At 41.4% G+C, this 72,089-nt stretch overlaps 2 protein-coding genes across 2 annotated transcripts; one reads left to right on the top strand and one right to left on the bottom strand.

The window, feature by feature from the left end:
* The first annotated feature begins 13,380 nt into the window (after nt 1–13,380).
* Nucleotides 13,381–42,605, top strand: LOC129701617 (pantothenate kinase 3). Its single transcript, XM_055642930.1, has 7 exons — nt 13,381–13,748; nt 19,882–20,234; nt 26,716–26,969; nt 27,351–27,527; nt 29,704–29,827; nt 32,421–32,546; nt 34,192–42,605. Exons 1-7 carry the CDS (start codon nt 13,721–13,723, stop codon nt 34,240–34,242), a joined length of 1,113 nt encoding a protein of 370 aa, XP_055498905.1. The 5' UTR covers nt 13,381–13,720; the 3' UTR covers nt 34,243–42,605.
* A 5,334-nt stretch (nt 42,606–47,939) lies between these two features.
* On the bottom strand, nt 47,940–63,223 carry LOC129701374 (hepatitis A virus cellular receptor 1 homolog). The gene is made up of 6 exons (XM_055642511.1): nt 62,956–63,223; nt 61,272–61,355; nt 54,032–54,093; nt 51,734–51,827; nt 50,285–50,309; nt 47,940–50,191 (listed from the first exon to the last, which is right to left on the bottom strand). The coding sequence occupies exons 1-6, from the start codon at nt 63,221–63,223 to the stop codon at nt 50,125–50,127; spliced, it is 600 nt and encodes a 199-aa protein (XP_055498486.1). The 3' UTR covers nt 47,940–50,124.
* Nucleotides 63,224–72,089: the final 8,866 nt, after the last annotated feature.

Raw genomic sequence — 72,089 nt, 5'->3', positions numbered from 1 at the left:
AGCTGGTCCTTAGACACCACCTTGGACTTCAGTCTGACTTCGACTTACCCGACTCCAATTTAGTCTTAATTTATACTAATCCTATTCTAATTTTGTTTTGTTCTCCTTATTGGCCACCCAATGCCCCATAGTCTATCACTCATTGATTCCATTGTGATGGAATTTAAAGAGATCAATTAACCTGCCATCCACGCATCTTTGGGACCTGGGAGGATACTGGAGCCTTGGAGGGAAAGGGAGAATGTAAAAACACCAAACAGACAGTTCTGGAGATCAGGATTGTACAAGGGTTGTTGGATTTGCCAAGCAGCTTCACTAACTGCTCTAGAGTGTAAATTGGCTACATAACCACTGATGATATCCAAGTACCGCCATAGATAAGCATCAGTTACTGAGCACTGGTGGTTGCCGCAAAAATAGCTGTTCTATTTTACCAAATTCTTCAAAGTACACACAAAGAAGGCACATTAAAGCACAATAAGTTATGTTTTAAATAAAGGGGATCCCCTCAATTGTGCCCTGCATGATGGATATGAAAATCATAATATGCACAAAATCACCTAAATGTTCAAATTCTTGATGTTACCAATCTAATTACCTCACATGAAAGTTGTGATTACAAGTCCTTTGTACAACAACAAAATCCAGTTCCAATAAAAAGAAGATTCCTCTCATTATTTCTTTAAGCAGTACAAACATAATGCAAGAGAACACCATTAACCTTTCACCTGATTTATTACTCCATATAAATACACCTATAACTTTTCTGATGCTATTAACAGATTGAGGCAGGGAACATCTGTAAGAAGTACCAGGAACTCAATACTTGGAAATAATGCAGTGCAGCTCAATAGGGACTTTCCGTGAGAATTAACGGTCAAGGGTCATCATTAATGTTTACAGGAGATACTGATTGACCCTATAATTAAGGTATGGAAAGAAACAAGGAGAATTTGTTTATGACACTTTGCATTATCAGACCGTTCAATTGTTAGATTTACCTTTGGAACTCATTATGGTTTAGTTACATGCAGAGCAAGGTCCAACAAACAATAAATACCCAGTTAATTCTGTTTGTAATGTAACTTCAGGTATGTTGATCAAGTCTCAACAGTAGAACTGCTCTCTATTTTTCAAAAATGACTGAAATTGATTTTTCATCCACAGGCACATGGATTCAGTAAAATGTCTCATACAAAAGTAAAATCCTTTCAACTGTGAAGTGCATTGTCACCCCAATGCAGATTTGACGATATTTGATTATATCCCTATCGCAGTCCAATAGATGTTCAAAGGAGTTAAGGCCAACATTAAGAGACATGAAATCCAAGTGACAGGGAACACAAACCCATTGTGGATTGTTACGATTATTTACAAATGCACTCAATTCATCATTGGTGCAGAAACTGGAACATAAAAAGCACTAAAGTAATGCTGGAAACAGTTAACGTGCATTGCAAAAGACTAGATTATGCTTAATTATCTTGCAGGAATTCTTTGAAGACCCAATGGAAAGAATAAGGGATTATGTCGTGGGCGTCATATTTGAAGGTTCATCTGTCCTAATCAAGTAATCTTTTCCCTGCAAGCTCCTGGTGTTGCAAATGTCAGAAAATGGGAAGGAAAATCGTTGGAGATCCAAGACCAGTGTGCAGGTTGGATTCTGAGTGAGGATCGAGGGAAGGAGTCTGAAATGATTGGGGGAGTGGGGAATGGTTTGAGACTTGAGTGGGAAAACTGAAGGGACTGATATGATCGAGGAGAATGTGTGAATCAGAAGCAAGATTAGGGAAAATTAAAGATGGTCAAGGAGATGATTGGAGGAAGTTAAATCAATTGCGGGTGTTGGCCAACCAAGGATAATTTTTTGGTTAGACATTTTTCAATGTCTTGATGTTGCTGGAAAGACCAGCATTTCGCTCATCTCTCATTGCCCGTGAGAAGATGGTGATGAGCTGCCTTCTCGAACTGCTGCAGGATGTCTGGTGAAGAAATTCCTACAGTAGTGTTAGAGAGAGAATTCCAGGATTTTGATCCAGTGACAATATACATCCAGTCAGGATGGTGTGCAACTTGGATGAAAATCTGCTGCTGGAGGTGTTCCCAAGTGCCAACTGTCCTTTTGTTGTTAATCAGAGCTCAGACCCCTAGCATGTGCCTTCTAAATGGTAGAGTCAGGAGTGAGTCACTCACTGCAAGATACCCAGTCTCTGACTTTTTCTGTCAACCATAGGACTAATATGGCTGGTCCAATTGATTTTTTTTTGTCAATGATGGCCATTAGCTCAGGATGTTGATGTTGAGGAATTTGGGGATGGTAACATTTAGGATAGGTGGTTATGTTCTCTTTTGTTGGTGGTGGTTGTTGCCTAAAGAGGGAGATGGAATTTGAAATGATTGAGGAGTTGATGTAAAAGTTTATCAAGAGGGCCTTAAACTAGCAAGATCAGAACATCATTCAGGGAGATGATTAGATAAGCACCTGGAATGAAAACAATCATTAACTGTGAAAACTTAAAAGTGGCTACAACGCATGATGAACACATCAATTTTCGCAAGTTCCCAGGAAAACCCAGGTCTTTAAAGCAAAGCAAACCACATTTTTCATTTAAGCCCTTCATCAGTATTCTAAGCATGTGCCATGTTATAGGTGTGGTACAATTTTGTAGAAGTGATATCAAAATGCAAATTGTACAATGTCTTTGTGCTGCATGGAAGAATATCTAGGCAAGAATCATCGTCCAATTTATTATACACTCTTTACTCTCCTTATTGAATAATTTAGACATTTAGACCTTTCACGGTTACCGTTCACCTTTACTTGAAAACATTTTTTTTCTTTATCTACCCCCTATTTTAAATATTTACAATGACTCAACTAGGAGAAAGACATCTGTGCATACCTATTCCGCATGTGGTCCCAAAAAGGAAATGGTCAGACAATGATACCGTAGTAATTCCCTTATACAGTGAAAAAAGGAGCTGATATGGCAGCTTGAGAAGTAAAGGAAGCTGACAGAATTTTAATATAATGAATATGTAAAAACAAAGAATCATTTAAAAAAATGATCAAGCTGTAATTACAAAATCTATAATTGCACACAATTTCAACATTGAAATCAGTTTGTTATTAATATATATACCTTCCAAAATGATGCTTTAGGTTATTACAGTTCTTTGCACGTTACAGATTTGGATTTCAAAATAGGAATGAAACAAACAGCAAACAGAATGAATTACACATTGTAAGAACACCAACGATTAAACCTTTAATGACATGGAGGGTAATTAGAAAACAATATTCCTTGATTGGACAATAAACAGAAATAATATTAAATACAATAATCTCTGAATTATAAAAGAAAAAGAGCATATAAAGCTATAAACCAAATGATGAATGCCTCCAGCCACCCATTTCTTCCCTTGCTTTGCTACTGAGGACGCTGTTCTATTCTGATGGTATATTGATTTATTCTCCCTGGACAAAATAATTATTTTTCTTTACAATTCATTCTTCGTGGAAAGAAATGCCACAAGCCACAGAGGAAGCTTCAATACTATTCAGGATACATGAACTCATGGGGTTAACAAACTGCTTCTTCCACAAACACCACAACACCTCTCATGACTGCCACATATTCCCCTGATAAATTGTTCCACAACAATTGGTATTCTAAAGAGACTTCTGGCAGTGCAGTTGCTTCACTCCCCACTTGAATAATCTATGCCCAAAGATAACTGATTTTCTTCGAAATGCAAGAGACTGCATCTGCTCGAATCTTGAGCAAAATATAGGCTGCCGGAGGAACTCAGCAGTTCAATGCGCCATGAATGTTATTAGTATTAGTTCATAGGCATAAATTAATTGTAACCTTCAGTATATGTCCCATTGACCAATAAAAAGAAAACAGGGTGAGGTATAACATTACATTGGGTTGGGTTAAAATTGTCCTTGTGTGGTTGGTAGTGGCTTTCATATTTAGCTTCCTCTGTGCTACACCACACCCTGATGATTTATTCTTGCCTATGGCGTGCATAAGGTTATTATGCCTAAAGTTGTAGGTCAACTTGTTCTATTTGATCTTTTGTTTGTGCACGTCGGGTTGATTGCATTAGTCAAAACAGGGTGGACCACGAGAAGGTTGCAACCTCCAACCCCGCAGATGACTGAAACGGACCTGATGAAGTGTGCAGGCATCTTCTAATAAACTTGGGACTTTTTTGTAAGATCCAATAATCACTGGTGCAGGTTATCAATATTTCTTAAATGAATCCAAATCCCAAAGCCAGGACAGCAAAGGGTTGCTGAAAGTGAGAGACTGGCTGTTAACTGTACAAACAGACTTCCAATCCAAAGTCATTTATGGAGATGGATCAGAATTGTTTTATTAAAGTGAGGTACAAAAGGTATTTCAATTGTATTCCTCACACACAGGAAGTCAGACTGCAACTTAGTTGATAGTTGATTTTAAAAGAGCCTCCCTTACTCAGCAAGTCCTCATGGATGGTCAGGCAGAAAAAGTAGGAAAAAAGCTACAATGAAGATGGAATTACTTTCATGAGACCACATTGTCAGAGATAAAAAGCTGAGCCTGCACTACCCTGGTTCTAAACCTAAAGTAGGAAAGAACTGCAGCAGCTGTTTACACCAAAGATAGACACAAAATGCTGGAGTAACTCCAGCAATTTATGTCTAAACCTTGGGAACCATTGGATTCTGCGCAATTGGGGTACAGGTATTATTGTGTGACTGGATAGAAAGTAGAGAGCATCCTTAAAGCAGACTTTTTTTCCCATTATTACTATCTTCACAAAAAAAGATATTGAAAATCATTTGTAAAATCATAAAACTGAAATAGGCTAAACCAGTCCTCAGAGCCACAATGATTTTTTTCAGAGTTCCATGCTGCTTCCTTATAACCCTTCAATATCCCAATGCAAATTTCTTCTGAGAGTGACCTGAATTTCTATCTTCCACCTTATTAGAGTGTATTCCAAATCCTAACTATTCCCAGAATAATATATATTCATGGCATTTAAATTTTGTTCGTTCATTGCCTCAGATTTTGAAATTATTTTTCATTGTCTGCATCTAAACCTTCATCAATTTATCTCAGTTCAAAAGTGAGCAATCCCAGCTTTCCTAGTTCATTCAGATAAAACTACTTTCCTCAAATCTGGAACCATTCAAATAAATCTCCTCGGTAGACACAAAATGCTGAAGTAACTCAGCGGGACAGCCAGCACATCTGGAGAAAAGGAATGGGTGACATTTCGGGTCGAGACCTATCCACAGACTGATGTCAGGGGAGGGGGCGGGACAAAGATAGAATGTAGACAGAGACAGTAAGACTAGTGGGAGAACTAGGAAGGGGGAGGGGGTGGAGAGAGAAAGCAAAGGCTATCTGAAGTTAGAGAAGTTAATGTTCATACCGCTGGGGTGTAAACTACCCAAGCGAAATATGAGGTGCTTCTCCTCCAATTTGCACTGGGCCTCACTCTGACAATGGAGGAGACCCAGGACAAATAGGTCAGATTGGGAATGGGAGGGGGAGTTGAAGTGCTGAGCCACCTGGAGATCAGGTAGGTTAAGACGGACTGAACAGAGGTGTTCAGCGAACCGATCGCCGAGCCTGTGCTTGGTCTCGCCGATGTAGAGAAGTTGACACCTGGAACAGCGAATACAGTAGATCAGGTTGGAGGAGGTGCAAGTGAACATCTGCCTCACCTGGAAAGACTGTTTGGGTCATTGGATGGAGTTGAGGGGGAGGTAAATGGACAGGTGTTACATCTCCTGCGGTTGCCAGGGAAAGTACCTAGCAAGTAGGTGGTTTGGGTGGGAAGGGGTGACTTGACCAGGGAGTTTCGGAGGGAATGGTCTATGTGGAAAGCAGAAAGGGGTGGAGATCGGAAGATGTGGTCAGTAGTGGGATCCCGTTGGAGGTGGCAAAAATGTTGGAGGATTTTATGCTGTATGCGACAGCTGATAGGTTGGTAATTCTTTAGGAAACCCCAGTTTCCTAAAGAATGAGGACATCTCCGATGCCCTGGTATGGAACACATCATCCTGGGTGCAGATGCAGTGTAGACGGAGGAATTGGGAGTAGGGGATAGAGTCTTTACAGGAGGCCGGGTGGGAAGAAGTGTTGTCGATAGCTATGGGAGTCAATAGGGAGTCAAACGTTCAATTGTCTGTTTCCTGTAATGGAGACAGTGAGATCTAGAAACGGTAGGGAGATGTCGGAGATGGACCAAGTGAATTTGAGTGCAGGATGGAAATTAGTGGTGAAGTTGATGAAGTCAGTGAGTTCTGCATGGGTGCAGGAGGTAAGACCAATGCAGTGGTCAATGTAGCAGAGGTAGAGTTCGGGGATAGGGCCAGTGTACGCCTGGAACAGGGATTGTTTGACGTACCCTACAAAGAGGCAGGTATAGCTAGGGCCCATGCGAGTGCCCATAGCTACGCTTTGGATTTGGAGGAGGTGGGAGTAGTCGAAGGGGAAGTTGTTGAGGGTAAGGACCAGCTCTGCTAGGTGGAGGAGAGTATTGGTAGACGGATATTGGCTGGTTCTGTGGTCGAGGAAGAAACGGAGGGCTTTAAGACCCTCCTGGTGGAGGATGGAGGTGTAGAGTGACTGGACATCCATAGTAAAGATGAGGGAGTGGGGGCCTGGAAAACGGAAGTCATTCAGGAGACGAAGAGCATGTGAGGTGTCTTGGACATAGGTAGGGAGGATTGGACCAGGGGGGATGGGATGGAGTCGAGGTATGTGGAAATTATTTCGGTGGGACATACCTCAACTCCATCCTATCCCCCCTCACCGTTTAAGATAGACTGAGCGGAGATGTTCAGTGAAACGATCGCCGAGCCTGCGCTTTCTCTCGCCGATGTAGAGAAGTTGACACCTGGAACTGCGGATACAGTAGATGAGGTTGGAGGAGGTGCAAGTAAACCTCTGCCTCACCTGAAAAGACTGTTTGGGTCCTTGGATGGAGTCAAGGGGGGAGGTAAATGGACAGGTGTTACATCTCCTGTGGTTGCAGGGGAAAGTACTTGGGAAGGGGGTGGTTTGGGTGGGAAGGGACGAGTTAACCAGGAAGTTTCGGAGGGAACGGTCTCTGCGGAAAGCAGAAAGGCGTGGAGATGGAAAGATGTGGCCACTAGTAGGATCCTGTTGGAGACGGCAAAAATGTTGGAGGTTTACAGATTTATGCTGTGCGACGGCTGATTGGGTGGAAGGTGAAGACAAGGGGGATTCTGTCCTTGTTACATATAGCCCTTACTTTCTCTCTCCATCCCCTTTCCAGATCTCCCACTAGTCTTACTGTCTCTGACTACATTCCATCTTTGTCCCACCCCCTCCCCTGACACGAGTCTGAAGAAGGGTCTCGACGTGATATGTCACCCATTCCTTTACTCCAGAGATGCTGCCTGTCCCGCTGAGTTACTCCAGCATTTTGTGTCTACCTTCGATTTAAAACAGCATCTGCAGTTCTTTCCTACAAAAATAAATCTCCTCTTTTTCCTCCACAAAACTGTCACTCTTCTTAAAGCTTGCAGCACCAAATTGGACATTAAGTTCCAGCCTGGAGTGAACTAATATTTTTTCTTTACACAAGATTCACGAGAATATGTTATTAATGCAATCTGTGTGGATTATTTTAGCAGGACACTTGCCAAGATCCAACAAGGCCAACTGATATGTAAAAACCCATTGAATCCAAGGAAATATAGCAAGTTGAATGCAAAGCTGGGTCAGTGCCAGACAACAAGGAGTTGACTTCATTTTTATTTCCATGAAGATTGGAGCAGTGTATTTTAGCAGAGCTCTATATTTTTATGATTTAAATCAATGACTTTAACTTAAATATAGAAGTAGAATACACCAATATTACCATTGGCTGATCGCAAGGAAGAAAGCTCCAGACTGCAGAAAGCTTATTCTGGCAATGCACTAGGAGAAGACAAGCAAAGCAAAGAAACAAACAATGATAAAATGTGTATCTGCATGGAAAATCATGGCCTGAATCCATTGTTCCTCGAAGATAGCAGGACAGCAAAGACATGTTCAATAACGCATATAAGATGCTTACTTTTATTAAACAAGACCAACATTTGCACAGGGGACTTAGAAATTGGAACTGAGAAATTCACAATTTTGGCCACAAGTTGTACATTGCACCGTTCCCGTGGACACAGTTCAGGAAGTTATAGTTCAGAATCACAGTTCAGGATTATAGCAATACAGCAGATGTAGAAGAGATTTATAAAGATGCTCAAATTGGGGAGTTTTAAATATAAGTAGATTGTCTGGGCATTTGAAACAATGGAATTTAATGAAAGGCTTAATCAAAGCATATATAATGTTGATAAATCTTGAGAGGGAACAGAAAGGTTTTGTTTCCTTTAACAGAGAAACCAATAACCAAGTGGCATTGATTTAAGGTAATTTATAGAAGGATTAGAGGGAATTACATCTTTAATCTGTCCAGTCACAAAGGTTTGTCTCTCTGTTCTTGTTCCACATTTAGTGCTCCACCACACCAACATTTAACTCCCTGCACCTTTCCATCAGATTTTCATGTGCCAAATGTCCACTATTGCACTTGTTTTCAACTTCCACCCCACAAATCTCCACCCACCCCCTCAATCCTTGCTTCCAGCAAATCAAGTGCCTCCCCTAATGTATCTGCTGTACTGGCATCATCACAAGTGTGGAAATTCAAGCACATTTTTGGTTGCATCACAGCCAGGTTTGGGAACAGTTCTGCCCAAGACCACAAGCAAAATACCTCAGGACATCAAGGGTAATGATGAAATGGACAGTCAGGTCTAGTTTGATGTTGATAAATGGCAGAACAGGCTCAATGCAAAGTCGTCTGTTCTTTTTGTTGTTTTCCTATCCTCCACAAATAATCACTCCTGCCAAATACATTTGTTCATTCTGATCCCCCATGCAAAGTATAAGGAGTATATTTTTTTGTGTTTTATTTTTATTTTTATATTTTGGTCTGCATCTCTGTAGCTGTTTCTCTCTCCATTCAACTTCCAAATTTAGTCTAACAAGCTGTGCACTTATGAATTGCAAACACTTCAGTGGAATTCCCACTTTCCACTGTCATGAGCGTGTTTGACCTGTCCCCGAATCTGGCTTTCACATGGGGTCCAATCGGCCTCTTATTTATGGCTCAGATTGAGACATCACACAAAGAAAATTTCACACAGCAGTGGCGAGTTTCTCAAAGAGTTTTATTCAGGCTTTGAGAGTACATACTGGGAAGGACTTTGCAAGAGGGCTAAACATTTTGGTTTCAAACCATTAACAGAATGTATAGTGTGTAAGAAAGAACTGCAGATGCTGGTTTAAATTGAAAGTAGGCACAAAATGCTGGAGTAACCCAGCGGGTGAGGCAGCGTATCTGGAGAGAAGGAATGGGCGAAGTTTCGGGTCGAGACATTTCTTCAGACTGATGTCAGGGGAGGGGGCGGGAGAAAGATGGAATGTAGTCGGAGACAGTAATACTAGTGGGAGATCTGGAAAGGGGATGGAGAGAGAAAGTAAGGGCTATCTGTAACAAGGACAGAGTCCCCCTTGTCCTCACCTTGCTCCCCTTCAGCCGTCACATCCAGCATACACCTGTAATCCTCCAACATTTTTGTCACCTCCAACGGGATCCCACTACTGGCCACATCTTCCCATCTCCACCCCTTTCTGCTTTCCGCAGAAACCGTTCCCTCCGAAACTCCCTGATTAACTCGTCCCTTACCACCCAAACCACCCCCTCCCCAGGTACTTTCCCCTGCAACCGCAGGAGATGCAACACCTGTCCCTTTATCTTCCCCCTCGACTCCATCCAGGGACCCAAAGAGTCTTTCCAGGTGAGGCAGAGGTTCACTTTCACCTCCTCCAACCTTATCTACTGTCTCCACTGTTCTAGGTGGCAACTTCTCTACATCGGCGAGACCAAGCACAGGCTCGGCAATCGTTTCACTGAACACCTCCGCTCGGTCCATCTTAATCTACCTGATCTCCCAGTGACTCAGCACATCAACTCCCCCTCCCATTCCCAATCTAACCTTTCTGTCTTGAGCCTCCTCCATTGTCAGAGTGAGGCCCAGCACAAATAGGAGGAACAGCACCTCATATTTTGCTTGGGTAGTTTACACCCCAGCGGTATGAACCCCGACTTCTCTAACTTCAGATAGCGCTTGCTTTCTCTCTCCATCCCCTTCCGAGTTCTCCCATTAGTCTTACCGTCTCTGACTACATTCTATCTTTGTCCCGCCCCCTCCCCTGACATCAGGCTGAAGAAGGGTATCGACCCGAAACGTCGCCCATTCTTTCTCTCCAGAGATGCTGCCTCACCCGCTGAGTTACTCCAGCATTTAGCATCTACCTACAGAATGCATAGTATACATGTTACAACGGACACATGTGGATTTTACATATTTCACTAATTCACCAGTAACCCACTTCTCTTGCTGGTCTTTGATCCTTGTTTTATCTCAGATGGGATTGCTTCCATCTCTCTGACAGGTGGAACTTTCTTTTGCCTAAAAGTATTTTCCCCATTTGCTCTGTAAACAGATGTCATGAAAAGTTTCCTCTTATGATGTGATCTACTTTATTGCATTCTGCCTGGTTTGCAAACACTGTCTGCAATCTAAACTTTGCTATCTAAACACTTCCCTAATAGAATTACTGCCTCTTCTAACATGGTGGCCGATTGGGAAAGGGGGAGATGCAGCGAGACCTGGGTGTCATGGTACACCAGTCATTGAAGGTAGGCATGCAGGTGCAGCAGGCAGTAAAGAAAGCAAATGGTATGTTAGCTTTCATTGCAAAATGATTTGAGTATAGGAGCAGAGAGGTTCTACTACAGTTGTACAGGGTCTTGGTGAGACCACACCTGGAGTATTGCGTACAGTTTTGGTCTCTAAATCTGAGGAAGGACATATTGCCATAGAGGGAGTGCAGAGACGGTTCACCAGACTGATTCCTGGGATGTCAGGACTGTCTTATGAAGAAAGACTGGATAGACTTGGTTTATACTCTCTAGAATTTAGGAGATTGAGAGGGGACCTTATAGAAACTTACAAAATTCTTAAGGGGTTGGACAGGCTAGATGCAGGAAGATTGTTCCCGATGTTAGGGAAGTCCAGGACAAGGGGTCACAGCTTAAGGATAAGGGGGAAATCCTTTAAAACCGAGATGAGAAGAACTTTTTTCACACAGAGAGTGGTGAATCTCTGGAACTCTCTGCCACAGAGGGTAGTTGAGGCCAGTTCATTGGCTATATTTAAGAGGGAGTTAGATGTGGCCCTTGTGGCTAAGGGGATTAGGGGGTATGGAGAGAAGGCAGGTACGGGATACTGAGTTGGATGATCAGCCATGATCATATTGAATGGCGGTGCAGGCTCGAAGGGCCGAATGGCCTACTCCTGCACCTAATTTCTACGTTTCTATGTTTCTATGACATTTAAGTTACCTTCACGATGTTGGCCTAATTTCCCACTATCCTTTTCCAATATGTAAGACTCTTGGGTTAACCATATTACAAATGTGCCCAATTTCCTTACAATTTCCAGAAATTCCTAGATCGCCAACATTTGTTTCCCTGCAATTCAAACTTATATTCTCCTTGAATTACATTTGCTCTTTCCTTGATTCCCTCCTCATAACTAAAAGCTGATTTTTAGACCTCAAAACTGCCAGTGATGCTTGATATTACTAAGCCATGTGATCATACCCTCAGGGTTGTTGGAGATCTCGGGAAGAATGTTATTAGTCAGAAGCTAGTTTGAATCTGGGGTGAAAGAGGCCTGAAAGAGGTACTCTCATGTTTACTAAAAATTTGAATTGCAAGACTTAGAAGGCTGCAAAATAGGATTAGTAATGTCTGAAGAAGCATCCTGACCCAAAACGTCATCTTTCTATGTACTCCAGAGATGTTGCCTGACCCACTCCAGCATTTTGTGTCTTTTTTTGTAAACCAGCATCTGCAGTTGTTTATCTAGTAATAATGGGTACTTGAAGATTGCCATGTATATGGTGGGACAAGGAGCTGTTTATGTGCTGTGTTTCTGGTCCTCTATGGCATAAGGCGTAAGATTTTAGAAGATATCTTTGTTTTCATAGAAATGACAGCAATTGATCATTTCAATTAAACCGTGAAGACAATTTCTAATTTACGTGAATGCAAGGACTGATGTCCGTGGTATTTCTGAACTTAAACAAGTAGCTGAGCTACGTATGTGATAGAAGCAGATGCCTGCTCTGCCACTCAAGACCATGATGCGACCCCCCCGCACCTTAACTTCAAACATAATATTCCGACAATCCACGTTAATCATTTTAAAATGCAAAATTCTATCAGTCTTTTTGAGTGTAACTATCGGCTAGTCCCCCAGAGTAAGGAATTGCAAAGACTCATCAATGGACTTTAACCTAAAACATCAACTTTGTTGTTGTTCCTCTTCCCAACGATGCTGCCAGACCTGCTTAGTGTTCCCACCACTTTTCGGTTTTTATTTGAGATTTCCAATATAAGCAGTGTATTGATTTCCATTGTATTAAATTCTTTAGCGGCCTAGTTATTCAATCACTCCTCAATGACAGATTTGGCATTCCAAAACCATTCTTGGGAATCGTCCATGGATTCTTCCAACAATTAATATACCCGTATATTTTAAGTAAGGCGACTGAATCATACCCAATAATGTAGATGTGGTCTCATCAAGGCCCTCTGCAATTGTTAGATATCTCTTCTCTTGCATTCAACCATTCTTGCAAGGAAGGCCAATATCCCTGAATTAGACACAAAAAGCTGGAGTAACTCAGCGGGACAAGCAGCATCTCTGGAGAGAGGGAATGGGCGACATTTCGGGTTGAGACCCTTCTTCAGACTGAAAGTCACGGGAAAGGGAAACGAGAGATATGGACGATGATGTACAGAGATAAAGAACAATGAATGAAAGATATGCAAAAAAGGAACGATGATAAAGGAAACAGGCCATTGTTAGCTGGTTGTTGGGTGAATAGGATTTTCGATTATACAAACATAACACCATTGCAGCTCAAATACTTCCTTCCCCCACTTGCCCAACCATTGATTGAGCAAGCAGTTCACTTGCCGCTCCCACCTGTCGACCGTCCCACGGTGCTCGGCGAGTATGCGGGGCAGCTTGGGTCGAATTGTAGTTTTACATCGGCATCCCAGCCAGCCAGAGCATTGGCGTAAAGACTCCAGCTCCCAGAGGGCAATGCGCCGGGGGAGTGACGTAGGCGGAGTGTAGCAGTCTTCTTGTGGAACGTAGCCCGGAGCCGGGGGCGGGGAAAGGGGCCAGTCCGCGAGATAGGCTCGGCAGCCGTGGTGGGCGGGGGCGCTGTCGACGAAGCAGCCGCTTGAAGAAGGGAGGTTAGGGAGGACGCGGAGACTGCACCGGCGGCCGGGCAGCTTGATCGGCTGGCTGCAGTAGGAGGGGAGGGGAGGAAAGGAAGGGAGGATTGGTGCTGGTACCGGGCGAGGGCTGCGACCTGCTCCGTCCGATAACACTGCACCAATCCGCGCCAGTTTACCGTCGCTCGATCGTGACAGCTCCTTTCCTCCCTCCCCCTCGGGTTAATCCGTTCAACCCCCATATATCAAACAGGGCTGCGGCGAGTCCGGCTGGGCTTCACGGTAGTGCTGGTAAATCATCTGCTTAAAAAACCGCGACATGAAGATCAAGGACGCCAAGAAACCTTGTGAGTTTGTTAATTTATAGATCTTTTTACCCTCGAACAATAACGTCATTACACGTTACAGTTTGTGGGTGGGAATAGTTAATGTTGCCATTTATTCTGCATCGCAGCAGTATTAGACGGCCAGTCAGTGCGCAATGCCTTGTGTTCCGGCGGGGTTTTTTTCTGCACGAAAAGGACAATTGGCAGTAAATCGAAGTGAAACGTCCACTGTAATGAAAATACGTCCGAGAACCATCTTTCAGGAAATAGCCCTTCGCAGCGTAGCTTCCCTCCCCCTTCCTCAGGAAGTGGTGCCACCATAGTAATGGAAGAGACCCGCTGTATTCTCATTTGCAAGAAATGTGCAGATTGGTTTGATGTTCCGTGATATAATGTGTTTGTCAATTAAGACCACATCAGCGGCGAGAGATCCCTTGTACTGACACAGCACGGATTGTCAGGTTTAGATTTTATTCTCCATCTCCATTTTCCAAATTTCCTTTATCGGGGTAAGGTTTTATATATGTGTGTTTGGTCAACGTTCTGAAACATCATGTACTGTACAGCACTATACTTTATTACAATTTATTTTGTAATTTCTGTTAATTTTGTTGAGAGGTTGGCGTTTGGTGGCAAGCTGACGTATTTATAAAAACCTTGTGTAGGAAGGAATCGCAGATGCTGGTTTACACCGAAGAAAAACACTCTTGTATAAAAATGACATTAAATGAATTTAATTAAATAGATTTCTGCCCTTGTAATGCGACAGGGAATGCATTTTGGGAATCATGTCAAATATTTATATTTCTCTGCATTTCTATTTAATCCTTGGGAAACTATATACATGCTTTACATGAAATCAGAGAACTGATTTGGGGGGGGAGAGGGGGGGAAATATTCAATGTACTTCTCTTAGCACTTTTTAGTGGAACATAATTTGCTGTTAAAAGCTAGCACCCAATGATATTTTCAGAGAAATAGGAAAAATAAGTAATTCAGGGAATCTTCAGAAATGAATACTTAATGCATAATGTAGTAACAAGGTTAATTATATGCAGTTATATAACTGGTATGTTATATAGTTCCAAATGCAATTGCTGTTCAAAGATCTGTTTCCATCATTCCAAATGCAAGTGTTGTTCAACAATCTATTTCCATTGTGGACATACCCTGCAGTACTATCTTCCTTACATATTTCTTATTCAAGTTATTAGTAAATGATAATGCTATAACTACTGGATTGTCGTTGTAGACCCATCTCTTTCATTCATGTCCTACAGAAGAGGAAATCTGCCCTCTTTACCCTGTCAGTTGTGATCTAAAATTCTCCATTGTTCTGTCACTTCCATCAGTATTTAGAATAAGTCCAGCGGTAATAGGACATACTGAGAAATAAAACGTTCTTTAAGGTTGCTTATAGTCTGTCCATTTCTTTTTAATCCTCCTGGAGGTGGCCTTCTGTACATTGCAATGTAAACAGGTCAAGGGCAATAAGCCAGTTTGGTATTCCGGAAAATGCAAGGAAGCATGGTATTTTTCAAATGTCATTCGAGAATAAAAAAGCAAACGGGGTGAATGGTAGCGGGGGAGAGCTGGGTGTAACAGCGAGAGAGAGAGAGGGGGGTAGATGTGAGTGGGAAACATGGGGAGACGGTGAGAGGTGGGGGAAGAGAGGTTTCAGTTAGACAGACCACCACAGGTAAAGCCATTGGCTTGTTGCTTCTAGGAGAGTCGAGAAAATGTCCTCGATCAAGAGAATGCAACGTCAGAACCTTCTCATCTCGATGGCGCTGGGGATTTCCACTGAGTGAACTGAGTGTTCTTACCATCCTTGTCGTACTCCGGCGTTTTGTGAGAGTGGTTGGATCCCAGGGTCGAGGAGTCAGCTCCCGACAGGTGAGGGGGCCGCGGTAGCTGGTGCCGCTCCACTCGCCGCTGTAAGAACTGACACCTCTACTCTCGGGTCGGGCGCTGCCTCCTTGACCCCGCTGCTCGGCGGTGGCCGACTAGGATTTCAGAGGATCGGCAATGCCTCACTTCAGCTCCTGATCCTCTGCCGCCTGTCCAGATAATGTGACCGATGTTGGTTGAGCTGAAGCTGGGATCCAACCACTCTCACAAAACAGCGGTGTAAGACGAGGACGTTAACACTCAGTTCACTCAAAGCAAACTTCAGGTCATTTGTTCCTTGCGCCCGTGGAAATCCCCGCTCCCATCCATCCCAACCACGGCGCAACAGTCTAATGTGTAGGAAGTCTGAAGGAGGGTCTTCTGTAGAGGGTCTGCGGAAGGGAGTGTCAGCCAGGCCCGTAGGCAGCACGGAGGGGAGGCGCCAGCCCCAGCTCGATTCTGCCTGTCCCGCTGGCAGGACATGCAGGGTTGAGCTAGAGTGTGTGCTTCTTTTCCACACTGCCTGCGGGCCTGGGCCATCGCTGCCAGCGCCCCGCCAGGACAAGCAGAGCCGAGCTGGAGCCAGCACCCCCTCCGCCGGCCCGGGGCTGCCCCAGACGCCACTGGACAGGATACTCTGGAGGGGATGGGGACGGCCCAGCGGAGGCTGGATAGGGACAAGACGCAGGTTTGCACCCATGCAGTGGCACAGCTGCCGCGAGTGTTTAGCCCGAGCGACCTATGACCTGTGCATGCGCAGTCGGAATACCGAACTGGCTTAATGAATCAAATTTTTAAAAAGCCTGCTAATACTACAAATTCTGAAGAAAAAAAATCCGGGGAAATATTGACAACTTCCAGCAGGTCAGATAGCATCTCTGGAAAGAGAAATAAAATTCATGTTTCGGGTCATTGACCCTTTGTTAGACAATTAAGTTTGTTTCTTCAAAGGATGGAGAGGGTTTTCATGACCTTAAGATATCTCAAAGCACTTTGCAGCCAATTTAGAATTTTTGACGTATGGATACTGGTAATGTTGGAAACTCCATTGCCTGCTTGGCAACTGTAATAAAATGCCAACCGGATGATTTACTTTGATGACGATAGACACAAAATGCTGGAGTAACTCAATGGGTCAAACAGCATCCCTGGAGAAAATAAATAGGTGACATTTCGGGTGTAGACTCTTCTTCAGACTGGGTCTCAACCCAAAAAGTCACCTACTCCTTTTCTCCAGAGATGCTGCCTGACCTGCTGAATTACTCCAGCATTTAGTGTCTATGGTCTAAACCAGCATCTGCAGTTCCTTCCAATGCATTTTGTTTGAAAAATAAATATTAGTCAGAACTCCCGTTACTTTTTTAAATTAGTGGATTGAGAAGATCCACAGTTCTGTGGCAAAATGTTTCTATACTTTCGTCAATGCTGGACATTTGACAACATATACCAAATATGGAGATCGATCAGCATGCCCTTTGTACAGTAAACAAGCAAATTATGATCCTACTTAAAAGTTAATCAAGATGGGTGCCGCGTTCATGAATCTCATAGAACTCGTGGCTCTAGTGACCTGCATTTGATCTTAAATTCTGAGATTGTCTGTGGAGTTTGCATGTTCTTTCTGTGACTGCAAGAGATTTCCCGGGTGCACTGGTTTCCTTCCCCGTCACGAAGAAATGCGAAATTGTACGTTAATTGAGTATAGAAGTTGGGAGGTCATGTTGCAGTTGTATAAGATGTTGGTGAGACTGCATTTAGAATATTTTGTTCAGTTCTGGGCACTATGTTATAGGAAAGATAGAAAGGGTTCAGAAAAGATTTACGAGGATGTTGCCAGGACTAGAGGGTGTGAGCTATAGGGAGAGGTTGAGTGGGCTGGCTCTCTATTCCTTGGCGTGCAGGAGGATGAGGGGTGATCTTATAAAGGTATACAAATTCATGAGAGGAATAGATCGGGTAGATGCACAGAGTCTCTTGCCCAGAGTAGGTGAATCGAAAACCAGAGGGCATGGGTTCAAGGTGAAAGGGAAAAGATTTAATAGGAATCCGAGTGGTAACTTTTTCACACGAAGGGTGGTGGGTCTATGGAACAAGCTGCCAGAAGAGATAATTTAGGCTGGGACTATCCCATCTTTTAAGAAACAGTCAGACGGGTACATGGATAGGACAGGTTTGGAGGGATATGGACCAAGCGCAGGTTGGTGGGACTAGTGTAGCTGGGATATGTTGGCCAGTATGGGCAAGTTGGGCTGAAGGGCCTGTTTCCACACTATCACTGTGTGACCACTGGGTTTTATATTTAAAAGTCACCCTTGTGCAAGTGAGTGGTAGAAACTGGAGAGAGTAATTGGAAATGTGTGATGAATAAAATGAGATTGATGTAGTGTTCGTGTAAAGGAATAGTTGGTGCAGAAGGTGGGCCTGTTGCCATGCTGTATGACTCTATGAAGATCAGTGGATTAGTAAACACAGACGTAATTTGCTTGTCTTCAGGGGATCAATGGGTTGTAAATGCTTTATGCTACTGACCATAAGCAACCAAAGTTGGGGTTGTCTTTAAAAAATAATGATTTGCGAATTGCCATAAAGGGCTGTACACTGATTTTTTTTTCCTGCTCCTTTATATAGTGATTTAATGGTGCTGCCTTGTCATGTCATGCATCTTGAGCACTGCACAATAATTACAAAATCTTGCATCTCATCAGATGATTTGTAAATTGTTCATTTTTTTTTCACTTCTTAATGGTAAACACTTTTTCGTGGGGAGAAGTGAGCGGCAGAACCTCGAGCATCTGCCTTTTCTGACGCGTAAAGTGTTTCCTCATCATGAATCATTTCAGCTTGGTCACTTGACCTATTTTCACTGACGTCCTATCACCTTCTTTCTTCTCCAAGCCTTTATTGGCTAAATGTGCCAATGGTTCCCCTCTACTTCGATGTTGTGTCCACCCTTTCAGAATCCCTACATCTGTCTTTTTTTTAAATGGCCATGACATCTTTCATGCCAGCAGTTGGTTAGTTGGCCATCTGCTTTTCTTCTGACTCCTTGTACTAAGTGTGCCTTTTAATTCCAGGTAAATCCACTATCTCCATGATATAGCACTGAAAGTGTCCAATTTCCTCATGATTTACTGTGACGGTGACCTTTGTCAATGTTTCTGCAGCTCTGCCAGTGGTTGACTAACTGTTTCCTATGCTGTCCAGCTATAGGAGATTCAATTCAATTCTACTTTTAACATTCTCTGTTATTACTGGGATATCCATTTCATCTAAGATACATACTAAGATGTGCACCCCTGGGCTCTTCCAGGTTCAGTCCTTCCTCTTACCTTCTTGATTTTACTTTGTTTTATCATTGTGAGACATGATGTTTGTTTCGTTGACAGAATCCTCTAACTGTACACTTTTGCTGAGCTACTGCACTGCTTGACCAAAGTACAATTTTGAATAAGTCTCAACTTTCTCGAACTAGTTGAAAAAGTTAAAACTCTCATCATTCTGCCTTAAATGTTCGCTCTAAATAGCATCCTGCTGTTTACAATCACTGTATATTTTAGGCTATAACTTTATGTTCAATATCTTTTCCATCTCAAAGACGTGGATTTAATCTCTGTAACTTTGAGTGTATTTTTATCTAACTGCTACAGAAACTCGGCAGAACAGCTTAGTTACATCCGACATTTCAGACCCCAAAGCTTTTCCTTTTGTATATCTCTCTCTTCATCTGTCATCTCCTGTGGCTCACACAAAACTCCTATCTGGTTCTGACATCTTCCAGAGTGTCATGTTTACCTGATGTCAACTTTGGCCTCTTGGAGCTTCAAAATTAAAAACAAAATTGATTGGTTTTGTTTATCAAAAAAGTGCATAAATCGGAATTTATATAAGAACAAAATGCTGGAAATACTCAATGTCGGGCAGTATCAATGGAAATAGAAACAACGTTGGTGTACTGACAGGGGTTTTTAACATGAAATAAGAATTATTTTTCTGTATAAAAATTTTTTTTTTTTAAATGCTGCCTGACCTGCCAAGCATTTTCAGACTTTCAATTTTATTTCTTGGTCCTGTGTCCACATTCAGCGAATTTCTTGTTCAAGCACTTAAAATTTCTGTTCAATATGCGAGTTATGTGCATTTTTAATCTGGGGTATATCAGGATAAATTTTAGTAATTTTAAATATCAATATTCATTGACTGTAGGCAATAGTGAGATGTTTCTGTTAACATATGGTATATAACATATTTTGCCATTTCTTTGCAGCATTCCCCTGGTTTGGGATGGATATTGGTGGGACACTGGTGAAACTGGTTTATTTTGAGCCAATAGATATCACGGCTGAGGAAGAGGAAGAGGAGGTAGAAAGCCTAAAAAGTATTCGAAAGTACTTGGTGTCGAATGTTGCCTATGGCTCCACTGGCATCCGAGATGTGCATCTGGAGCTCAAAGACATGACACTTTGTGGCCGCAAAGGAAACCTGCACTTTATCCGATTTCCTACACATGACCTACCTACCTTCATTCAGATGGGGAGAGACAAGAACTTTTCAACACTACACACAGTGCTCTGTGCCACTGGAGGGGGTGCTTATAAATTTGAAGAAGAATTTCGTACGGTAATGAAATGTTAATTACACCTTGTACCAAAACTAATCGTATCTGAAGTTAATATGCATTCTTACCAAGCTTAATGGATAGCAATGATCGAAAGGCTCCCAATTTAATTCATTTCCATCCCATTTATGGCTGTGGGGTGTCCAGTATTGAGTTCAATTAATTGCCTGCTGATGCTGTCTAACGTTTGTGCCTTTTATAACTAACCACTTAAATGAAGCGGTAATAGCTCCAATTACCATCCTACAGATTTAGTATCTACGAAAAAGAAAAGATAGAAAGAAAAGAACATGGAATGGTGAATGATGTCAGATGGATTGTGTACAATAGAATTGCTGCAATATCTTTGCATTGTTCTTTTTTTAGAAACCTCAAAATTGTAGAATGCACAAAAATACATTTATCCATCCCACAATCCCAGCAGGGATCTCTGCTGGAATGGAACCTGAGTTAATCAACACTCTACCACAGCATGAAGCTCTTTCTCTGCCACAGTCTGATGACACACTATTTTGCCTTCTGCAAGGATTTAAAACCCAATCTTAATTTATCTAGTAGTATCTGTTGCCATACAATTTAATCCTTGACCTCTGACCTCAACAATAATAAATTAAAGTGACAGCAGAACATTGGTGTTGCAAAGACTGTCTACTTTCATAGTCTAATTTATTGTAATCCAGTTTATAGCATATTAGGATCATCACATTAAGCACCATGGAAACATTATAAACATGTAATTATAACATTACACGGGGAGGGAGGTTGGCAATATGGTTTGTCGCACAAATGGAAAGACTCCACTCTTCCGATTCAAAGGCTTCAATGCATTCTCATTTGGAACTGAAGTGAGGTGGTACACTACAGTAGTCTACTTGCAAAAATTGTTTCTGTTGATTCTGACTTTGGTGTTATTTTATTTTTGAATAGTGAATGGCGGTGTTGTGTCCTCCATTCTCCATAAACGACCTGTTCAAAGCCGTGCTCTCTGCACCTCTCCCTGCCAACTCCTGCTCACTTATCGCTTTCTCCCTGCTGATTTGTATTTAACTCACAATGCCTGAACACTTGCAAATTGAAACTCCCATGATTGTGCTTAACCTTCTTGATGCACTCAATCCTTTCACAATCTGTTATTGCCCCACCTTTACTTTAACCCATAAAAATAATAATAATTAAAAAAACGGTGGCACAGTAGTAGCATTGCTGCCTTACAGTGCCAGGGACCCGGTTTCGATCCTGGCTACGGGTGCTTGTCTGTACGGAGTTGTACATTCTCCCTGTGACCTGCATGGAATTTCTCCTAGAACTTCTGTTTCTTCCCACATTCCAAAGACGGACGAGTTTGTAGGTTAATTATCTTGGTATATTTTTTTTTAACGTAAAAAGTGTCCCTAGTGTAGGATAGTGTTAATATGCAGGGATCGCTGGTCAGCGCGAACTTAGTGGACCGAAGGGCCTGTTTCCGCGCTTTTTCACTAAACTAAACCGCTTTCCTCCACACCTCCAATCAATTTATTCAAGTAACTCTGACCTTTTCTGTATCTCCTCAACGATAATAATAATAATAAACTTTATTACGGACTCAAGGTCCAGACAAGGGGCAACATTACATAAAAATGCATTGCATATTAAAAAAATATCATAAAGTACATATAAAATCTTAGTATATCACATAAAAGCATCATAAATTAAATTAAAAAAAAACACAATACATGAGTTAAAAATCCAGATTAAAAGAATGATCAATGCCCTACAACGATAATGCAGTGTCTCCACAGCTGGGATTCATAGCGTGTAGTGCTAACCCTTATGTTTGTCAAGGCCACAATAATTACATTTTTAGAGTCATTTATCCCGCAAATGAAGTTATACATGTGATTTCTTAGGATAGCTTCTAAAGTACTGACTCCTGCAGCCACAAACATATTACTGGCACTACACCATCTAGGTTTCCTTAGCAATGTTCTCATGGCATCGTTATATGCCACCTTTGGTCTCTGCAAACTTGTCTTTCCATAGTTCGAACACAGGTGCGCAGTGTAGAGTGGTGTGCAGTATGCTCTAAATAGCGACATCTTCACCACATCTGCACACGCACCAAATTTACGCAAAATAATATTTGCCTGTACATACAGCATGCGTCGTTGCCTATAAATATCCTCATCATCTGTCATTTGTTCTGTAATAAAATGCCCTAGCTTTTTACCTTATTACAGACACTAAGATTATTGTCAGACAATTTAAAATCAGGAAATTTTAGACATTTATCCTCTTTGGTTCTACAGATCATAACATCACTCTTACTAGCATTATATTTAATATCATGTTCCACACCATACACAGAACATATAGTAAGGAGCTGCTGGAGACCAGCGCTAGATGGACCAAAGACCACAAGATCATCTGCATACATAATATGGTTCACTAAAATATTACCAATCATGCACCCAGTATTACAGGCTTTCAATTGTTTGGACAGGTCATCAATATATAGATTAAAAAGGGCTGGGGACAACATTCCCCCTTGTCTAACACCATTGCTAACCCCAAATGGGGCTGAGACCCTATTGCCCCATTTTATTTGCATAGTCTGGTGGGCATACCAGTAGGCCAGAATTCTCACAATGTATTTAGGCACCCCTCTGACTCATTTTACCAAAAAACTTTCTGTGATTAACACGGTCAAAGGCTTTGGAAGCATCAATAAAGCATATAAGGATTGAAGAGTTTTTGCCTCTATATTTGTTTACAATCTCCTTTAGGGCATATATGCATAAGTCAGTGCAATGTTTAGCTTTAAAGCCAAACTGGTTATCTGTGGAGTAAACAAACTAATTTATTCTATCCAGCAGAACTCTTTCTAAAACTTTTGACAATATGCTGGCTAAAGCTATGGGCCTGTAATTATTTAGGCTGCCTACTTTACCAGCTTTGTCCTTAATGACCGGCACTAACAGAACAGACAACATTGAGTCTAGTAACAAGCCATGAATCATAAAGCCAGTAAAACAAATAGCAAGGAGAGGAGCTATCCTCATACTCGCATACTTAAGATGTTCAGCAGAAATATGATCCAAGCCACTTGCTTTGTTGTTGGACAGCTTGTTCATGGCATGATACACCTCATGTGACATAATCACCATCGAGTCATCTGTCATCATGATGACAATAGCCTTGTCTTCAGCTATCTAAATTGCAAACTATTGGATACCCATCCCATATTCCTGTATAAATCCACCCCCCCCTCAAGCCTTTGGTCACCATTGGTAATATTTCTGGTTTTGTCTTTGGTTTTGTGTGAATACCCAGGTAAAACTATTTGAAGGGTACTATATTTGAAAATGCCATGTGAAGCACTGTAAAGGTTGTTTTGTACTATGTGCAGACAGCAGTACAGTAATGGACTCTGATCTTGCTTGCTCAAGACTCAACTCATTAGCAAAGTAAACATTAAAGCAGGGTGAAGCCATAGTGATTGCAGTTCAGGGTACTGATGTGAGTGGTAATCATAGAGCATTTTGGATTAGTGAATTCAAAGTGTCACATAACGTCAAAACTGAAGCCAAATTCTTCCTATCATTGTTATTCTGGTACTAGTTCATCCACGTAGTGATATATTCATACTTCCGCAAACAGGCTTGAAGTATCAATGGTTCTGATAAAGTGTGCAAAAGGCAATTTCTGACTTGTCATTTCTAGATGATCCCCTGAACTAGTTGTTGTTCTTAAAGACCAAAATTCAAGAGCATAAACCTGACAAAGCTATTAATCGGTAGTAGAAGCAGAAACTGCTTCACGGTTACGGTGGTGCAGTGGTAGAGTTGCTGCATTACAGCGAATGCAGCGTCGGAGACCCTGGTTCAATCCCGACTACGGGTTCTGTCTGTACGGAGTTTGTACGTTCTCCCCGTGACCTGCGTGGGTTTTCTCTGAAATTTTCGGTTTACTCCCACACTCCAAAGACGTACCGGTTTGTAGGTTAATTGGCTTGGTAAATGTAAAAATTGTCCCTAGTGGGCGTAGGATGGTGTTAATGATGGGCGGGGATCGGCGAAGACACGGTGGGCTGAAGGGCCTGTTTCCGCGCAGTATCTCTAAACTAAACTAAGACTAAACTAAATGATCAACACAGTGGGACGCATGTGTGGAGAGAAAACCTGAGTTAACGCTTCAGGCTAATGCCCTTTCATTAGAATTGAGAGAAAGTATAAAATTAGCAGATTTTAAGTTGGAAGGGGGGAATAGAGAGAACAAAGGGAATCTTGGTGATGGGTGTAGGCCAAGAGTGAGTGACATGTCACATATTAATGCAACCTGGTGGTGAAGGCATGTTAATGGCAACTAACCTGTCTCAGATTCAGATTCAATTTTAATTGTCATTGTCAGTGTACAGTACAGAGACAACGAAATGCATTTACACAACGAAATGCACTGAAGAAGAAATAGAAGAAGATGAACAAGAACATAATGTGTGGGGGGGGGCAAGGGGCGGGGAGTTGTGAGAGAACAGTGTTAAAGCTGTGAAATACAGAACATAGCATTTGCTGGAAAGATCAAATAAATGAAAACGATGGAAATTCATAGCAAATCAAATAGTATCTGTAGAGAGAGAAATTACTTAAGTTCGGGTTGATGACTTTGCATCGAAACGGGTTAGTTCTGATGTAGTCTGGAAAGGCTGGTTATTCGAATAAGTTGAATGCAGCTTTAAATCGTACATGTGTTACAGCCCTTGGAATACAGTAATTTCAGGAAACCAGTGTGTCACAGATGACCATTTTTGATTTGCAAAGTCATCAAGGGAAATGGAAATTTCGGGTTGGGACCCTTCTACAGACTGATGGAATAGGGGAAGAAAGTTGGAAAAGAGAGTTGGGGCGGGCAAAGCCTGCTGCATGATAACTAGATATGGGTGAAGATTGATTTGCAGATGGTGGAGTCAAAGGTTAGAGGTGCAAAGGAGTCAAAAGGGTATTGGATAGCAAAGAAGAGGAATTAAATGTAAAGCCGTAGGCAGGGATATTGATTAGGGGGTGGGGTGGGTATATGAAAGAAGGGGAGATAAACAGGGAAATGGGGGAATCGGAGAGGGTTGGGAAATGGGCATCAGGAGGAGGGGAATTGAACAGGGTGGTGGGTTGGTGGGGGAAATGTGTGTGTATCGAGGAGGAGGGTGTGGGATGGGTGGGGGGAAAGAAGGCAGAGCAGGGAGGTATTACTTGAAATTGGAGTCTCTGATGTGTGTGCCGTTGAGTTGTAGCCTACCCAAGCAGAACATGAGGTGTAACCAAGTTCCAGTTAGCAACCAAGTCCTTAGCAGACAGAGCACAAGTGTTCAACAAAAGTGTTCTTCCCCCTACTCTATCGATCTCGAGAATGTTTCCAACCGAAAACACCGTCTGTCCCTTTCCCTCCGCAGATACTACCTGACCACTGAGGTTTTCTAGTAGTTTGTATTTTGCTAATGATTTCAGCCTCTGCAGTCTCTCGTATCTCCATGGTAATTTTTTATCTGTCTACTGGTACAGCCTGATCTGATAGACAGTTCCAGCACACTCTAATTTCTCATTTCCAACAACTGCTCAGTATCTTAGAGCAGTGCTTCTTAAACTGGTGAATTAAATTATTTTGGGGTGAATTAATTAATTTGTTTTTTATTTATGTGACAAAATAAATTACATATAAAATTATACATAAAGGAGAATAAGACGAAAATTACCAAAAAACTATAAGAAAATTTAGTCGAGGGTAAATAATTTTGTGATAAAGACTCACGGGTGATGACACTGAAATAGTTTAAGAACCACTGTCTTAGAGTTCCAAGTTTGTTTGTTTTTTTCTCTCTCTCCTTTCTCTTACATCTCCTTGTCTGCAATTGGCAAATACCAAGCTTTCATCACCTCTCACCTGCCATTTGTCATTCATTCTTTCTTGGGCCTTGCCCTATCACTCACATTCCCTTTGTTCTCTTCACTACTTCCTTCTCCTCGACTAAAAACATGTTTGTTGTCTAGCTTTTCTAGTATTTAAATCTCATCAACTGAAACATTAATTCCTTTTCTCTCTCTAGATGTTGCCTAACATGAGTATTTCCAGGATATTCTCTTTTCTTGCTTAAAGACCACGCCATGGTCCATGGTAGTGCCGTTATAACTGGTGCTGCAAGATGCACACAAGTTGCTTCTTTCCATCGTATTTTTCTCTCACACCCTCAATGTTTGTAAGAAGCTGATTAGGCCAACTGTAGTCGTTCTGCCTTTAATATTTGTTTTTATGTTGGTTATAAACCTTGAGCTCTTGGTAACTTTACTAAGTAGAATTATAAAGCTGCCAACATTTTACCCTCTGTCGCATCTCATTATTGGAGAACATAAAATTGAACAAAAGAGATGGTAGAAATTCAATGTCATGTTGTCGATCATTATCAAGCAGTAATCCTGCAACATTTTTTCCAGAGAATCTAATGAGTGTTATTTATTACAGATTGGTAATCTGCAATTGCACAAACTGGATGAACTGGACTGCCTGGTCAATGGCCTTTTGCACATTGACTCTCTCAGTTTTAATGGCCAGGCAGAATGTTACTACTTTGAAAATGCCTCTGATCCTGAGAAATGCCAGAAGATGCCTTTCAACCTTGATGACCCCTACCCTTTGCTCGTCGTGAACATTGGTTCAGGAGTCAGCATATTAGCTGTGTACTCAAAGGACCATTACAAAAGAGTAACTGGAACAAGGTAAGATGTTAAAAGCAATGAGAACTCTGCTTTGAACAGATAAAACTTGTCATTCAACATCACAGTGTGTATGTATTTTGGTGAAAATGCATGTGATTAAAGTTTGTCCACCAAACCTGCCATATGAAGCCGGCAACATGTGGGTCTGACTCGCATTGCTGCAATCACAACCTGGTCTCAAACAGTGGTTATTGCACAATGTCTCGCTCCAAGCTTGGAAGTAGAGAAAATCAGTGTGTCTTATGGACAAATTAGCCCAATATAAGCCAATTAGCATTAGATGTGAGGAAAGGGGCCATTTACTTTCAAATACTCTGTTTACTCATTCTAAAATACCCAGTCTTGCATCAGATATTAATATTTTTGTTGTTTTTGTTTTAGTTTAGGAGGTGGAACCTTCCTGGGCCTCTGCTGTTTGCTTACAGGTTGTGAGACTTTCGATGAAGCTCTTGAAATGGCCTCAAAAGGCGACAGCACTATGGCTGACAAACTAGTACGGGACATCTACGGAGGAGACTATGAACGATTTGGTTTACCTGGATGGGCAGTAGCTTCCAGGTAGGAAGTGACACATGTGATAGGCAAATGGTTATTTGTAATATTGTAATTTGCAGGCAGATTGTAAATGATCTGTAAAAGTATTTAATCACCCAGAAGTAATTTAACCAATATTTTATGCAGGTTAGCATTACTTGAAAAATAAATAACACTTCATTCTGAAATTAGAGAGTGCTCTGCAGATTATCATTATTATAGTGAATAGAAAAAGCTAAAAACGCACGCAAGGCTTGTGAGCAAACCGTTGGCTGGGAGTCTTGCCTATAAGGTCAGCCTTGCGTTGTTATTTGAAATATATATATATTTTTTGCAACTTTTTACTTTCAGTCGCCATTTTTTTTTTAGTCCTGTCTTTTCTTTTTGAATTAACTGACTGTTTCTAATGCAAGTAGTATATATATATAGTATTCGAAAAGCTGTCATTATATCTGTTGCAGGGAGGAGCAAAAGACCAGGAATGGCAACTGTAATAATATTTATTTAAACAGTTTTAATTAAAGTGGAAATTCAAAATCTATTTGAAGGGTACATATTTTGCACTGCAGCTTAAATATGTTAAAGTATAAATTCCCACATATTTTATCAAATAGTTTAATGAAATTGCATCAGAGTTGAATGTTTACAGTATGGAATTGGGCCATTCAACTTTGTGTCTGTGCAGGGTGTATAAGGAGCTATCCACTCTCACCCTTTCCAACTCTTCACAACCTTTATAGCTTCAGTATTTCATGCGCAGAGTTCTGGTCATCCCATTACAGGAAGGATGTATAGACTTTGGAAAAGGTGCAGAGAAGGTTTATCAGAATGATGCCTGGATTAGGGGTTATTAACTACAGGGAGAGGTAGGGCAGGCTTGGATGGTTTTCTCTGGAACATTAGAGGTTGCGAGAAGACCTGATAGAAGTATATACAATTATGAGAGTCGTAGATGGGGTAGACAGTCACCCATTCTCCCAGGATGAAAAAATCAAATACTAGAGGCCATAGCTTTAAGGTGAGCGAGGCAACGTTTAAAAGGGATGTGTGGGACAAGTTTTTTTTTTTTTAATTATTTTTTTATTATGCAAATGGCAGTGAGTGCCTGGGACATGCTGCCAAGAGTGATGGTTGAGACAAATATGATAATGGCATTTAAAAGACTTTGGGTAGGCATATGGATATGCAGGGAATGCAAGGATATGGATTATGTGTAGGCTGGGAAGAGTTGGGTTCAGCACAGACATTGTGGGCCAAAGGATGTGTTCTTGTGCTATACTGTTCTATGCTCATCCTGATGTTTTTTTAAATGCATTGAGAGTACCTGCCTCTACCATGCTTTCAAATAATGAATTTGAGATGCCCAATGTTCTTTTAGATTAAAAAAAATATCTTGTTTATTACTTAATCCTCCTATCAATTGTTTTAAATCCATGTCCTCCCTAGTGAGGGAAGCTGATCCTTCCCATTATCATAAAATCCATCAGCTTTGTTAGTTACAAACAGCAACTGCTGTTGTTATGAAAGTGAGATGATAATGGCAGCAGTTTGCCCAGAGGAGAACGTGTTTAGTTTTGCCTTGTGAAGTAAGTCAGTCACTGTTGTTTTTGATTTCTCGTGATGGTATCGATGGGTTGTGTAGATTAAGTAAGGCGCTGTTATATCATATTAAAAAAACAAACAAAAAAGCATTAAAATATGTTGAGTTTCTCCTTGGGCTTTGGAGCTGCATAAAGTTGTACTTTTTGAAGTTCGAGAGCTGGTCTACTCATCCTTTTTTATTTTTCCATCTTAATTATTCATTGATAATCACTGCCAAAATGCCTACTCATGACAGTTAAGGACACCATTAGGCTGAGCTGTAACAACTTCCACAGTTCACCAGTACTGCCTATAATGCTTTTTCAGAATAGCATTTGTATAACGATCACTGGTTTTCTACCTGCGGGTACCCAGCACCTTTAGAATTTATTTAGTTTTTGGCGTAAAAATAACTGACTGTTCACTTAGTTTAGTTGCTGTACGTTTCCGCTATGTACATGGGTAGAAGATGCCTCAAAAGTATTCACAGTGGACCGAAGATGGATGGATGGGGTTGAGGAAGATTTGGTCTGATTCGCTTTGTTTAATATTATTTTAGTAAATACAAAATAAATCATGTTGGATATAAGTGGGTATTTCTTTTTTTATTCCCTTGCAGCTTTGGCAACATGATTTGCAGGGAGAAGCGTGATTTAGTTAGCAAAGAAGACCTTGCAAGAGCTACCTTGGTCACCATCACAAACAACATAGGATCCATAGCTCGTATGTGTGCACTGAATGAGGTATAGTGGTTTTGTCCCCTTTTTTTGTATCTTTACGGTATTGTGTATTTCCTGGAAGACCTCTGAAAGGCAGAATATACCATAATTGAGAAAAGTTCAATTTGACCGTGTTTATTTTTTAATTTAACTGAGCTTTGCGCTCAGGTGTTGAATTGAAGTATCAGGTAAGTTATTTTAGTAAGTTCATAAGTCATAGGAATAGAATTTAGTCGAGTCTAGTCCGCCATTCAATCATTCTGCTCTATCTTTCCCTTTCAACATTTTCCTGCTTTCGCTTCGTAACCTTTGTCACCCGCATTAGTCACAAATCTGTCAATTTCTGTTTTAAAAATACCCAATGACTTGGCATCCATGGCCATATGTGGCATAAAGTCATTAAAGTAATCTATCAACCTTCAATTTTACTTTGTTGCGTTGACGTCCTAAATATCCTGTAAATAGTTGTTCTGCTGCTGAGAGTCATATTTTACACAGAACTGAGTGGGGTAACGTTTGGCCTCGGGCTCTTCACTTCGTTTACTACAACTTCTTCACGATTACACACTGTGTACTGCATTGCGCTTACAGTTGGAACATATTAAATACATTTTCTTCTCACACACTCTTCACGGTGGCTACTGATTAAAAGGTAGCAAATCCTAATGGTTTTATTCTTTCTTGAATCAAACTTTACTTGCAGGCATGAAGACATCAATCTCCATTCTTTTCTTTTTATAACATCAGATAATGAGTGTTCTGTTTACGTAATTTCTGCTGCATTAGTAAGATGTTTACTAATCTCTGGAACTCTGAATCTCTGGAACTCTCTGCCACAGAGGGTACTTGAGGCCACTTCATTGGCTATATTTAAGAGGGAGTTAGATGTGGCCCTTGTGGCTAAGGGGATCAGGGGGTATGGAGAGAAGGCAGGTACGGGATACTGAGTTGGATGATCAGCCATGATCATATTAAATGGCGGTGCAGGCTCGAAGGGCCGAATGGCCTACTCCTACACCTAATTTCTATGTTTCTATGTCTATGTTTCTATGTTTAAACTAATTAATAAATCCACATTTTACCTTGGCAACACTGAAACTGGAGGCAGTTGAAATGGTGCCTCTGATGTTAAAACATTTGATGCAGGTTTAGACTAAATTGTATTTTATTTATTGTTCCAATTAAAATTGGTGTAATATCAAAAACTCTGCATGTTTTACGTGTCACTATTTTAGAACAAAGTAACGTGTTCAAAAATGGGTAACATTACAACATTCATTTGAATGCCGTTTGGATGAAACCTTCTCAATAACCTGCTTGTTGTGTTACCTCTTTTGGAAATAAAAGTTTCCATACCCCAAGTTCCATATGCTATCAAGATGGACATTATTTTGGATACATGTCTGCTGTGATCTTCATCTTAATATTTTCTGATAGTACACACAGAATAATATTTTTTCTCAAAGTTACAATGATGGCCAAAAGCAGTGAAAAGATCTTGGATTCTCTATACTTTCGGCTTCTTTACAGTGCTGCCTTGTGACGTGAAAATCAAGCAGCATTGTACAGGGCTATGAAAGAACGGAGACTTGGCACCTTTGCAGACTAGAAGGAACCCTCCGTTTGCTCACTGCAGCCTTGCTTCACCAACTAACTTGCCCAAGTCTATATCTATTCATGTAATTCCATTGTGATATCTGATCAAAGCTGTTTTTTTGTGAAAGCCACAATAAGTTTATAAATTAACTCGAGCAGAACCAAAGTGAGCATTGTCAATGCAATCGTTGTAGTTTCAGTGGGAGGTAAAACCATGATCCAAGTGAAAACTAATGAATGAAAATGAGCAAAGATTTAGAAGGTGGCTTCTACAATCTGTAATACTAGCACAATAAATGCCAGCTTCTTGAAGAGTGCAAAATAAACTTCCTGCTTGGTGATATTTTTGGAGACCCATATTCAGTCTGAATCAAACTTTACTTGCCGGCATGAAGTTCATCTCAACTTCTTGTGCACAATTGACATCAATCTCCAAAACATATTTTCTTTTTGCATAAATGGTGTTTAACCTCAATTAAGTCCCAAGTTAACATCCTGAAAAGTGTTCTTTGGAAAGCATTCAATTTTGGGTACATTCTCAGTGATTGACTGTCAGGGTCAAGTGATGTTAAGAGCAAACTGAGCTGATACAAACATTTACTTTGAAAGTTTAACCTTTGAAAACAATCTTCCATGTCTCCTTGTGTAGGAAAGAACTGCAGATGCTGGTTCAAAACGAAGGTAGACACAAAATGCTGGGTTATCTCAGCAGGACAGGCAGCATCTCTGGAGAGAAGAAATGGGTGACGTGTCGGGTCGAGACTCTTCTTCTTCATCCGAAATGTCACCCATTCCTTCTCTCCAGAGATGCTACCTGTCCTGAGATGATGCCTGTCCCACTGAGTTACTCCAGCATTTTGTTTCTTGCTTCCTTGTCTCCTTAATTGACAGAGTTTTTTTAAATTTGGAAATACTTGCATCTGTTAAAGATCATTCAAGCACACAACTTCAGGTTGCAATGTTTTACATTCTACCGAATCAAACTCAATGTTTAATTTCTTTGTGATTTTGGTGCTTGCAGAAGATAAACAGAGTTGTTTTTGTTGGCAACTTCCTGCGAGTCAATACACTGTCAATGAAGCTCCTGGCTTATGCATTGGACTACTGGTCAAGAGGACAGCTGAAGGCATTGTTTCTAGAGCATGAGGTACATATTTCAGTGGATGGTTTGTTGTCTAAAATGATATTATTGTAGTCTTTTGCGTCTTATCCAAATTAAAAATGGAATTTACATTTAGTTTATAAACAAAGTGTACACATTTTTAGGATGCATTACAATGAAATCAGATCTATGGAGATTCATTTGTTGTGTTATGTTTCATGATACTCAGATTTCAAGGTACTGTCACTGAATAGAGTATATGTGGAAGGAACAGATATCGTTTTGGGTCAGGACCTTTCTTCAAATAAAACCCCTCGCCTGTATCTACCGAGCACTGACTAGGCTTTGGCTTGCCTCTCCTCTCTTCCTGCTTTCCCCACTCCTCCCTCCCCGCCCCACAACAATCAGTCTGAAGAAAGGTCCTGACCGTAAGCATCACCTATGCTCTTGGAGATGCTGCCTGACTCGCTGAATTACTCCAGCACTTTGCGTCCTTTTTTGTAAACCAGTATCTCCAGTCCTTTGCATCCTCGATATTCTCTTCCTATAGAAACCAGAATACCTGCCTGAGACTTTTCCCATATTGAGCTCCCATGTATCTACAACTACTAATTAAATTGTCTTTAATTCCCTTCTGTCATCTGCATGACCTGACCATGTAGATGTAAACTTTACAACGCAACTCCATTCCTTTATGTAATTCATTCATATACGTGTTGAAAACTGGGGCAGAACCTCTTGTTACAGATCACATTACATTAGTTACAATATTCTATTTTTCATCCAGTTACTAACTGCTTCACAAGCTTAGCTATCATTTATGCGTGTGTGTGTGTGTGTGTGTACAAGGGTGCACAAATATGAGAGACTAGCTGGGTTTCGGCCAATGGCCTTCATCAGTTACTGGTATTGATGTCGAGATCCATAGTCGGGGAGTTACTGGAGAAGGAGACTAGGTTACATGAACTTCACAAGATCTTTAACTTCCTTAGATAAAACAAATTCAAAGTATTTTACAGTGATACATTTTTTTATACTCCAAGATATTTCATCAATATATGTAGAGCAACGTCTCAGAAATAGCATAAGAAATTGAGAAAATTAATTTAAATACGTATTGGAAACAGAACTGTTTGTTGCTCACTCATTTTGAAAAATTAATAATGGCTTTATTCTGGAATAAGATTCATCCCTCGACAAACATCACAAATGTTTCTTGTTTTTTTCCATTATAACTATACTGCAATGACCTATGAACTACTTGGCCTCAGTTTTTTGTGAGGGAAAATTCAATATTGGTTGAGTCATTACCATGGAAGGCTGTAGAGGTTTGTGAGACAATAGACAACAGGTGCAGGAGTAGGCCATTCGGCCCTTCGAGCCAGCACCGCCATTCAATGTGATCATGGCTCACCGAGCTGTGAGGCAACTATTCTATTAGCTACACCAATGTGTCGACCGGTAGCAGTGAATGGTCCTTGACAAGAACAAAAGTGAGGAACAGCTGAGAACCTTTCATTAATGTGAAGGCCAAGAGGTTTCAATCTTTTCATCACCTCTACTTTTAGTGATTGGAGCAGAAACGAGCTGTGTTAAACCACTATTTTCTTTGAAAAACTACTGTTCTGTTAAAATATAGAAATTAAATGTCCATACCAAAGTTCTAAATTGCTTTATTTTTAAACTTCAGGGTTACTTTGGAGCAGTCGGTGCTCTGCTTGGACTTCTTAATTCCACTTAGAACTTGAGTATTCTACATCACGGAAATGGAAGAAATATGTACAGCTGCATAATGTTTAGGGAATGGGAAACAAATGCATTCATCCAGGGATAAAAACCTGTTAAAAATCTGTGACAAAGATGAGCCACACTAAAGGCTGGTTTGTATTACTGAAGTATTCTTTCTACTTGAATTGTGAAAAATCTTACTGTTTTAATTGGGTCCAGTGTATTGGGCATTTAACCGCAGTTAGTTTCTCGTTACAATGTTCCAAAATATTTCCTTCTATTGTCACATCAACTGAAATTATTTGGGGTTGTTAATCTAATTTTGGATTACCGTTAGCTCATTTATTTGGTCTCCATGGTACCCTTAAGCCTCTGCAAATCAAAACTGCTTTTACAATTTTGATATCTTGGTATTAGCTGTGGATTACAGAAAAATAAGTACTGATTTGCAGAGCTATTATGGAGAATGTGTATGTAACAACACCTGGGACTGGTTATCTACCCAATGGAGAATGTTTGGAAGTTGTAAGACTGTTTGCTTTGTAATATAGGTGCATTTTAACATGCCTTCCTTTAGAAATAACGTGAGAAAATATGTGCAAAAATCTTCAATGTTGCCAGATTCAATATTGGCAGCTATGACGAGAGCCCATTGTCCCGGGAAGGTCCACCTGATATCTCTGTACGTAATCACCTAAAGTGGCTTTTATTTATTTTCTAAAGTAGTTGTTAATTTTATTTGAAAATTTTGTATTTTATAAGGGAGAGGTGTAATTATACCTTTGTGAAATAATGAGAAATATTTCGATCTCTAAAAAGCCTTAAGCCTGTATCAGCTAAAGCTGCACAAGGTAACATCCTTGCAGAAATTGAGGACACCTAATCTTGTATATAACCTTTACCGCCTTTAAAATAGTGCTTTCTGGTGAAGTTATTGAACGTATTTCAATGCTGAGTGTGGTGTATCTGACCATGTGGTTCCATAAACCATCAGAGCAGAGTCTGAGCAAGTTTTATGTTCATCATCGAAACAAGTTGATTGGATTACTCCCTTGAATGTCCTTGATGTTATCTGATTTAATATATTTATGAATTTTGTAGAGGATGTTAATTTAATTTTGTTTTTCATTGAAGAGTGCAATAGTCGTAGACTAGTGCCTTCACGTTGATGTACGGTAATTTCTGACTGAGTGACTGTGACGTACAATAATTGCTGGAGACGCTGATAATCATTTGACAATTAGGAAAGAATGTGAGCAGTATTAATTAAATGTACCCTGATTGTGTATATTTTGCTAATTGGTTGCTACTGTTAGTCGATCACCTGTACAACGATCACGTGCCAATTGTTCATTTAGTCTTCATACCGCACTTAGAGAGCATATTGCTATTCTAGTCTCTGGAAAAGAGACCATTAGTTCAATAAAACGGCCACAAACTATCTGCAGATCATAGCTTATTTTCAGAATTCCATCTGATTTGAACCCTGAAGTTTATTATTGGCATTTGTTTAGTTTAGAGATACAGCACGGAAACAGGCCCCTTCGGCCCACCGGGTCCACACCGACCAGTGATTTCTGCACATTAACACTATCCTATACCCACTAGGGACAATTTTTACATTTACCAAGCTATTAACCTACATACGTGTACGTCTTTGGAGTGTGGGTGGAAACAAGATCTCGGAGAAAACCCAAGGAGGTCACGGGGAGAACGTACAAACTCCGTATAGACAGCACCCGTAGTCGGGATCGAACCCGGGTTTCCAGTGCTGCATTTTTGCTGTAAGGCAGCAACTCTACCGCTGTGCCACCGTGCCGCCCTCTGCAGTTCTCTAAACTGTAGCCTCTACGAACTCCAATTGCAAAGGGAATCCAACTAATTGTTAATAGGATTAGGACCAACTGTTTGAAGGCTTGCACAATAAAGTGTGAACGAAGATTAAAAATAATACAACTGAAAAATAAGCAGTGAAATTAACCTGGACCAATAGAGGCAGCATGTTGGCTGCAACTTGTAAAGAATGTTACCTTCAGTACTTGAATGATTGAATTTTTAATTCATTTTTGTCAGCTCCAAGTACACCATGTTTAACACTTACTTGTTGTCCTGCCGCAATTGTTTGCTGCTTCAGAGAACAGTTAAGAGTCAACTACATTGACATTGGCCCGATCAGCTCAGAATGGCAGTTTTCATTCTGCAAAGCACATTACGGTTTTTATAGAAATCTGTCCTCCAGTCACTTTGTTGTGTTTTTCTCTACTTCTACTACTATTGTGGTATAATTTAAACTTGTATTATCTTAATTATTTCAATGTCTGGATAGTAGAATGATAAGAATTTCAATGATTGATATTTTAATGCTTTTTTCATCATTCCAATCGTAAGTCATTTGTCCTTGGCCAGATTAGCTTGCTACAATGCTTTTTTTTTTTTTTTAAAGGGCCACATTTTAAATTCATATCTGAATAGCAATTTTAGGATGCATGAGAAGCTAATAATGAGGCTTCTTATTGATTTTTGTTTAGTTTGGTGTTGGCATTAAATTCAGAGAGACAGAAAATGTGCTATTAATATCCCAACGGTTTTTTCTGTCATTGTTCCTTTAACTAGTCAGGATTTAATTTGCTCAACATTTTATACTCTTAAGTTAAAAGCTTGTTCTCCTCATCTTTCTGTTACTTAAACACATGGGAAACATTTCCCCCATTTGAAGTAGGTGGTCACCACGACGGCCACGGTGGCGCAGCGGTAGGGTTGCTGCCTTGCAACGCAGGAGACCCGGGTTCGATCCCGACCACGGGTGCTGTCTGTGCAGAGTTTGTACGTTCTTCCCGTGACCTGCGTGAGTTTTCTCTGAAATCTTCAGTTCACACTCCAAAAACGTACAGGTATGTAGGTAAATTAGCTTGATAAATATAAAAATTGCCTTAGTGTGTGTAGGATAGTGTTAATATGCAGGGATCGCTAGTCGGCACAGACCCGGTGGGCCGAAGGGCCTGTTTCCGCGCTGTATCTAAACCAAACCAGAAATTAAAAGCCGATTAATACCCATTTAGCATGAATATCAAAACCAGGAGACTTTAAAATCTATTTGGAAGTATGCAATGAACCCCAATATTGAAAATGAATTAGAACTGGAATTTTGTATATTGTGTGCAACCAGAACTAAAATTATACATGTTTTGAAATTTATTACAACATAGAAGGAAGCCATTTTGATCCATTTGTGCCAGTTCTGCTTTCTTTTTCATACTCCATTTTCCTCCCACCACATGCATCTAATTCCCTGCTGAAAGCCACTACTGCATTTGCTTCTAAAACAAATTTGCAGTGCATTCCAGTTCATGGCATTCTGCCTGCTGGCAGCCTGACTATAAACATTTCCTCCTCGGAGTATAGTTTTTCCTCTCTGATGGATTACACTCCTGTAGTATAGTACTAGCAAAATGTGCATTGGCACATTGAAAGCATGATATAGCAGGGATTAAATAACATATGCTGTATTTGCACGATAGCTCTCTGGCTCCTTTTCTCCACCTGTTTTTAATGAACAGATGTTTGACAATGCACAGCATATTCATTACAAAGGTTGCTTGGTACTGTTTAAAATCAAACTTCAAATTTAGTTCTGAATAGGTGTAGATACTATGAAAATTCATCATCTAATGTAATGGGCTTTGTTTAATGCATACAAGTTACCTTAAAATCTATCACAGCTGGATTCCTTAAGAAACATTTGGCATATGTGGAAGAGAGTGCAATCACGTCAACTCCTTCGTGAATGAAGATTGAATTACAATCTGTACTAACCCACAGATAGAACATGAAGTGTAGAATGAACTTTTCAGCAATCCCATTGGCAATAAATCATAGTAAAATGCACTGTATTTCACAGGATCCAGTGGCTTAACCAGTGATCCTCTCCTTTTACTCCCAACTCCTTCCGCCACTGCCCCAATTGCATTTATTCTGAGCTAAAATATACGCTGCAAAGGTGTGTACGCAAAAAAAATTATGAAAATTGAAAAATAGGAACCTGTCCAGCAGTGTGCTTACATTGTTGTCTCTGTAAGTAAGTAATAAAATCAGGATTGGGAATTTTAGCAGTAGCTGTGTTGAGCCACAGCAGCCGAGATATTTTTCCAAAATGGAATTGGGTGAGTTTTGCAATGGAAAGGAATTTATCCTTGGAAGCTTGGTACTGAAGTTCTTGAGCCCAGCCTAAAACACTCAGTCCAAAACAACTGGTCTCTTGTTGCAAAGTGCAATTATTTAATTGCTAATGTTTGTATTAAGTACGTTATCTTCCTCTTGGCACAATAGATTTTTAAAATTGAGATTTACCTTGAGGAGATGAACCAGGTAGTAATATGCTATCTTATTGTTGTGCCTCATTAAATAGGACCCCCTGTGATTAATTTCTATAAAGTTGAATGTTTCTTCAGGCACTTAAACAATTTTCTTGGTGTTTTGAAATCTTTGGTCTATCCTGTTCAAATCACAAAGTCTTTCCTTAATTACCTGCATACATTTTTTTCATATATATTGGTGGGTAGAAATATTTAAAAAAATAATTATTATTATTAATTACATGATGTGGTAGACAAATGAACTAGTACCACTGTAATAAGTGGGTAATTAAAGATTCAGGTCTGCCATAAAGTGTGTCTCAAAGAGACAAATGAACTCCCCACTCTACTTGTTTTCATTACTGCTGTTTAATTTTTTTCTTTCTCTCTAATTAGCATAATTCTAATAGCAAAGCATATGAGTTTCTTTGCAAGCTGATTTATTACTATTTTCTATTTTAAAATGTTACCTTTTGGGCAATGCTTAACTTTCTTGTGTCACACCCTGACATCTGCAAACATCTCTAGCCTCTGACTATTACTATGGAAAATGTTCTTGTAAACTTGTCACACTATAATTTCATTTCATACACTTTGGAACATTTTTGTAAACCATCGCTATTATAAATTCCTGTGTCTACCTTCATTAAAACATTTTTTTAAACAAAAGACTAGTGTGTAACTTCAAGCTGAGCAATAGCTTGGGTCTGCACACCCTGATTCAAGATTGGCTTAACACCCCTGCATGTGCATCACCGCAGGAGGTTCATGAGTATTTAAAAATAGAATGTTAGTAACGTTTGGACTCTTAGGTAAAATTTAGTGGAAGGTTTCCACTCTAAAGTTAAATCTGCTGATGGTTAACTTACGAGACCTGATTAGCAGTGGCCTGGATTTTAGACTAGGATGTGATCCAATCATCAGTACTTAGTTTGCCTGCTAAAGGGTAATTGACAAGTAGTAACAATTCCTGTAAAACAATTTGAGAAAACATATTGAAGGTGGAGAGACTAAACCTGTATAACCTTAATTATTTCATAACGCATGAAAATCATACCTAGATTTTGCCTGTGAACAATAATCCATTCTTGTGATGCATCAGTTTTCAGTCCAATAAATGCATCAAAGCAGTGCTTTAAGCGAATGTACAAGATCCAATTGTCTGCTAGCTTCCAAATGTAACTAACCTAGGCCTGTCATTTGAATACGTAGCTGACCTGCTAAATATTTCATTATTTTGATTTGATCTGCTGTCATTTGCAGAACTCAACAAATGAGATCAAGTTAGGATTTTTTTTTTCTCCCTGTATACTATTGGTGCAATCTTTTAAAAGAAAAAGGACCAAGTTGTTAAGCTGTTTTGAAAGGACCTTATTCTAAAAGCATTTTGTATGAATACTTTTCCCCTTTGATGAAATGTGCTGACTGTTAAAATGAAAAGCGTATGCATTGAGAGCAAGATTTGTACTGAGAATGGTCTACTTTTACATCCCATTTAAAAACTTCTAAATTGTTGAGTGTAAGTTTCATAACTGATTTACGCGTCTGCTGGCCAATATACCTGAAACAGTGTGACACTTTCCCAAAACGTTCCCCGTTCTCAAAAGTTGACTTGTTTGCTGAGGATTCATGTAAAGTTGCTGCTGTTTTGTATCGAAAACTTCCATCATCTGGAGGATTAGGAAAATCATATTCCTAATGTGATTTGAGTATTCTATACAGTTTAAAGTTTTATAGAATGGATTTGAAAGAGATAGATGTCACAAAATTAACGCAGTTTCCCATGATGTCACTTTCCTATTTTTTTTTATTTTTAGAAGTACCTGAAGTGAAGGTGAGGTCAGGCTGGAGACAAAGATAAATCATTGTGTTTATTGGAGCAAGCTCTGACACAATATCAGAGAAGTGTATCTTGATGTCAGAATGAGCAGTTTAAAATGTGAATCTAAGCAATGTGTTTAATTTATATGGTTTAGATTCCAGGTTATCCAGCACATGTTTAAATGAACAGTTTGCATGTTTATTGGGTTTTGTTTTGCTTTTTAAATTATCTGTATGGATTTAAATTCAATCTGTGGTAAATGATGAGAAGTAATTATTATTAGTTCAGGATTATGAATGAAATAAATAACTTATCCAGTCATTTGTAGACATTAAAATATGAATAAATTCATTTAAGCGGTATCAAGCTGCAAATCAACTAGTCTCATTCTTGCATGGTTAAAATAATCTCACTATAGACCCATGTTGCCACCTGGTTAGAGTGAGGATTAGGATTCATGTGCTAAACTTTGCAAGCTACCTAGCTTTTAAAACTTTTTTAGCTGAGGAAGTGTACAAATACATGGCTGAATTGGAATACAATGGTATCTATTGTAAAACCTGTTAACCAATTGAATTGCTGACATTGAATTTGGATTTTTGGTGCTGTTAAACTTTGGGTAATGTTTAAAAGACAGCAAGAGGGAAAATAACTTCCAGTAACTTTTAAGATATTCATCTTTCTCCAACCCCTGCCAAAATAGGTTAAAGTACATGGTGCACGCAATTAGTTACATAACAGAGATTATATTAATATTAACAGGAAGTTTATCGAAAGTCTTGTTGCTTACTTGCACTTTGTAAAGATAACGTTTCTGGATAAAACTAAACATCATGCTGATATTTTGCATTTAATAGATACTTGAATAATTTTCTGTATGCAGAGTTAACTCTAAGTATTGGGTCTTGCCGATTGTGGTATTATTCAAAATCCAAAACTCAACTAGAGTAGGATAGGAGCTTCATACGCTTTGCCTTCCAGGATTTTGCCTGTTTGACCAAAAATGTAATCTTCTAAAAGCTGGATCTGATTAGCTAAGTAAAGGCTTTCATAATTAAAAATGGACTTCTGAATTCAGGATTACATTTTTGAAAATGTACGGAGTAACTGTCGGCTCACAATTCCCGCGTGGGTGGCATGTCAACTTAGCCTTTGAAATCAGTCTGATAATAGGAACTAATGGATTTTTTTTTTTAACTTCATAGTTATCATAAGAGCATGCAGATAAGAAGCTATTGTCTTGGTGTGGAGTAACAACTGAAACCTGAATGAAACCAATAATGTATCAAATTCAGTATGCATAAGTTGCCAATTTCAATAATTCCAAGAAAACTGCAACCCCTCATTGCCTCGGAACAGTGTGTGGTGGTGTTTTTATTTTCAGGTGTTCCCTGAAGTCTATCTTAACTCGGGGAAAATTTGGATAGTTACACACGTCTTGAGTTTTCCCCAGAATAAAATAATGTGCCACCCTTGACAGTTTACTGAGTCTCGGAACTCATTTTGGAAAGACTTCAGCCCAGGAAAATGACACGCATCTCTCTTGTCGCAAGTTCTGAGTATTCCAACTAAAACATCAGCTTAACCTAATTGATTAATTAATGCAATTATTGAGATAATCAGTCACCAGCTGCATGAGGTTATCAATCCAAAGCACGAATAAATTGGCCACAATGTTACGAGGAAAAAGAAGATTTAATATACAAGTATTCTACTATATTAAAAAACTTACATTTGAAATCTTTTAAATACCTAATTTCATTGCAGTTCAGTAATTTTAGGCTAATCTGTGCTGGGTAAAGGTGCTGTTTAAATGACCTGGTATAACTATAACACAAAGTTTGTACAGAGATTAATAAGATTGAGTTGTAGATTATTGTTTAACATTTATTTAGATGCAGATGTACATTTTTTTTGCCTCGCTAAAGTTTGAGTAAACATGTTCTATAATTTGCTGCCTTCTGCACGAGTGTGTATGTTCTGCGTATTTTTTGTATTATTATGAGGTGTCTTGCTCTTAAACGATGGTTTATCTTTTCCTTCACTAAAACATCCAAAGGCCAAAACTTATACTGTTAGCATTCCCATCAACCATTCAGCTACAGTCTGTTGCAGTACCTGTTGCATGATCTGATCTGTTCTTGTTTGCAGGCCACATTGTACATTTTCTGCTGTTAAAATAAAACTAATCTTTGATTTAAATCTTGGACTTAATTTCATTTTGTTCAGCATCTTATTACATTTGAAACTAAACTCGTATATAGCCTGCAAATCCCTTCAATTCTAGCAAATCTTGCCCAGAGAGTGGTAAATTAAATGAGATAATGCCTTTGGAGGGGAGAGGGCAGTGGGAGGTGTGAAACAAGGTAGTGGAAGAAGCAATAAATGGAATGATATAGAGGAACAGAAAGACCTTCATAGTAACTGAACTGGTAAAGAAGCTGCAATGTTATCCTTGATTAGCTGTTGTATAGAATATTAGAGCAGGGAGGTTATGATGGAACTAAATATTACACTCATAATCCATAGGTAACATTCTACAGATAGTTCCGGTCAGCATGGCAAAGGTGTAATTCTACTGGTTGCAGATAAGATTGGTAAGAATGGTGCCTAAACTGGATAATTGTATCTAACAGATTGGATAAATTAGAATTGTTTTATATGGGACAGAAGAGGCTGAGGAAAGGCTAAATTTAGGTGTTCAAAATTGAGGATTATAAGGGAGGAAGATATTTTATTCAGCGTAGGCTGTGGGCCGAGCATCAAAAATGTGTCTAGAAATCAGTTTTCGTGACCCAAGTCACCAAACTACATGAAATTTTCCACAGATTTAGATGAAATATAATTGAGAAGGAAGTCATAACTCGTCATTGCCGAAAGCTGCACATTAATTAATTAAACTAATTAGAAAATGAGATCGGGACAGTAAGCGCCATCTAGTGGCCAATGCCCATATTACACGATGGGCAACCTATTTCCGTGTTGCAGTCCATTTTAACTATATTATTATAACTATATATATTCCAGATAGTAATATAGGTATAATAATATAATATATATATAATGATAATATAATATATTATTATTAATATAATATATTATTATACCTATATCTATTCCAGATAATACAGGTATAATAATATAATATATTATTTAAAAAACATGATATAAATAACACTTGGAACATTGTGTGCAGTTCTGGTCACTGCACTATAAGAAATATATGACTGCATTGGAGAGCAGGCAGAGTAAAGAAGATTCATTTGTGGACATTAGACACTAAGTTCTGGAGTAACTCAGCGGGTCAGGCATATAATATATTATTATACCTATCTATATTCGAGATAGATTAATTCCTCCGTTTTCCTGGAAACGGCCGCTACGGATGGCACTATGTACACCCCCCCCCCCGTGCAGAAGATCCGCGGCTCCGCGTTCACAAATCGGCCGCTTTTTAATTGAGACCGCGGCTTCACTATGTTAAATACATAGGCCCCGCGATCGCAGGCAGCTCCGAGATTAGATGATTAAGACTTATTACTCTACAACAAGCTGGCATTAGTGAAAATGTTTAATTTACCTTGTTATTGATACATATAGTTTAGCCCTCAACTTCATGAATGAATGAATGAATTAGTGACGGAGAGTGAATGAATGAATGTACAGCCTCCAAATCTCATTTTTTCACATTATAAAGGGTGCAATTAAATTAATTAAAGTCCATACAGAGTAATTTTCATAAATTCAGACTTTAGATCTTAAAGAAATGCAACACCTGTCCTTTCACCTCCCCCCTCGACTCCCCAAGCAGTCGTCCCAAGGTCCCAAGCAGTCGTTCCAGGTGCAACAAAGGTTCACCTGTATCTCCTCCAACCTCATCTACTGCATCCGCTGCTCTAGATGTCAGCTGATTTACATCGGGGAGACTATGCGGAGGTTGGGCGTTCGATTCGCCGAACACCTCCGCTCAGTCCACAATAACATACCTGAACTCCCGGTGGCTCAGCACTTCAACTACCCCTCCCATTCTCAATCGGACCTCTCTGTCCAGGGTCTCCTCCATTGCCAGAGTGAGCAACACCGGAAATTGGAGGAACAGCACCTCATATTCCGCCTGGGCAGCTTGCGTCCTGATGGCATGAACGTTGAATTCTCCCAATTTTGCTAGCCCTTGCTGTCTCCTCCCCTACCTTAACCCTCGAGCTGTCTCCTCCCATCCCCCCCGCCCTCGGGCTTCTCCTCCCTTTTTCCTTTCTTCTCCCCCACCCCCCATCAGTCTGAAGAAGGGTTTCAGCCCGAAACGTCGCCTATTTCCTTCGCTCCATAGATGCTGCTGCACCCACTGAGTTTCTCCAGCAATTTTGTGTACCTTTAGATCTTACCTTTCAGTTTGAGTTGATTCACAAAGTTTCACAACTTTGTGCTCAGCAGGGACTTTGCTTTCAAGACCTTCTTCCACCTATCCACTTAGCTGCACATTTTTTAGACTTCTTAATGCTTTTCTCACTAAATTCAATTACCCTGCTGCAAGTTTCCACAACAAAGAACCTTCATCGGAATCTCCAGTAAAACAGGCATCAATGAAGCCCTCTCAGCTATGTTGTGTGCTAGCCTGAAACAAAGCGCGTGATTGGCCAACTGGCAGACAACTCGATGTTAAACGTGCTTTGATTGAACTAAAAATACCCGAAATTTTTCATTTTTTTTTCTAATTTAATAAAAATGTGCAAGTCTTGTTCTTGACTAGTTTCCGGGGTGATTTATATAATTTTTTTACACCATATGTGAAAATTTCATGTAGTTTAGTGACTTGGGTCAAGAAACACTGGAATAAAACTCCTCGGCCCACAGCATAGAGGATGGTAGTCTTGACGGGGTAAACAAATAATATAATTTTAAATCCAGTATTTGAAGGAGTCGGGGATCTAGGGAAATCCAGCTAACGATACAGAATTGGCTCCATGGAAGGAAGCAGAGGATAAAAGTGGAAGGGTGTTTTTTTTGGACTGGAGGCCTGTGGTGTGCATCGGGAATCAGTGCTGGGGCCATTGCTGCTTGGGGGTTATATTAATGACTTGGATGAGTATGTACAAGGCATGATTAGTAAATTTGTAGTTGACACTAAAGTGGGTGATATCATAGATAGTAAATATGGTTATTAAAAGTTAAAGTGGGGTGGAAGATTGCAACCTTCATGTGGTTCGCCCTGATTCAATGAATGCAATCAACCTGGTGTGCACAATCAAATAAGATCAAATAGAACAAGTTGTCTTACAACGTTAGACTGTGCATGCCATACGCAAGAAGAAGAAAAGTTAAAGTAAACTATTGATCAACTGGGAATATGTGTCGAGGAATGGCTAATGCAGTTTAATGTAGAAAAGTCTGAGGTTTCGGGAAGTTAAACTTCACAAAGTGTTGGACCAACTCAGCAGGTCAAGCAGTGTCTCTGGAGAACATGGATGGACAATATTTCGGGTCATGATCCTTCAGATTGATGGTGGTGGGGGGTGGGGCAAAGCTGAAAGAAAGGAGGGGCTGGTCATGGCCTGGCAGCTAATAGGTTGATATTGGTGAGGAGGGTTTTTTGATGTGCAGATGGTTGGACAAAGGTCAGAGATGAAAAGACAAGGTGTGAGTAAAAGGATCGAAGAGTTGCAAATTGTGACGTTAGAGGAAAGAATGTAGGTGGAAAGGGAGGAGGTGAGAAGAAATAGTTGTGAGTCAATAGACAATAGGTGCAGGAGGAGGCCATTTGGCCTTCGAGCCAGCACCGCCATTCAATGTGATCATGGCTGATCATCCCCAATCAGTACCCCGTTCCTGCCTTCTCCCCATATCCCCTGACTCTGCTATTTTTAAGAGCCCTATGTAGCTCTCTCTTGAAAGCATCTTGAAGTCCAAGTCGTGCTGAGGGAAGGGGAGAAAGAAAGGGGAGGGTTTATGTAGGGGAAGAAGGGAGGGGGGTGGGACATCTAAAGTACTTTATAATACTTATCTAAAGGGGAGGGTTTATATAGGAGACGAAGGGAGAGGGGGAGGACTTATCTAAAGTACTTACAGTACTTATCTAAAATTGGAGAATTCAATGTTTATACCGTTGGGTTGTAAGCTACCCAAATAATATAAATTGTTGTTCCTCCAGTTTGTGTGTTGCCAATTCTTCCCTTCCCTCCCGCACCACCCCCTCCCCGGGCACTTTCCCTTTCAACCGCAAGTGATGCTACCTCCCCCCTCGACTCCATTCAAGGACCCAAGCAGTCATTCCAGGTGCTACAGGGGTTCACCTGCATCTCCTCCAACCTCATCTAGTGCATCCGTTGCTCTAGATATCAGCTGATCTGCATCGGTGAGACCAAGCATAGACTTGCCGATCGTTTCGCCGAACACCTCCGCTCGGTCCGCATTAACCAACCTGATCTCCCGGTGGCTTGGCACTTCCCCTTCCATTCCGAATCCGACCTCTCTGTCCTGGGTCTCCTCCATGGCCAGAGTGAGCACCACCAGAAATTGGAGGAGCAGCACCTCATATTCCGCTTGGGCAGTCTGCACCCTAGCAGCATAAACATTGAATTCTCCAATTTTCGGTAGCCCTTGCTGTCTCCTCCCCTTCTCAGCTCTCCCCCAGCCCTCAGGCTCCTCCTCTTCCTTTTTCCTTTCTTCTCCCCACCCTACATCAGTCTGAAGAAGGGTTTCGGCCCGAAACGTTGCCATTTCCTTCGCTCCATAGATGCTGCTGCACCCGCTGAGATTCTCCAGAACTTCTGTCTACCTGTGTGTTGCCAATGGTAGGGTTGCAAGTAAACCAGATTGGAACCATGGTTCTGGAAATAATCTTACACCATTAATGTGCTGGGGTGATCTGGCTCGCATATTCAAACCCTGTAGGTCTAGGAAATTGCACCAACCCCGCCGAAGTGGACCAGGTTCTCAAATTGCAGAATTGCCACATTGGTTAGTAAATCTACTTGGCTTCACCCTCCCCATTTTACCTGTTACAGATGTAGTTGTCCATGATAGCATGAGTAGGAGTGAGTACTATACATTCTGTGATAAGACAAATCCTGTCTTCACACCAAGTATATCAATATGCAAGAGTACAATTGAAACGGATCTGGAGTCTCAAAATTGAACTGCAGAAAAGTAGTTTGTGATAATATGTTACTTCATGAACAGGATCTTGTTTCACCCATCACTGCTATAAACCCTGTTTTGTTAAGTGCATAAGATCATGTCAAGAGTGTTAGGTCTTACTGAGAATTTTCCATTGCAGGATCGATGCACAAAAAAATGTGTATACTGTAAACCATTCAATAGACCCCAATGCTTTGACTTAAGGTACTAACTAAATTTTAAGAGAAGGCCCATATTAAAAAAAAAGTGATTGATATGCCATGCAATGATAACCTGCCCTGGAATTTAGGGAAGAACGACGAGACCAACATTTTGTAAGTACATAGACAATCAATTAACAAGCAATAAAAGTGAAAACTACAAGCTTGGAAAATGACTCAATAAAAACATAGGTAGACAAATAATCCACAAAATAAATGTATTATCAATTTTAAAAGTATAAAAAAAGGGCATACCACAACCATATTAGAACATGCAATAGAAACAGACCAACTATTCCGTGCCAGCCATGCTACCTTCTCAAGCTCATTGCCTGCATGTGACCCTCAACTTTCCTATCCATGAACCTCTCAAATATTATGATTGGATTTGCCTATAGTACTTTGTCTGGCAGCTCATTAAATATAACTGCCATCTTCTGTGTGAAAAATATGTCCCTCAGGTCCCCTTTAAATCTTTCCCCTCTCATTTAAATCTATATCCTCTAGTTTTAGACTGAAAGAAAGTCAGTGATCTCATCTATGCACCTTGAGATTTTGTAAACGTTTGTAAGCTAATTTTGGACCTTCACTCCAAGGATAACATTCCCAGCCTCTCCAATCTGTCCTCCTAATACATGCTCTCCAATCGCAACAACTTCCCTGTGAATCTTTTCTGCATCTGCTCTCGCATAGTCATCCTTCCAATAGCACGGTGACTAGAGCTACACTTAATTTTCCAGGTGTGATCCCAACATGTATGGTGCAGCTGGAATATGATGTCTCAGCTCCTGTACTCAGAGCTCTGTTGAAGGCAAGCAGGTCTTATGCCTTCTTCACCATTTTGTTTACGTACCATTATTTTCAGGCAACATTTTAGTTTTAGAGATACAGCGTTGAAATAGGCCCTTGAGCCCACTGTGCACACTGACCAACGATCACCCATACATTGGTTCCTATCCTACACGCTAGGGAAAATACAGAAGCCAATTAACCTACATGTGCATGTCTTTGGAATGATGGAGGAAACCAGAGTACATGGAGAAAAGCCATGTAGTAACATGAAAAATGTACAAAATCCCTACAGACAGCACCCATAGTCAGGATCAAACCCAGATCTCTGGCGCTGTAAGGCAGCAACTTTACCGCTGTGCCACTTTGCTGCCCTATGTATTTGACCTGAAGATCTCTGTTCAACAACACTCCCTGTGGTCCTGTAATTTACCACCCTGGTTTAACCTCCCAAAATGCATCACTTTGAACTTGTGTGAGTTAAATTCCATCAACCATTCCTTTACCCCCTATCCCAGTTGATCTAGATCCTGTTACAACTTTAGACAACCTTCACTGTCCATCGTAGAACCATTTTGGTTATTATCCGTAAACTTCCACAACATTTCCAACTACTTTCCTTTTCCAATCGTTAATGTATATAACAACCAAGAAACCCCAAGGCCCAGGCACTGATTCTCCTGCCCCTTAACTCAACAATTACCCTGGTACAGTCTCAATCTGCGATCTCAATCCTCACTGTGACCCTCCCCAAACTATGCTAAACATCCACCATCTCAGACAATCACTCACCACCATATTGTTCCATGATGTGTTTCCTGAACAACAAACAAAATACATTTTTACATCTTCCCCCCTTGTGTTCCCTCAATGTTCCCCAAACCACATGGTTCTGATTCATCCATGACTAGCATAGCTCAGGCTCGATTGAGCCCACAGCTGCCAGCACCCCATTCCTCCCTCTGTCCAAATTCTTGCCTTAGAAACATAGAAATTAGGTGCAGGAGTAGGCCATTCGGCCCTTCGAGCCTGCACCGCCATTCAATATGATCATGGCTGATCATCCAACTCAGTATCCCGTACCTGCCTTCTCTCCATACCCCCTGATCCCCTTAGCCACAAGGGCCACATCTAACTCCCTCTTAAATATAGCCAATGAACTGGCCTCAACTACCCTCTGTGGCAGAGAGTTCCAGAGATTCACCACTCTCTGCGTGAAAAAAGTTCTTCTCATCTCGGTTTTAAAGGATTTCCCCTTTATCCTTAAGTTAAGCCTTGGACCTTATGCACTCCTTAAGTTCACATTTGTTTGGCTGCACGAGAATTTCGAAGCCATCTAACTTGAATTATAAGGATGCATAATAATCGATGGCTCACAATGGCCAGTGAAGTTTTCTGTTTTAAAGGCTTTTACCATGTAAAGTCAAACATTATCAAGGCTCCACACATTTAATACAACAATATATTTTGATTGATTTACAAATAATTTCACTTAATTTATTTTCCTATTCTTGTTTACTCAATAGTTTAGGCGTTACAACATTCTAAAACTATTAACTAATTAATCAATATTATTACTTTGTGCACAAAATAGTTCTTTAAGAAACTTGATATATATTTTCTTCAATTGCTTGATGCTGTTGCAGTTCAATAGCATTGTTTAAACTGTGGGTATAAAACAAGAAATTAATATATATTGTATAAGAATTTTTAAATATTACCACGTCCTAAAAAGTGATTACAAATGTAAATTCTTACGTGTTCCTTTTTGTGGAATTCTTTGCTAAAAAAGACAAAAATACATATTGAGATGGTAATGTCAAAACAGTAACAAATATACCATATGCCATTTGTTTTGATGAACACCTACAGTATCTTTTGGGAACTATTTTAAGTCACACATTCTTTCACTTCTTGAATTATCAATATTAAACAAAACAAAGTGATCCAGGTGTTGGTTACTGAACATAGTAGACAGATTTAATGGAAATATCAATTAAAATTAAAGTCAGCCTTCCACTAAGATACTTTTTAAATACAATTTTTTAACCAAAATATTAAAAATTGAACTATGACATTGTTTTGTAATTTCACAATTTTTCTGATAAGTTTGGTAAAGTCCTCTTGCTGATTACCTAACCAAGTGAGTGTTGTTTCATTACTCTCTATCCATAGCTTGCTGGCTACTGATTTATGGAAAAGAGGCTCAAGTGGTGGGATAACTCAATGGGTCAGGCAGCATCTCTGGGTCTAATGGATAGGTGACGTTTGGGGGGTTGGGACCTCTTTTCAGAATGACGCATTGAGTTACTCTAGCAGTTTGTATCTTTGTAACTTTACTGCCTCCTCTTATTTCCCTTACCTTTCCCACAGTCATAAACGTTGATCATATCTTGAATACTCCTTTAGATCACCACATTCTTAAATCATCTATGAGAAGATTTCATTTGTTAATCTCTAGGTTGCCGTACCTTGTTAACAGGCATGGGAGCATTTGTGAATTCTTGGAAGGGTATGGGTGCACAGAGGTATAGCTTGGAAGTGAGAAATGAAACCAGCCACATAACCTACCAATACATATCCCAGTCTTCAGTATGATCGGACACATAGAATCCCATGAATATTGAGGATTAGACCAACATTGTCATAAAACAGCGAGAAATGATGCCACATTCAGCACTGTGCTGCACAGATTCTTTACGGAGTCATACAGCACAGAAACAGGACGTTTGGTCCACCATGCCTATACTAGTCATTGTTTCATCTATACCAACTAAAATTACCACCACTTGGTCTATAGCCAACTGTGCTTTCAAGGGATCATCCCACTGTTTCTTTAAATGCTTTTAAACCTGCCTCCATAACCTATTATGGCAGCGCTTTCCAGATTACAACTACCATCCAGGTGAAAATATTGATCTTCCAATCACCTCTAAACTTTCTGTTCCTCACCTCTAGCCTTTGGCCCATGGACTTAAACACGTCTGCCACTGAGTAATTTTTCTTATTATCAACCCATCAATGCTTATCATAATTTTGATTACAAGCTTACAGCATGATAATTTTAGCTTCTTTTAAATTTAAAATGTAAAATAATATTTTATTAAAAATTAAAAATAAATTTAAATTCTGAGTGCCACAAATGAAAATGATTCACTGGAGGTCTCTGCCCACCCACACATTCAAATTAGTAAACTTATCACTTACAGTTTTTCAAGAAGATAAACATTGCTATTCCAGTCAAACAGAGCAAAACCAGAAAACCAATGCTAAGAAAAAGTTTAAGATTTGTGTCTCCGTGCTAAAAATGAAAAAACAGATTTTATTTCAGAAAATGCCAACTTGAAACTAAAACAGAAAATATTGTAAATATACAACGAACCAGGCCACATATTTGGAAAAGAAAATAGTTAACCTTTTAGGTCAATTAAATGATAGACAATCCACCCACCTGAAACATAAATTCTTTCTCCCTTCACAAATGCTGTCTAACCTGCTGAGTATTTTGGGCAATTTACATTAGATTTCAGATGATCAGAAACACAGTAAATGACCTCATTTAACTGCAAAAAAAAGAATGTTCCCATTTATTTATGTATGTTTTCTCTTTAACTAAATAGGTGCTTTAGATGAACATGCTTGTCAGTTTCTCAAACCCTTGGTGTGCTAAAACTAATATCTAATATTCAGTCCAATGGCCTCTTATTATCACCCATTAATTGTTGAAAAGTTCAGTTTGTATCTCCTTCATCCTAAACCTTCAACCTACTTTTAATGCTGTTTGAATGAAATCAGCTCCTATTTTACATTTTTCTCTTTGTACTTGCTCATTTAAATCAGCAAGATCCAGCAGATCTGATCCAAATAAAGTTCCCATTTCTCTATATGATTGATCATAATCCAAATGAAATCTCATTCTCAGTTGTTTCACAACAGAGCTGTAGATTAATTTGATTAAATTTATTATTCGTTAATGATGATAATCTGCTTTCTCCAAAGTGTAAATTACAAGAATTTAAGGGGGGATTCCAAATCCTGACAATACCAGGAATCCCTTGGAGGGTGAAAAAATGTCTCCTGCTTTTGAATGTACAGATGGTTCTGCTATCATGCATGTTTCTGTTACTCATTTAAACAGTATAGGGGAAAAATATCTGTTTTCATGTAATCTCCCAGTGGTACTTAGACAACATTACCTCTAAAGAACACAGCTGACACTTTAACTGCAGCCGACCACTGAAATTGACAAGCAATCATTCCTATGGGCATTTGTGTAACAATCCTCATAATGTGTGATCGGAACACTTTTAGGTTTTAACAATGGTTTGAATGGGGATAAGTCTGGATCTTGCAGGAAAGTACTAAATTGGAGTGAGGCAAATTACAACATTATTAGGCAAGAGTTCAGGAAGATAGATTGGAAGCAGTTGTTACTGGGTAAAGGGGCAGCGACCTAATCTGCGAGTTTAGAAGAGTTTGCCCTTGATTCAAACTCGCAGCATGGTTGACTTTATGAGGTTATTGGAACTCTCCTTCATGCTCGATGGAAGTTCCCACATACTCAGCTAGGTCGCGGAAAATTTTCAGCATGGTGAAAAATTTTCCGCGAGTAAAAATTGGTCGGCATGATTCGTTTTAACTCGTAGTGCAGTGGAGTGGGGTCGCTATTTAGTTATAGGCAGTCGTAGGCAATCTCCTTCGCTGACCGGGCATTTTAATTGGCTCATTGGAGTATTCAGGACCAAGGAAAACCGACCGGTAGGTTAAATGCCCGTTAAACTTTATTATACTTCTTAAAAGAGTCTCCACTCGTTCTCACCCTCTTCTCTCCCCAACCTTCCCCCTAAACACTCCAAATTAGCACAGGGAAGCTGAAAATTTAATGTTTGACTCAAATATTGGTGCGGAAGAAATGGGTTTCAAATCATGGGACAGTGGTGGCAGAGTTGCAGGGAAAGGAGAAATTGTTCATCTGGGACAGGTTTTACTTGAATCATGCTGAGACAATGTCCCAGGCTACAAAATTGTAACTATGAGCAGTGTGTCCTAGGGTTTTGATGCAAATGGATGCACTGTTTTTCCATCTCCAAAATTCCATGGATTCTGGATAGTTCCCACAGATTGGAAAATTAATATCAGAAATTGACGAGAACAAACTAGTTGATCAAACATATTTGTAATTTTAGGAGGCTTTCAATAAATTGCCACAATTTAGATTTCTTAAATAAAAATAAAATGCACTTTATGAGAAAATGTATTTATATCCATACAGCCATATAATTTATTTTTTCAGACATTTCAAAATGCGGCTTTACATTCCCTTCTGCGGAATTTTGCCACTAATTCAGAAAGCCAATGGATAATTAGAAAAATTGAAAACTGAAACTGGGTCGTTGCTGAGAGACTGATTTATTGCAGCACCCATTAAAACACCTGCATAAAAGTGTTCGAAGTTCTACATATACTTTAGATTTTATGTAGTTTGAACCTTTGATATATGCTTACTTGTTCGGAAGCACTGTTGATTCCATTCGTAGTTATCGTAGAGCTCAGAATTTCTCGAGTACCTGAGGAAAAAGAACACAATTCCGACTGATATCACTAGCAAGGAATCCGCTATGGTGCCTGAAAACAAGGCAAGGTATAGAAGGTCTTGGATCCAAAACATCACTATTTTCCAAGATTCATTCTAACAATAATTTTCAACATAAGGCCAAACAAACATTATATCTGTGATTCCCTAAAGCAAATCTGACTAGAATCTCCAACCTACATGTCAATAAATGTTCTAACCAGTAGGTGGTGCAGGGAACCACAGGGGCATAATTTTTCTCGGATAGCCAAATGTTGTGCCAGGACTTTGTAACCACTTATGGGTTAGCTTCTGGGTTTACATCTTCTGCTGTTGTGTTATGAATTGACATTTACCCCTTCAGAGAATTGGTTCTGGTATTCTGTTTACTCAAAGAGGTGCAACAGCTACTGGGGACATTTTATTTACTTCATGATTTATGCACAAACCAGTTGTGCCAGATGTGGGAACACTGGTAGTCGCTTTCCCCGTGGAATTCCCCGTGACTGGGAAGATGGGTCTTAGTCACTCAAAGCAGGACGTGCTACTGGTAGAGGAGAGAGAGAAGAGGATTAGAATCCATATCAGTGCGGGAACAAACTCATTTCCATAAGGTTTTCTCACTGAGATCTGCCAATTAGTCCAGACATATCTGCACATTCAACAGGAACAAGTCTACCAGTGGATGTAAAGTGATGAAAGCTTCATCCGGCTGGAGTTGGAAATAAGTTTGGCAATCACTGTTGCATGAAATAAATATTTCATTCCATTTGCCAGAATCCACAAGGAAGATACAGTATGCAGCTCTGCTGAAATTGCATGCTTCATCAAGATTATGGGTATCTTGACTGCATGAACATTGACCAAAAATCCTGCATGCCAACTCTCCAGTACAAACACAACTACAAATAATTTAATTCCAGCAATATCCAGTGACTAAGCTAGCAGAACAACAAAATCCCATGCCTTGGCATCACAATCCCTGCTGTACCTTCTACATTTAATCCATCATGACAAACCAAAGTGTAGCTACTTGTGAACTGTAATAATATGACTGGTCCAACTGTTACTCTTGCCACCTTCCCTACTCCAGGAATACAATGGCTGATGACGAGTATACAACTGTAAACGTGAGCAGCGTGTATACAATGTTATGGAGTCATTCACTAGCGTCACGGCATGTAATCAGTGACAACCTCACCATTGTGAGGAGCACGAGGAGAAAATATTGAAAAATCTAATTATCCACATTTAATGTCCAATTCATAATTCTCCCTGACCTTAGGAGGCAGATAATGTCCACCTTTGGGGATACACTTAGATCCAGTATGGATAGCAGATTTCCATGTGAACCAGGTGGGTTTTTATGATTAACATGGCAATTTCATGATTACTCTTTGTGGGATGAGCTTTTAAAAGTAAAATCTATTTTTATTGAATTGCTCAAATGCAAGTTTCCCTGCCATCATGCTGCGGTTTGAATCCACACCATTAAAGCACAGTCCACAATTCTGGCTCCTGCTCCAGTAATCTCCACTCTGCTGCTGCAGAATGGGTGGAAGCGTAACCTAAACATCATCTTTCTGCACAGAAAGAGCCTGGTTCACTGATTATAGTCACTGGCAGAGTGCCATTGGTGGGAGAATTAATGCAACATTCTTCAAAGAGATTAAGTTTAAGTTGATGGAACCACGGCCCCTTCTGCTCCGCATCTGCCTCCTGTGCTGAGATGAGACAATCCTAGCTATATAGAACCAGATCTAATTGCAATGGAATTTGCTGTAGGAACACGAGATATGCAGACTGCCTTCTCTCTTTCTCTACGCTCCCCTTTCTCTGCTCCAAATCTCTGCATGGAGTTCACCTCAATTTACACACTGGAAGCAGAGGATTTAATCATCGTCATAGACCTCTACAGCACAGAAACAAACCCTTAGGCTCACTTTGTCCGCGCAGCTAAAGTTGGCATATTCTGCTGTCCCATTTGCATGTCTCCAAAACCTTCTTATGCATATATATCTCCAATTGACTTTTTAAAGGTGTATTTGTATCCACCTGTACAGCTTCCTCTACCAAATACAGACCAAACCCTGAGTGAAATAGTTGCCCCTGTTAAGGTCCCTCATAAACTCTCTTAACTTCTGCTTATGTCCACTAATTTTTTTATCATCTATCTGGTAAATAGGCAGTGAACGTTCCCCTTATCCATGCACCCCGTTATCTTGTAGACCTCAATAGGTCACTTCTCAACCTCACTAAATCACTAATTGCTGATAAGGTTTCAACCAAGAAGTCGACAAATTAAAGTGTAACATCGGTTGTGCTGGTTTAGCACAAAATACGCAAGGGTGTAACACAGCCTGTGGGCACATAGTGGTTGGGACTCCTCTTTTAGACGGAGTCATGACCATGGACAAAAGAAAACTGTGAGCAGTGCTGCGGACGATGCTGGCTGCCACTGACTGTGGGGTCTACGTCCTCTGCCACTCCCACATCTCCAGCAATGAACATGTAATTATTCTCAAATGAATCGGTTTGGTAGACCATGATCTTTGCATACCCGGCATCAGATTTCCGAAGCAGACATAATATTTGGAGCTCTATCATAGAAATAACTTACAAGGTGGACAGAGAAAAAAATCTAAAGACATTTTCAAAACCTCCATGAAAATATTGCAACATTTCCACTGATTCCTGGGAAACTCTGGGCCATGACCTCTTGACGTGGAGAAGCATTTGGGTTGGCACTAAGAATCTTGAGTCCGTGTGTGAGAAGCACTCAAGAGAAGGAGCACCCCACATCATGGACCAACCCTCTTGCCCCATTTACATTGGATTCCGTTACCACAGAATCCACTTAACCTGAAACTGAGGGACTGCCAAAGAAGATGCAACCCAATAGTTTTATTACGTGAGTTAGCCCATGAATGCTCTCAGCTAAATCATGAATTTCTTGAGACACTTTGCCATTCAGTGAATTGGCATCTGTACTTCCCGCTGTCCCTCTCCAAGCCAATCACCCAGGTTCCACCTTTATGTTTTCAATTAGGCAAAGTATCAGCCTCTATGCTGGTGAGAGTGAATGCGGTAACAAAAGGGGTACGCCACTATTGCTGCCTGATGTAGGAAATTCCGAAAATTATCAGAAAGATGAGTAGATTGTAATATGTTCAACCCAAGAGCTTACATACTGGGGAAGCATGGTGGGAAAAGAAGCCAACATAGTGAAGGGAACTTAAGGATGTTCGGAGAGGCATTGGTCGTGGTGGTAAACTAATCATGGAGAGGGACAGAGGCAACTATAGAAGGAGGGTCAATTCACCGGATGGCAAAACTCCATCAAACCCTGACCTCGCTCCCAGCACTCTGACTAATCTCTTCTATTTGGACTGTGATAATGGCAGAGGGTACTAAAAGCAGTAATAACACAAACCACAGAGACAGAATGAGGCCAGTCACATACTATTCAACTCTGCAAAGTCTAGTGGTGGCTGGGCTGCATTGAAGTGGTCAGGCAGTGGAAGTCTCAGATTCCATCTCGCTGAAGGTGACAATATTTTTACGCTCGACTCTTTGAAGCAGGCAAGTTATGGACAGCACTAGATAGTTGACGTGCCAAATGGGAGAGTGCGTCTTGCCTGCTGACAAACATATGCAGATAGATTTCACAAGAACCTTACCCTAGTCTCAAAATAAAAGATAATGTTTAGTACTGATTGACCACTTTACCCACTGGGCAAAACACTTTCTGATCAGCATTTAAGCTGCTAGCAAACATTGCTGTGGTGCAGCAGTCAAACACACACTTTCAGTTAGCAAAAGTTAAAACTCCCACAGCAGGGATGATGTGCTCCAGGTGAAACTACCCAACCATTGAAGAATGAACAGGTGTCATTTTGTTTACACATTCTGATGTGGGTGTGACTGGCAAGGCCAGCATTTATTGCCAATCCTTGTTCCAAATGTTCACTGGCACCATGCCCCAACTCGTTCTCCACTACACCCATGACTGCATCGGGGCTGCTTCCTGCACTCATGCATAACCCAACGATTTATTAGCTTTACCATTAACTTCCACCCTGTCCTCAAATTCACAGACTATCTCTGACACCTCTCTCCCCTTCCTTGAACTCTCTGACTCCGTCCCATGGCCAGACTATCCACCAACATCTACTACAAACCCAATCACTCTCACAGTTATATGGACTACACCTCCTCTCACCCTGCCTCTTGCAAAGACAGCATTCCCTATTCTAAGCTTTGAATTGAATTACTAACTGTGTTAGTAATCAACTGCTAGAAAGAGCTATTTTCAGAATCTATCTCACAGTCATCACAAAACACGTTCACATAACTGACAATTTCCATGAAATTTCTTACAATGTTACTCACAACGCCTATCCTTCATGAAGATATGAAAACTCTGTTAAAAAAAATGCAAATGGTTTTTTTGTGGCTAGCACAGGAAGAGGTGTTCTGGGGCAGTGATGCACTTTTACTCATGCTAGATCAACCCAATACAGGTCCTGCATGAAATTCATGCGACATGCAAATTATCATCTTCACACATGCCAGCCCTGACCACAAAGGTCAATAGCTTTGTGCATCAGGACAGGTTGTAATCTTATAAGTTGCAAGTTACTGAAGTGTATTCTGAGGGATAGGATATACAGGTATTTCAATGGACAAGGGCTGATTTGGGACAGACAGCATGGTTTTGTACGTGGGAGGTCGTGTCTCACAAATCTGATAAATTTTTTTGAAGACGTGACCAAAAAGGTTGATGAGGGCAGAGCTGTAGATGTTGCGTACATGAACTTCAGTAAGGCGTTCAACAATGTTCCTGGACAATGTTCCTTCAACAATGGTAGGCTGCTCTGGAAGGTTAGATCGCATGGGACCCAAGGAGAGATAGCTGAATGGATAGCAAATTGGCTCCTTGAAAGGAAGCAGAGAGTAATGGTGGAAGGTTGCTTCTCTGACTAGCAGAATGCTGGGCCCGTTATTGTTTGTCATCTACATCAATGATTTGGATGAGAACATACAGGGCAAGATTAGCAAGTTTGCTGATGATACAAAAGTTAGTGGTTTTGCAGATAGTGAAGATGGTTGTAAACGAATGCAGCAGGATCTGTATCAATTGGCCAGGTGGGTGGAGGAATGGTTGATGGAATTTAATACAGAGAATTTAATACAGAGAATGAAAGGGCTCAGAAAAGATTTATGATGATGTTGCCAGGACTAGAGGGTGTGAGATATAGGGAGAGACTGGGTCTCTATTCGATGGAGCGCAGGAAGATGAGGGGAGGTCTTATAGAGGTATACAAAATCATGAGAGGAATAGATCGGGTAGATGCACAGTCTTGTGCCCAGAGTAGGGGAATTGAGGACCAGAGGACACAGGATCAAGGTGAAGGGGAACAGATTTAAAAGGAATCCGAGGGGTAACTTTTTCACACAAAGGGTGGTGTGTGTATGTAACAAGCTGCCAGAGGAGGTAGTTGAGGCTGGGACTATCCCATCATTTAAGAAACAGTTATACTGAGAGAATAGAGCGACTGGAATTTAGGACAAATACTCTGGAATTTAGGACAAAGGGGGATCTTATTGAAACATAAAAATTTTAAGGGTTTGGACACGTTAGAGGCAGAAAATATGTTCCGGATGTTGGGGGAGTCCAGAACCAGGGGCCACAGTTTAAGAATAAGTGGTAAGGCATTTAGAACGGAGATGAGAAAACACTTTTTCTCACAGAGTTGTGAGTCTGTGGAATTAGCTGACTCAGAGGGCGGTGGAGGCTGGTTCTTTGGATACATTCAAGAGTGAGCTAGATAGGGCTCTTAAAGATAGCGGAGTCGGGGGATATGGGAAGAAGGCAGGAACGCGGTACTGATTGGGGATGATCAGCCATGATCACATTGAATGGCAGTGCTGGCTCGAAGGGCCGAATGGCCTACTCCTGTACCTATTGTCTATTGTCCATTGTCTATTGTCTATTCAACCATTCCCATCATCTGAAACCCTCTAATCCAGGCAACATTCTGGTAAACCTCCTCTGCACCCTCTCCAAAGCCTCGACATCTTTCCTGTAATGCATGATCAGAACTGCCACAATATTCCATGTGTGGCATAGCCAAGATCCCATACAGCTAAATCATGACCACCTGACATATTGAATGTCCCTAACAATGAAGGAAAGCATACCATACACCTTCATCACCGCCCTATCTATGTGTGCTGCTATCTTCAGTGAGCTATGAACTTGGACTCCAACATCCCTCTGCACATCAATGCTGTTAAGGATCTTGCCATTAACTCATTAACTGTAGTCTCTCCGGACATTCAACCTCCCAAAGTGCAACACCTCACACATGTTCAGGTTTAACTCCATCAGCCATTTCTGCAACAAATCTATATCCCACTGTATCTTCTCACAGCATTCCTCACTGATTGCAGCTCCTCCAATGTTGCTGTCATCGGTAAACTTACATCTAGGCCATTGATATATATCACAAACTGCAGAGGTCCCAGCTGAGATCTTTATGGAAGCCACTGGTGACAGACCTCCTGACAAAATATCTACCTTCCAACACAACCGTTTTCTATGAATAAGCTAGTTCTGAATCCAAATCTATGTATCTGTCCCAATGTCGTTTATAAATTGTTACTGTACCTAACTCAACTACTTCCTGCGGCAGCTTGTTCAATTTCTGTGAGGTGAATATGAAACATCCCAAGGTATTATTTCAAAGAACAAGAAATAACCTTAGTTCTTGGCCAATAATTAGTCATTAATTAAAATCAATTTAAAAATCTACATCGCAATCTATATCTCATAATCACCACATTCTTGTCTGTAGAAGCTGGCCTTACATTTGTTGTTCAGTACTTTGGAATCTCCTGACAATGTTAAAGGTACTTGATAAAATGTATGTCCCATTTCACTTTAATCACAAATAATTCCCGAATACATTTGGCAATACTTCACCCAATTTAAATCCCTAATATTTAATGTTCTAATCTAAACATTAAACATTTTGTATTAAAAGAAATTTCAAGGTATCCTTGTCCACTTTAATCATCTGCAGTCAAATCATGCAGTCTATGGAAATAAAAATACATTGCAACAGACATTAGAAGACAACTTGTCATAGTTTGAAATTTTAGTCTGACCTTCAAATGTAGAAGCTGTGACAGAGTTTGCATCCTGTGCATGGACAGACTCATTTGTGGTTGAAGGATTCGGTGTGGTGATCTCTAGAACTGAAGAAAAAATAATTATTGTGCTCGTGCGAGTGAAGACATATTTTCTCTTTCTCACTCATTGCTTTTCCACATACTGCATCATTCAGCTCACACACAGCTAACCCACTGAGTAGAATATAGAACCAGTGGATGTGGTGTTTCTGGACATTCATATGGCCTTTGATGTTTCCACATTTAAAAAGCATAATAATCCATTGGATTGGAGTTACTGATGTGCCATCATTGACAAAGGCAAAACAGGGTTGGAGTAAGCATTTTATTTTGGATTGGAAGCCTGAAGGTGGTGGGTGCAATGGGTCTGCCAGGACAGTGCAGCTGGTTGATCTCGGGGAAGCACTGGAAGTGGAACTGTGTGTGATGACGGGACTAGAAGTTGTCCAAAGTGTCAGAGGATGTAGGCGAGGCACTAAATGCTAACTTTGCATCTGTATTCAGCAAGTAGAAGGACATTGAGCTGCCTACGGTCCAAATTCACTTTCACGTCTTGAAACAGTCCAAAGATCTCCACATGGCAACAAAACTAGCCAAGTCTTTGGGTATTTTTAAAGTGGAGATTGACATGCAATAACATATTATTGTTTCTAGATTCATTGTTAACTCTAATTAGTAATTAAGGTGTTTAATGTTACGGGGAGATGACAGACTCCACCCAGTCTGCTCCTATTTCACTTACACTTCCTTCTCTGACCTCTCCCCTGTCCCTCGGTCTAAAGAAGGGTCTCAAACCGAAACGTCATCCAGAGATGCTGCCTGTCCCGCTGAGTTACTCCAGCATTTTGTGTCCATCTTCGGTGTAAACCAGCATCTACAGTTCCTTCCTACTCTGCTCATGTTTCTTGTAGTTTAAAGACATGGCTATAAACGCCAGAATGGGAAACACCCAATGTTTCTGTATTATATACCTGATATAAAACATTAATCGTTCCTCCTCACAATATCTCTGTCAATGGACTCGTTGTCCATATTACATTCTACCGGCCTGCTATTTTCACCTGCACTTCATTCATAGTGCTAGATATTCAACGGATTTTTTAATTGATTGATTGATTGAAAGTTACAGCATGGAATCAGGCCCTTCGTCCCACAGTCCACGCCGACCATCTAGCACTAATTCATATCAAATCTACGTTATGCTATTTTCTCATCCCCGCCCTGCACATTAGGGACATTTTACAGCGGCGACTTCACCCTTTGCTTAACAATGTTAATTAGAGTTAACAATTAATCTAGAAACAATAATATGGTGTTTTGATATTTCCCTAAGGGGGCAGAAGAGGGCCATTCAGCCCAACAAGACCATGCCACCTGTTCAAACATTCGCAGCGATCCATCCCGTACGTATATCCCAGGAACCTGTCGATCTGCGCCCCACTATTCTACACAAGAGGCAGTTTAACCCACTCGCATCATCGAACCTGGGAGAAAACTAGAACACGAGGGGAAACTGGTGGAGAACCTGCGAACTCCACGCAGGTGGCACTGGAGGTTAGGATCGAACCTGGGTCACTACAGCTGTGAGGAAACTTTGTTAACAGCAACATCGTTGCGACGCCAGGAATGAGACAGAAACGTGTAATATTGAGCTGCTTACCATCCAAAACCAGCACATTCAGATTCACTTTGTCATCATTAAACGGTCCACGCCACACCACACGGCAGCAATACCAGCCGCCGTCTTCTTTCCGGAGCTGCTTTATCGTGAGCGACACGTTTCCTTGCTCAATGTTACCATCAAGCTGATATTTCTCGGATACTGCTGAAGTTACTGTTTCTCCGTTTGTTTTAATCAGTACAGATCTACAGTCCAAGAAGGTAGGGCACTTTCCCCGACCCCAGCACATCTCAGTTTTACCATACATTTTGGCAGAGTAGCGGCACGGCAGAGTGATCGCCTGTCCCGGGTATCCTCGCACTTCTGATCCGGTGGCAAGGGCCACTCGACCTGAAACAGTCCGGGAAAAGACAGTTATAGCCGGCGCTGAGTGATGAGGAAGGGAGTGGCCACATTGTGACAACCCGGTCCCAGCGCTGAGAAAATGAGCCCGTTACCGCTGGCGGCAATTGGGAATATTGTGAAAGGGTTTATATTTATCGGGATGTGTGTATTGCAGGCAGATCCAGTATTTACCCCCCACCTCCACCCCTTTATCCCAGGGTAACTGGTGGCGAGCGGCCGTCTCCAATCGCTGCATTTCTGTAGCAGCTTTGACTCAGCTTGTCGGCTTGTGAAGCAATTTCAGAGACAGACACGAGGACATATGGGACAGGGACCGACACACATTGTAATCCCTGAATGACTCCTGGGAGGCGAATATTTTCCTCTCTTGACATTTTGTTCACATTTTATTTCATTAGATTCCAAACTCCCCGGATACGGGTAGAACCGGGACAAACAATTCGGACCACAGCTCCAGCCTTTGGTCTATTTGTCCGTTAACAAACCCATTGAACTGCCAAAACCAGTGGAACAGATTCGTAGTCGAATATCCTCTATGCCGTCAGATCAGCGCCCACCTGGACTTCAACCCCAATGATCCCGTTAGTTCACCCCTCGACCTTCTCAACTCCAGCCCGTCCTCACGATCAGACCCGGCATCACTCGGTGACTCGGCTGTACTTCCTCAGTTACACACACACACACACATCTCACCTACTGCATTCCAGGGAGTTTGAATAACACGATTTAACAAACTAATTCAATTCCTGACCCGGAAACGTACCTAAAATAAGAGATACTACGATCAAATGAGCCACACCGCCAGTAACAACCATCGCGCTGGACACTGTGGTGCTGGAGTAACACAGCGGGCCAGGCAGCATCTCTGGAGAGAAGGAATAGGTGACGTTCCGGGACGGGCCCCTTCTTCAGACTCGAAGGCGCTGTCACGGCCGCTCTCTGAGCTGTCGCTGGGGCACATCCTGTCCTGTGGCTACGAGTTGTTTCCTACTTGACGTGGACACGAGTTTGTTTCACAGTATTATGAATTGAGGCAAATCATATCAGCCACTTGGCTCCTGCTCTGGCGTTACATCAATATCCAACGCGCATAAATTACAGTGTTTAAGAGGGAACTGCAGATGCTGGAGAATCGAAGGTTACACAAAAAAGCTGGAGAAACTCAGCGGGTGCAGCAGCACCTATGGAGCGAAGGAAAGAAGCTTAATCACTTCTATGGCCGCTTCGACAGGGACAATCTAGAGACAGCCATCAAGGCTGTGCTACCTGCCGATCACCAACCCCTCACACTCACCCCCTACGACGTGTACGTGGCACTGAGTAGGACTAATGCACGTAAAGCTGCTGGCCCTGACGGCATCCCCGGGCGCGTGCTCAGGGCCTGTGCTGCGCAGCTGACAGACGTCTGGACTGACATCTTCAACCTGTCACTTGCCCAAGCAGTTGTCCCCACTTGCCTTAAAGCCACCTTCATCGTGCCAGTGCCAAAACACTCCACTGCGGCAAGCCTCAACGACTTCCGCCCAGTTGCACTTACCCCCATCATCACCAAGTGCTTCGAGAGGCTGGTCCTGGCACACCTCAAAAGCTGCCTACCCCCCACACTAGATCCCTATCAGTTTGCCTACCGCAAGAACAGGAGTACGGAGGATGCCATCTCAACGGCACTTCACTCCGCCCTCTCCCACCTCGACAACAGAGACACTTATGTAAGAATGCTGTTCATCGATTACAGCTCAGCATTCAACACCATTATTCCATCAAAACTGATCACCAAACTCGGTAACCTGGGCATCGACCCCTCCCTCTGCAACTGGATACTGGACTTTCTAACCAACAGACCCCAGTCTGTGAGGTTAGACAAGCACACCTCTTCAACCCTCACCCTGCACACCGGCGTTCCTCAGGGCTGTGTGCTGAGCCCCCTCCTCTACTCCCTCTTCACCTATGACTGCACACCTGTACATGGTACTAACACCATCATCAAGTATGCAGATGATACAACGGTGATTGGCCTCATCAGCAACAACGATGAGCTGGCCTACAGGGAGGAGGTCCAGCACTTAGCAGCATGGTGCGCTGACAACAACCTGGCCCTTAACTCCAAGAAGACCAAGGAGCTCATTGTAGACTTCAGGAAGTCCAGAGGCGGCACGCACACCCCCATCCACATTAACGGGACGGAGGTGGAACGTGTTTCTAGCTTCAGGTTCCTGGGAGTCAACATCTCCGATGACCTCTCTTGGACCCACAATACCTCTACTCTGATCAAGAAGGCTCATCAGCGTCTCTTCTTCCTGAGGAGACTGAAGAAGGTCCATCTGTCTCCTCAGATCCTGGTGAACTTCTACCGCTGCACCATCGAGAGCATCCTTACCAACTGCATCACAGTATGGTATGGCAACTGCTCTGTCTCCGACCGGAAGGCATTGCAGAGGGTGGTGAAAATTGCCCAACGCATCACCGGTTCCACGCTCCCCTCCATTGAGTCTGTCCAAAGCAAGCGCTGTCTGCGGAGGGCGCTCAGCATCGCCAAGGACTGCTCTCACCCCAACCATGGACTGTTTACCCTCCTACCATCCGGGAGGCGCTACAGGTCTCTCCGTTGCCGAACCAGCAGGTCGAGGAACAGCTTCTCTCCGGCGGCTGTCACTCTACTCAACAACGTACCTCGGTGACTGCCAATCACCCCCCCCCCCCCCCACCCCCCCCCCCCCCGACACTTATTATTATTTATTCAAATCGTTTGCTATGTCGCTCTTCAAGGGAGATGCTAAATGCATTTTGTTGTCTCTGTACTGTACACTGCCAATGACAATAAAATTGAATCTGAATCTGAATCTGAAATAGGCAACGTTTCGGGCCGAAACCCTTCTTCCTCTATGGAGCGAAGGAAATAGGCAACGTCTCGGGCCGAAACCCTTCTTCCTCTATGGAGCGAAGGAAATAGGCAACGTTTCGGGCTGAAATGCATAAATTACAACCTCCTTCACCGTTGCTGTCAGTTTAGATCTTCAGATCACTGGTGACAAAATGCACCGAGCAGATCTCGTGTCTGTCCTGTGCAGTAGCAGCAGGCAGAGTGGAAATGTTGCCAAGTGCCGGACTGGCTGGGTCGCTGCTCCACCCGAGTCCTGGGATTTAGTGCCACTTCTCAATGTTTTATTTGTGAAGAGAAGGCGATGAAATGGGGAGAAAGCGAGAGTTTCCGGGCATTTTATGTCTGTCTCCGGGAGACTGAGATAATATTTCTAGCATTTTCATAATCATACTTTATTAGCCAAGTATGTTTTGCAACATATGAGGAATTTCATTTGCCATACAGTCATACCAATAAAAAGCAACAGAACACACAAAATACATTTTAACATAAATTTAACATAAACATCCACCACTGTGACTCCTCCACATTCCTCACTGTGTTGGAAGGAGGAAAAAGTTAAATCTCTTTTCCTTCTTTGTTCTCCCACGGTTGGGGGCCTCGAGCCTTCGGGGACAATCTTGGCTCCCATAGCCGGCCCTCCGCGTCGGGGCGAACAAGCTCCTGCATCAGGGGGGAATCTCAGCTCCCCCGCGCTGGGCGATTTGACCCTGGGTTGGGGCTGGTCAAAACCTTCTACGTCGTTTGGAGCTCCTGACATCGTTCTCTACCCAAGACTGCGAGCTCCTCGATAGTGAAAACCGCAGTTGGAGCGCCGATCGAGGCAAGGGATTGGCTCCAATGGTAAGTCCACATCCCCGTCAGTTTCTATTATCACTCCAGCCTGCACTAACGGTTTCATTCTGCACACCCTGCACAACACATGAGTCTCTAAACTGGAATAATGCGAGCTCCAAAACTGGTTTACCCCGGGCTGCTGTTATAACCATGACACTAGAAATGGGAATACATGTGGGTAGAGTGGTAAAGAAGGCATATGATATGCTTGTTTTCATAGGGTGGGGCATTGAGTATGTGTCAAGAGATTGGGAGATGAACGGCAGATAGGTGTGAGGAATAAGTGGTGTGAGGTGAATGAGAAATTGGGGAAGTAATCAAAAGTGTGAGGATTGGGAGAAGAAAATGATCCACGACAATAAGTTGAAGGAGTCCAAAGAGACTGCAGAAGAAAGCAATGGATTTGGTTTTGAGAGCCATTCAGTTTCCTTTGATGCAAAACAACTTGTCAAGCTGGGAAATGTGATGTGGGGATGATCACGGGGATCTCAATACAGAGAAGCAAAGGGACATGAGGAGGAGTTTCGGGAAAGATCAACAGGATTCATTCACAGTTGGCAACACTTTCTCCACATCATGTCAACAAAAATTAAACTTCTAAATCAGCAGCAGAGTGATGCTGGGGTTTCATTTGCACACTGCACTGTGGGTGGTGATCTGGAAGGTGACATAGGAATAGCAACAGCTAACTCCTCACACAGGGGAGAGCAGCAATGTAACAGTGGTAGATAGACACAAAAAGCTGGAATAACTCAGCAGGACAGAGAACATCTCTGGAGAGAAGGAATGGGTGACGTTTCGAGTCAAGACCCTTCTTCAGACAAGTTACTCCAGCTTTTTGTGTCTGTCTTCGGTTTGAACCAGCATCTGCAGCACCTTCCTACACATGTGATGTAACACTGGTAGGGTGACCATGCGACAAGACCATGGTCCCTGTAGCAAAGTCAAAGCAACAATTATAGAGTAACAAGATCACACTGACAATTCTGCAACAGAGCTGTCACAGTGTCAACATGAAAGCAACGTTACACCAGCTGTCGTATCATGTTGGCATCATCGACCTGATGGAGAAGTAGTTTCCCTACACCCATCCTCAGAGTTCAGCCAGAATCCGTCTCGGTTGGAAAACCCATTCAGGCATGTGGAGCAGCACAACACAGAACTCTGGAAATGTTGTTAAAATCCAACCAAATGCCACAAAGAATATGTACTGTCTTAGAATAAAGGGGAGGTCATTTAAGACTGAGGTGAGAAAAAACGTTTTCACCCAGAGAGTCGTGAATTTATGGAATTCCCTGCCACAGAGGGCAGTGGAGGCCAAGTCACTGGATGGATTTAAGAGAGAGTTAGATAGAGCTCTTGGGGCTAGTGGAGTCAAGGGATATGGGGAGAAGGCAGGCATGGGTTATTGATATGGGATGATCAGCCATGATCACAATGAATGGTGGTGCTGGCTCGAAGGGCCGAATGGCCTCCTCCTGCATCTATTTTCTATGTTTCTATGTTAAGTACAACACAATAAATAATATGACACTAGATTATACTTAAAACTTCAAGAAGAATTTTAAATACTACGGATTGCCATGCTCTAATGAGACCTCTGCACTCTGTACCTGGCACAGCTTTAACACTAATTGCAACTCCTGACATCTCTGTCCCTGTACAGGTGGTCATTCAATGTTTAGACATAAGTGCTGGAGAAATTCAGCTGGTGAAGCAGCATCTGTGGAGCGAAGGAATAGGTGACGTTTCGGGTTGAGACCCTTCTTCAGACTGATGTGGGGCTGGGGGGGGGGGGGGGGGCGAGAAGAAGAAAGGAAGAGGCGGAGACAGTAGGCTGTGGGAGAGCTGGGATGGGGAGGGGGGAAGAGGGAGAACGCAAGGACTACCTGAGGAGGTCAATGTTCATACCTCTGGGGTGTAAACTACCCAAGCAAAATATGAGGTGCTACTCCTCCAATTTGCGGTGGGACTCACTCTGGCCATGGAGGAGGCCCAGGACAGAAAGGTCGGATTGGGAATGGGAGGGGGAGTTGAAGTGTTGAGCCACCAGTAGATTAGGTTGGTTAATGCGAACTGTGCGGAGGTGTTGGGCGAAGCAATCGCCAAGCCTGCGCTTGGTCTCACCAATGTAGAGCAGTTGACACCTAGAACAGCGGATGCATTAGATGAGGTTGGAGGAGGTGCAGGTGAACCTCTGCCTCATCTGGAAAGACTGCTTGGGTCTTTAGATGGAGTCACGGGGAGAGATAAAACGACAAGTGTAGCATTTCCTGCGATTGCAAGGGAAAGTACCAAGGGAGGAGGTGGTTTGGGTGGGAAGGGACAAATTGACCAAGGAGTTACGGAGGAAGCGGTCTCTGTGGAAAGCCGAAAGGGGAACAGATGGGAAGATGTGGCCAGTGGTGGGATCCCGTTGGAGGTGGCGAAAATGTTGGAGGATTATCTGTGTAGTTCATTTGCAAGCTACCCTACAACATTAACTATTACTTAACCGTTAGGTCAAGATTATTTTAGAGAGAGATCTTACCAAGAAAACCACAGGATGTTCTCTCTTTTGCTCTCTGCAAGCCGCCCTCTCGCTGTCATTTCCTTATAACCTAAAAGTAACACCATTGCATTTTCATTGATGCAATCTTCTCTTTTCATTTTACCAATGCCATCCTCTTTGTTCCGTGTAGAAATGTTTGAAGTCCAACAAAGATTGTCCCAATGTGTTCTCCATCATAGCCTGAGATTTCAATCCGTCTTGCTTAAAGAACAAAACACATACTGCTGGAGGTCAGGACCATTCATCTGACTGATGCTGCCTGACCCGCTGAGTTCCTGCAGCAGTTTGTTTTTTGCTCAAGGTTCCAGCATCTGCGGTTTCTTGAATCTCTAGCTTGAAGAAGACATTCCCATCAGCATATTCCCTGTCCCACCAGAGGATCAAATATTCTCAACCACTGGTGCTCTACCATTAGAGACACCTATTGCACCAACTCTTGCCCGCACTTTGGAAAATCAGACTATCTGCCTGTGTTCCTGCTTCCTGTGCATAGGCAGTGACTGATGGGGATTGCTCTGGCTGAGAGGATTTTACAGAACTGGTTAGGGGAGGCAGTGGAGTGACTTCACAACTATTTGTAGTTGGTAGACTGGACTCAGCAATGAACCTGCACAAATACCCAATGGTTGTTACTGAATTCCACAGATTCACCACCCTCTAAATAATTCATCTTCATCTCCTTCCTAAAGGAATATCCTTTTATTCTGAGGCTATGACCTCTGGTCCTAGACTCTCTCACGTGGAAACATTCTCTCCACATCAACTCTATCAAGGCCTTTCAATATTCAGTAAGTTCCAATGACGTTTAAACTCCAGCGAGTAGAGGCCCAGTGCGGTCAAACGCTCAACATATGTTAATTTACTCATTTCTGGGATAATTCTCTTGCCATTTAATACCACTCTCCAAACAGCAGACATAATTCATCTCCACATTTACTTTAATACCTTGTAGCATCAGTTTTTGTACACTTCCATGCAGAACCTTACAACTAGTAAGTCCACAAAAACTACCACCTCCAAACAGTTTGCACATCACATCAAATCTAATACCCAGACATCCTGGGAACAAACGTCCAAAGTTGTACTCCACTTGGGTGAAGAAGTTTTTTCTGAAGTTGATCCTGAATCTCCAACCATTAATTTAGAAATATCAGCTCTATTTCATAGCAATGCCACCCACCAGGAAAAATATGAATATAGTTTCTACCCTGTCAACCTCCTGACAGAGTGTCCATGTTTCAGTGAGCCCAGTTTAATTTCAGAATGTCCAAACTCCTCACAAACAGTTTCTTAACAAAATAGAGACCTTGTCTAATCCAGGCTGTTATAATTGATCCATTTTGATCAAGGGACAGAGGGAAATAGGAACAAACTCTCAACAGGTTTTGCACAGTCAGAAGGAAGCACTTTGTTAACTAATGACAGGGTGTTACCTGGACTGGTGTCAGGGACACACCTTTCCCCAGACGGTGGAAGGGGGTTGGGAATGTGGAAGCACATTTCCACAGAATGCGGGAGGGCAGTGGGCAAATCATATCAGCCACTTGGCTCCTGCTCTGGCGTTACATCAATATCCAACGCGCATAAATTACAATTGACGGTTGGTTTGATACTTGGGTTATCAAACCAGCTGACAAGGGAGGTGCCCTGGTAGTCTGGCGCCTCGATCTCTACAAAGTTGAGGCCACCTCCTCCTACTTACCCCTGGACCATGACCCCACTGACAAGCACCAGGCCACCATTGCCAGTGGGCAAATGCATGACAGATGCAGTACAATGTGGATAAATGTGAGGTTATCCACTTTGGTGGCAAAAACAGGAAAGCAGACTATTATCTAAATGGTGGCGAGACCTAGGTGTCATGGTACGCGAGTCATTGAAAGTAAGCATGCAGGTGCAGCAGGCAGTGAAAAAAGCGAATGGTATGTTAGCATTCATAGAAAAAGGATTTACGTATAGGAACAGGGAGGTTCTACTGCAGTTGTACAGGGTCTTGGTGAGACCACACCTGGAGTATTGCGTACAGTTTTGGTCTCCAAATCTGAGGAAGGACATTATTGCCATAGAGGGAGTGCAGAGAAGGTTCACCAGACTGATTCCTGGGATGTCAGGACTTTCATATGAAGAAAGACTGGATAGACTCGGCTTGTACTTGCTAGAATTTAGGAGATTGAGGGGGAATCTTATAGAAACTTACAAAATTCTTGAGGGGTTGGACAGGTTAGATGCAGGAAGATTGTTCCCGATGTTGGGGAAGCCCAGGAGAAGGGGTCACAGCTTAACGATTGAGGGGAAATCCTTTAGGACCAAGATGAGAAAAACATTTTTCTCATGAGAGTGGTGAATCTCTGGAACTCTTCCACAGAAAGTAGTTGAGGCCAGTTCATTGGCTATATTTAAGAGGGAGTTAGATGTGGAACTTGTGGCTAAAGGGATCAGGGGGTATGGAGAGAAGGCAGGTACGGGATATTGAGTTGGATGATCGGCCATGATCATATT

The sequence above is a fragment of the Leucoraja erinacea genome, chromosome 11 (genome assembly GCF_028641065.1).
Source record: "Leucoraja erinacea ecotype New England chromosome 11, Leri_hhj_1, whole genome shotgun sequence".
NCBI classification, from domain to species: domain Eukaryota; kingdom Metazoa; phylum Chordata; class Chondrichthyes; order Rajiformes; family Rajidae; genus Leucoraja; species Leucoraja erinaceus.
Note: the sequence above shows the minus strand (reverse complement) of the source record. Positions and strands in the feature narration are given on the sequence as shown.

Excerpts from the sequence above, each read along its gene's own strand:
- LOC129701617 (XM_055642930.1), top strand. The coding sequence starts at position 13,721 with ATGAAGATCAAGGACGCCAAGAAACCTT. Across the intron at positions 13,749-19,881 it reads CAAGGACGCCAAGAAACCTT|CATTCCCCTGGTTTGGGATG; the intron begins GTGAGTTTGTTA and ends ATTTCTTTGCAG. Across the intron at positions 20,235-26,715 it reads TTGAAGAAGAATTTCGTACG|ATTGGTAATCTGCAATTGCA; the intron begins GTAATGAAATGT and ends TATTTATTACAG.
- LOC129701374 (XM_055642511.1), bottom strand. The coding sequence starts at position 63,223 with ATGTATGGTAAAACTGAGATGTGCTGGGGTCGGGGAAAGTGCCCTACC. Across the intron at positions 61,356-62,955 it reads GAATGTGCTGGTTTTGGATG|AGATCACCACACCGAATCCT; the intron begins GTAAGCAGCTCA and ends CTTCAGTTCTAG. Across the intron at positions 54,094-61,271 it reads CACAGCTTCTACATTTGAAG|GTACTCGAGAAATTCTGAGC; the intron begins GTCAGACTAAAA and ends CTTTTTCCTCAG.